The sequence below is a fragment of the Enhydra lutris genome, unplaced genomic scaffold (assembly GCF_002288905.1).
Source record: "Enhydra lutris kenyoni isolate GAN:26980312 unplaced genomic scaffold, ASM228890v2 scaffoldscaffold88, whole genome shotgun sequence".
Taxonomy (NCBI): domain Eukaryota; kingdom Metazoa; phylum Chordata; class Mammalia; order Carnivora; family Mustelidae; genus Enhydra; species Enhydra lutris.
Genome location: NW_019154172.1, coordinates 1,467,207 through 1,537,786, shown reverse-complemented (window position 1 = coordinate 1,537,786; position 70,580 = coordinate 1,467,207). Strand labels below are relative to the sequence as shown.

The window sequence follows — 70,580 nt, the reverse complement described above, 5'->3', positions numbered from 1 at the left end:
GCTTGCTCCTGCATCCGGGGGTCTGGGTTAGTTTTGCATCTGTGGTTTAAACTTGTGAACACGTGTAGAAGGATAGGCAGAAATGAGAAAATACTGTTTTGACTCCCAAACCCAATCTGAAATCAGAATGAAATTGGTCATGAATTTTCTAGTCACAAGCTGCATTGAAATTAGAAGCCCAGAGGCGTATTTATTGGTTGGGAGATACGCTCTTTCTCCGTTGGCTTCCATAAGCAGCAAAAGAATGTCACTTCTCAGGATTTCCCTTGCAAGTATCTACACCCATTAATTCATTCATCAAAACTATTTCTGAGTTCCTAGGACATAGTGGATATTATGTCAGCCTCTGAAAACATAGTGATGGAAAGACAGGTCTAACAGAATAGGTAAGACAGACTATAAACAAGTAAGTGTAGTGTTTTGTGCCAAGTGTGATAATCAATGTATGTGCAAAGACAAGTGGGGGCTCAAAGGACAAAATATTTAACTGTGGTCATGGTGGAAGTGGATTCAAAGAAGTCTTCATGGAGGAAGAGACCTTTGAGTCAGACCTGGAAGGACAGCACGGGATCTCCCTGGGAAGATAGGAGCATGATCTGTACGCAGGCATGAAGGCATGAGGTAGCCTGGTTCCGTGAGGAAACGCAGGTAGTTTGGAGCACAGAGCAGGAGAGGGGGCGTCAGGAGGCGAGGATGGAGGGCAGCAAAGTCAGAACCTGGGGGGCCCCTCATGCCACGCTGAGGAATGTACATTTCACCCTAAAGGTGCTGGAGTCCACTGATGGGGCAGGTTTGAATCTAGAGCAGTTATTCTGAAAGCAAACTGTAAGATCAATTGGAAGTGGAGGTTGAGGGTGGAGCAGGGTGAGTTTAGAGATGGGGAAACCGACGAGGACAGAGAATATCGCACAGATACTGAGAGGATAGTGATGAGGATATTGAGGATATTGAGGATAGTGATGAGGATATTGAGGATACTGAGGATAGTGATGAGGATATTGGGGAAACCAATGAGGACAGAGAATATCGCACAGATATTGAGAGGATAGTGAGAGGATAGAGATGTCCATCTTTGACTCTGTCTCCATTTGATATGATGAAGCTACCTATGGTAGCTGTATTGATAAGGAAATCCCAATGCTCTTCAGATTACTTCAGTTTCCGAAGATAACTCTTATGGCAGTGTGGCAGAGGCTGCCGGCTGATCCCCCAAAGACATGTGTGCCCCTGCAGCCTGGCGGGCCTGTGGAACCAGTTCTCAGGCGAGGAAGGGATGTGTTAACTTCAGGGCTAGGGTGGTTAAATATCAGGTCTCTGTCCCCCCTCTATGCCTTTTCTGCCTTGCTGACTGGCAGTCCCTGTTACCACTTGAAGGAAAGGGACAGGACAGGACGGGACTTTCTTGTGCTGTTGACTTAACAGTGAGCCTGCTGCGATACGGCCTGTCTGTACTATTGCCAAATTATAGAAATGTGTTATTAGACTTGGTGGGCTTGCTGCTAAGTTGTTCAGGCTGATGAGGGAGCAGGAGGCTGGCTGAAAACAAAGCAAAAGCTGGCACCTTGCACCCCCTCTCCACCCGTTCCCCTTGGTAATATGTGTCACATTCCTCAGGCATCCCTGACTGCCATAAATGAGAAACAAATAGTTAACTTGCAGAGATCACAATCCTGCAAGACAGAGTCTCCCTTGGTTTACAAATGTCCTTGAGATTTACAACAAAGAAGTTACCTTATCAATAGCCCAATTTCCAGAGGCACATAACTCGTTTCCTCAAGCCCTAATGTCACCCTCCCCTCCATAAAAACTGAAGGAGGCTGAGGTAGAAGGAAAAGTAAATAAAGTTAAATTTCTTTTACACCTAAATCTCACTAACAAGGACGCTTGATAGCAGGAATGTAACATTCCACCAGGAGACTCCCAATTGTCTTTATGTTAGTGCCTCATTAGAGGGAAAGCGGCCTTGGCTTGATAGTAACCAGGCCTTCAATATCCTGACAGTCTTCTTTACCCCAATAGCCCTTCTGAACACCCCTTTGTCCTCATCTACCCAACTCCTGTGTATATAACCAGCCACTCCTCACATGCCCGGCGCAGCATCTCCGTCTGCCCACAGGTCCTGTCCCCGTGCTCTAATAAACCACATTTTTGCACCAAAGATGTCTTAAGAATTCTTTCTTAGCCGTCGGCTCCGAACCTCACCCTACCGAACCTCACCTAGGTTCAAGAACTTCATCAAGGCTAACTCTAAGTCAGTTCAGGGATTATGAATTATTTTGACAGCAATACTATCTAGAGACCTAGGTAGTTTGTATCCTTTTTATTGAAAGCTGTCTCCATGATGTCTGGAGTTGGAGGTGGGTCCGTTCTGTGTTCCACAGAATGACTCCAGCAGGAGGCCAGTGGAAGTCAGAGGCTATCACTCATGTTCCCTCTCTGGGCGGCAGCCTGTCAGTTTTTAGCCAAATTATGCTGCACTTTGCTTTGAGTGCCATTTTGGTTCTTCTTTCTTTTTCATTCCCACAAACATTTTTTTGGCACCTGTCATGTGCCAGGCCTGTTCATAAAGTTTCACTTTGGGCCTACAACTATGCCAGATTGTTCTGGTGCAATGACGAACAGGAAAGACACAGTCTCTACTCTCCTGAAACATAGAGTACTGGTGGCAAGAGAGAATTAAAGAAACTTTTCAAAATGATATGACAAGTGCTGTGTTTGAGGGAGAACAGGGTGCCTAGAAAACAAATGGAAGGAATATAAAACCTGAGGTTGGAAATTCAGGAAGGCTTCCTGGAGGAAGTGATGCTTAAGCAGATCTATCAGGGTTGAATAGGAGTTGGTCTGACGAAGAGTAGGAGAGAGAGAGTTCTAAGAGGATAGTATGTGCAAAGGCCTAGAGGAGGGCTAAAAGAAGTTGTTTGCCCCTTGAAAACAGAATACAAACCGGGAAGTGGCAAAGGCTAATGTTGGAAAAGGAAGCAGGGGCCTGACGATGAAGGGGTTATAAGCCACGTAAGGGGCTTAAAAAAAAGCAGAAACCAAGGCAAGTAGAAGTAGTTTATTTGAAAGTGGGTTACAAGAAACACAATGAAAGAATGGGGAAGTAAGCAGAAGGGAAGAAAGTGTTAACCAGCAGGGTATGGCTCTGGACAGACAAAGCTCAGCACCATGGAGACACTGGAGAAGGTGGTGACATGCCTCTGAGTGGTCACACTGGTCCAGGAGGTGGGGCATTTATCCAGCACTGTCACCCCTCATTGGTTGGAGGTTGCACCTGGGAACCTTAGTTCCTTCCACTCTGGCCTGTCCCTGGCTCCTCAGAGTACGACTAATGGCAGGCTGAGAGACAGGACCTCTGGAAGCCATTGTGTGAACAGGAGCAGATATTCAGGGTGGGTGGTGGGGATGTGGCACAGCACCGACAGCGTCTCCCAGAAGTCCAAACATCGTCCAAGAACAAATGGGATCTACTGCAGGGTGTTTAACAATGTATTTTATTTTATTTTATTTATTAATTTTTTTATTTTTTAAGATTTTATTTATGTATTTGACAGAGAAATCAGAAGCAGGCAGAGAGGCAAGCAGAGAGGGGGGGAAGCAGGCACGTTGTTGAGTAGAGAGGCAGATACGGGGCTTGATCCCGGGACCCTGAGATCATGACCTGAGCTGAAGGCAGAGGCTTAACCCACTGAGCCACCCAGGCGCCCCATTAACAATGCATTTTAAAAAGCTCATCTTGGCTGAATGGAGAGGGTGGATTAGATGGGGCAAAACTGAAGTAGACAGATGAGTTCAGAGTTATTTTTTATTTTAAAATTTTTTAAAATTTTATTTATTTATTTGACAGAAAGAGATCACAAGTGAGGCAGATAGAGAGAGAGGGAGAATCGGGCTCTCTGCCGAGCAGAAAGCCTGATGCGGGGCCCTATCCGAGGACCCTGGGATCACAACCCAAGCCGAAGGCAGAGGCTTTAACCCACTGAGCCACCCAGCCACGCCTGAGTTATTTTCATTTTTATTTATATGACACAGAGAGAGGGAGCACAAGCAGGAGCAGTAGGCAGGGAGAGAAGCAGACTCCCCACCAGACTCAATCCCAGGACCCCAGGATTATGACCTGAGCTGAAGGCAGATGCTTAACCAACTGAGCCACCCAGTCTCCCCAGTTCAGAGTTATTTTAATAAAATTTACTTTCTGCTAGAATAAGTCTGAGTGAATTTTGTTTGAAACCAAGAACCCTGAAAAGGTCAGCTTTATAATTTGTGTGTGGGGAGGGGAGAAGGAAGAGGAGGGGAGATGATGAGCAGTATTTTTTTTTTTTAATAGATTTGACCATTTGGAGCATTTTTAGGTGAAACTGAGTGGCAAGTACAGAGATTTCCTGTATGCCCCCACCTTGACACCCCCACATATATGCTGCCTCCCCTGTTACCAGCACCCCCCCACTGGAGGGTCCATTTGTTACACGTGATAATTGTACACTGATGCATCTTTATCACCCAGGGTCCATAGAGTGCATTACAGTGGACTCTTGGTGTTGTGCATTCTATGGGTTTAGAGACACGTATAATGACTCATATCCACCATTCTAGTATCATAGAGAGTTGTTTCACTGTCATAAAAATCTCTTGTACACTGCCTAGTTATTCATTCCTCCAAATTTCCCAAATCCTGGTGACTACTAATCTTTTTGCTGGCTCCATAGTTTTGCCTGTTCCAGATTGTCTTATAATTGGAATCATACATCACATAGCCTTTTCAGACTGTTTTTTTTCACTTACTAACATGCATTTAGGTTTTCCCTGTGTCTTTTAATGGCTTGGCAGCTCATTTCTTTTTAGAGCTGAATAATATTCCATTGTTTGAATGTACCACAGTTTATTTAGCCATTTATTAGCCATTATTTAGCCACACTGAAGGACATCTTGGTTGCTACTAAGTTTGAGAAATTATGAATAAAGCTGCTATTAACATGTGGACATAAGTTTTTTCAACTCCTCTGGGGAAATACCAAGGAGTATGACTGCTGGATTGTATGGCAAGAGTATGCTTAATTTTAGGGGTGCCTGGGTGGCTCGGTTGGTTGAGTGTCTGGCTTAGGCTCAGGTTATGATCCAGGGGTCCTGGGATCCAGCCTGAGTTGGACTCCCTGTTTAGCCAGGAGCTGCTCCCTGCTCAGCCTGCTTCTCCCTCTCTCACTCCCCCTGCTCTTGTGCTCTCTCTCTCTCTCTCCATCAAATAAATAAACAAAATCTTTATTAAAAAAATAATATGGGATGCTCGGGTGGCTCAGTCGGTTAAGTCTCTGCCTTGGGCTCAGGTCATGATCTCAGGGTCCTGGAATCGAGCCCCGCATTGGGCTATCTGCTCAGTAGTGAGCCTGCTTCCCTCCCACCCACCACCTGCCTCTCAACCTACTTGAGATTCTGTCTGTCAAATAAATAAATAAAATCTTTAAAAAAAAAAACCAATGGGCTTAATTTTGTAAGAAGTCCCCAAACTGCCTTCCAAAGTGGCTGTAACATTTTTCATTCCCACCAGAAATGAATGAAGAGTTCCTGTTTCTTCATATCCTGTGTTCTGGATTTTGGCAATTCTAGTAGGTGTATAGTGCTATTTCATTATTTTATTTTGCATCTCCCTAATGATATGTGAGGTGGAGTATCTTTTCTTTTCTTTATTTCTTTTTTCTTCCCTCTTAAAGATCTATTTGTTTATTTTAGAGAGAGAGAGAGAGCACGCAAGCGAGTGGGGGGAGGCGCAGAGGGAGAGAATATTTCTTCAAGCATACTCTCCATGGACTGCAGAGTCTGATGTGGGGCTCCATCCCAGGAACCGTGAAATCAGGACCTGAGCCAAAACCAAGAGTTGGCTGCCCAGCTAACTAAGCCCCCCAGGAACCCCTGGAATGTATTTTCATAGGCTTATTTGCCATCTCTACACCTACTTTGGTGAGATAACTGTTAATGTCTTTAGCTCATTTTTGTAATGGCTTATTCATTTTCTTATTGTTGAGTTTTAAAAGTTCTTTGCATATTTTGGATAACAGTCCTTTTGTCAGGTATGTCTTTTGCAGGTATCTTTCCCCGTAGGTGGCTTGTCTTTTCCTTTCCTTTTCTTTCTTTTTTTTTTTTTTAAAGATTTTATTTATTTATTAGACAGAATCACAAGTAGTCAGAGAGGCAGGCAGAGAGAGAGGAGGAAGCAGGCTCCCCGAGGAGCAGAGAGCCTGATGTGGGGCTCGATCCCAGGACCCTGGGATCATGACCTGAGCTGAAGGCAGAGGCTTTAACCCGCTGAGCCACCCAGGTGCCCCATCTTTTCCTTTTCTTGACTGTCTCTTCACCAAGCTGAAAATTTTAATTTTAGTAAAGTCTGGCTTATCAGTTTTTCCTTTCATGAATCATTCCTTTGGTGTTGTATCTAAAAAGTCACTGCTAAACTTAAGGTTCACGTAGATTTTCTCCTATGTTGTCTTGTAGGAATTTTATTGTTTTGCATTTTACATTTAGGTCTGTGATCCATTTTGAGTAGATTTTTGTGAAGGGTGTAGGGTCTGTGTCTAGCTTCATTTTTGTGCCGACAGATGTTAGTTGTTGCAAACTGAGTGATTTTTCTTTGTCAACCTGCTGATTTGATGGATGACATTAACTGATTTTTGAATGTTGAATCAGCCTTACATATGTGGGATAAATCTCACCTGGGCCTGGTAAACAATTCTTTTCACACATTGTTGGATTTGGTTTGTTAATGTATTGTTGAGGATTTTTGCATCTATGTTCATGACAGGTATTGATGGGTAGCTTTTTGTTGTTGTTGTTTTTTGTAAACATTTGCTTTTGTCTGGTTTTGGTATTAGAGCAATACTGGCTTCAAGGAATGGGTTAGGAAGTATTTCTTTTGCTTCTATCTTCTGAAAGAGATTACATAGAACTGGAAAAATTTCTCCTTAAGTGCTTGGTAGAATTCACCAGTGAACCCATCTGGGGCTAGTGCTTTCTGTTTTGGAAGCTTATTAACTATTGATTCAATTTCACAAAGAGATACAGGCCTACTCGGATTGTCTATCTCTCTTCTTGTGTGAGTTTTGGCAGATTGTGTCTTTCAAGAAATAGTTCCATTTCATCTAGGTTATCAAATTTGTGGGCATAAAGTTCCTTGTAGTAATCTTTTATTATCCTTTTGATGATTAGGAACTATAGTGAGGTCCTCGTTTCTTTCTGATATTAGTAATCTGTATTACGTCTCCTTTTTATTTTATTGGTATTATCAAAGAACTAGCTTTTGGTTTCATTTGCTTTTTTGATTGATATACTGTTTTCAGTTTTATTGCTTTCTGCTCTAATTCATATTATTTCTTTTCTTCTGCCTACCTCAGATATGCTTTTCTTTTTGTTAATTTCCTAAAGTGAAAGCTTAGATGATTGATTTGATTTGATTATTTTTTCTTTTTTAGTTTTTTCTAGTTTTATACATTTATTTGACAATCCTGGTTAGTTTTCATCCACATTAACTGTTGATTTTTGAAAGTGGAGCCAGGTACATAGGTAACCAATGATAGAGCTTGTTTGGTGCATCTTTATTCTCGTCCTTTTTCTGGACAACCACACATGGATACGATATGGAATATTTATTTAGCCCAGACAGTTTTGTTGAACCTGGTGCCAATGTGCACATCTGGAGTTCCCATCTCCTTCATGGAAAATTTCTAGATCTCTTTGAGTACCCAAGGGGCACGCTTCTTGAAACCCACTCCATGGATCAACCTGTGATGTTAATGGTTTGTTCCCTGGTCACTGTCTCATTGATGGCAGGATGGCTCTCTTCTTGACACCTTTCCTTGTAGGAGCCATTCTGCCAAGCTTAGTTTGGAAAATTTAAGTGATTGATTTTAGATCTTTTGTCTTTTTAAATATATGCATTTAATGCCATGAATTTCCCTCTAAGCACTGTTTTCACTGCATCCCACAAATTTTAATAAGTTGTGTTTTTATTTTCATTTAGTTGATAATACTTTAAGATTCTGCTTCAGATTTCTTCTTTGACACATGTGTTAGTTAAAAGTATATTGTTTAATCTCCAAGTATTTGGGGATTTTCCAGCTCTCGTAATGTTTTTGGTATCTAGTTTAATTTCACTGTGGTCTGAGAGTAGACAATATATGATTTCTATTCTTTTACATTTGTTAAGGTGTTCTTTATGGTCCAGAAGGTGGTCTGTTTTGGCAAATGCTTCCTGTGGGCTTGAAAAGAATGTTTAATCTGCTGTTGTGGGATGATGTGGTCTATAGATATCAATTATATCCAGTTGATTGTTCGTGCTGTTGAGTTCAACTATGTCCTTACCGATTTTCTTCCTGTTACATAATTCAATATATTATTACTTTTTATTAAAATAGATTTTATTTATTTATTATAAAAAGAAAGAGAGAAAGAGAGCGCACAAGTGCAAGAAGGGGGAGCAGCAGAGTGAGAGGGAGAAGCAGGCTCTCCACTGAGCAGGGAGTCCAATGCAGGGCTTGCTCCCAGGGTCCTGGGTTCATGACCTGATTTTTCAAATAAAGGCAGATGTGTAACTGACTGAGCCATCCAGGTGCTCCACATTATTACTATTATTATTCTGAGCAATTTACTATCTGTTAGATCAACTAAGAATAAGAAAAAAAAAGTTTTAATTTTAACCTTTATTTATTCCTTTTCAGAAACTCTTCCTTTCTTGATGTAAATCCACATTTCTAACTTACATCCTTTTCTTTCTCTCTAAAGAACTTCTTTTTAAAAAAATTTTTATTTATTTTTTAAAAATTTTTTTCAGTGTTCCAGAATTCATTGTTTATGTACCACACCCAGTGCTCCATGCGATACGTGCCTTCCATAAAACCCACCACCAGGCTCACCCAGCCTCCCACCCCCCACCCCTCCCAAACCCTCAGGTTGTTTTTCAGAGTCCACAGTCTCTCATGGTTTGTCTCCCCCTCCAATTTCCCCCAACTTCCTTCTCCTCTCTAGCTCCCCATGTCTTCCATGTTATTCCTTATGCTCCACAATTAAGTGAAACCATATGATAATTAACTCTCTCTGCTTGACATTTCACTCAGCATAATCTCTTCTAGTCCTGTCCATGTTGATGCAAAAGTTGGGTATTCATCCTTTCTGATGGAGGCATAATACTCCATAGTGTATATGGACCACATCTTCCTTATCCATTTGTCCGTTGAAGGACACCTTGGTTTTTTCCACAGTTTGGCGACCATGGCCATTGCTGCTATGAACATTGGGGTACAGATGGCCCTTCTTTTCACTACATCTCTATCTTTGGGGGAAATATCCAGTAGTGGAATTGCAGGGTCATAGGGAAGCTCTATTTTTAATTTCTTAAGGAATCTCCACACTGTTTTCCAAAGTGGCTGCACCAACTTGCATTCCCACCAACAGTGTAAGAGGGTTCCCCTTTCTCTACATCCTCTTCAACACATGGTGTTTACTGTCTTATTAATTTTGGCCATTCTAACTGGTATAAGGTGGTATCTCAATGTGGTTTTAGTTTGAATCTCCCTGACGGCTAATGATGATGAACATTTTTGCATGTGTCTGTTAGCCATTTGTATGTCTTCTTTGGAGAAGTGTCTGTTCGTGTCTTCTGCCCATTTTTTGACATGATTATCTGTTTTTTGGGTGTTGAGTTTGAGGAGTTCTTTATAGATCCTGGATATCAGACCTTTGTCTGTATTGTCATTTGCGAAAATCTTCTCCCATTCTCTTGGTTGCTCTTTGTTTTGTTGACTGTTTCCTTTGCTGTGCAGTAGCTTTTCATCTTGATGAAATTACAAAAGTTTATTTTTGCTTTTGTTTCCTCTGCCTTTGGAGACATATCTTGAAAGAAGTTGCTGTGGCCAATGTTGAAGAGGTTACTGCGTATGTTCTCCTTTAGGATTCTGATGGATTCCTGCCTCATGTTGAGGTCTTTTATCCATTTTGAGTTTATCTTTGTGTATGGTGGAAGAGAATGTTTGAGTTTCATTCTTCTACACATAGCTGTCCAATTTTCCCAGCACCATTTATTGAAGAGACTGTCTTTTTTCCACTGTATATTTTTCCTGCTTTGTCGAAGATTATTTGACCATAGAGTTAAGGGTCCATATCTGGGCTCTCTACTATGTTCCACTGGTCTATGTGTCTGTTTTTTATGCCAGTACCATGCTGTCTTGGTGATCACAGCTTTGTAGTAAAGCTTGAAATCAGTCAACATGATGCCCTCAGTTTCATTTTTCTTTTTCAACATTTCCTTAGCAATTTGGGGTCTCTTCTGATTCCATACAAATTTTAGGATTGCTTGCTCTAGCTCTTTGAAAAGTGCTGGTGGAATTTGGATTGGAATGGCATTGAAAGTATAGATTGCTCTAGGCAGTATAGACATTTGAACAATGTTTATTCTTCTGATCCAAGAGCATGAAATGGTCTTCCATCTTTTTGTGTCTTCTTCAGTTTCTTTCATGAGTGTCAAAGAACTTCTTTTAACATTTCTGGCAAGACTGGTCTATTGGCAACAAATTTCCTCATTTTTTTGTTTGAGAACTCTTTATTTCTCCTACACTTTTGAAGGATAATTTCACAGGGTACAGAATTCTAGGATGCTGGGTTTTTTTTCTCTGAACACTTTAAATATTTCACTCCATTCTCTTCCTTGTTGCATGGTGTCTGAGGAGAATTTGAATGTAATTCTTATCCTCGAGCCCAGAGATTCTTTCCTTAGCTGTGTTGAGGCTACTACTAAGCCCATTAGAGGATTTTTCATTTCTGTTATTATAGGTTTTTTTTTTAAAAGATTTTTAAATTATTTATTTGACAGAGAGAGAGAGATCACAAGTAGGCGGAGAGGCAGGCAAAGAGAGGGGGAAGCAAGCTCCCTGCCGAGCGGAGAGCCTGAACTAGGGCTCGATCCCAGGACTCTGAAATCATGACCTGAGCTGAAGGCAGAGGCTTAACCCATTGAGCCACCCAGGTGCCCCTATTATAGGTTTTTTTGATCTCTAACATTTCTTTTGTGTTCTTAGAATTTCCATCTCTCTGCTTATACTGCCCATCTGTTCTTGCGTGCTGTCTGTTTTATCCACTGGAGCCCTTAGCATACTAATCACAGTTGCTTTAAATTCCCAGTCTGGTGTCCACTGACAGATGAATGGATAAAGAAGATGTGGTACACACACACACACACACATACACACACACACGCAAATACTACTCAGCCATCAAAAATGAAATGTTGCCATTTGCAACAGTGTGGATGGAACTAAAGGGTATTATGCTAAGCAAAAAAGTCAATCAGAGAAAGACAGTTATCTTATGGTCTCACTCATATGTGGAATTTAAGAAACAAAATAGAGGATCATAGGGGAAGGGATGGAAAAATAAAACAAGACAAAAATCAGAGAGGGAGACAAAACATAACAGACTCTTAATCACAGGAAACAAACTGAGAGTTGCTGGAGAGGAGGTGCATGGGTGGATGGTGTAGCTGGGTGATGGGCATTAAGGATGGCTTGTGATATAATGAGCATTGGGTATTATATAAAACTGATGAATCACTAAACTCAACCTCTGAAATCAATAATATATTATATGTTAATTAATTGATTTTAAATTAAAAAAGAATAAATTAAAAAAAATAAATTCCTGGTCTGGTAATGCTAACATCCCTGTTTTGTCTGAATCTGGTTCTTTTTTTTTTTTTAATAAATAATTTTTTTAAAGGATTTTATTTATTTATTTGACAGACAAAGATCACAAGTAGACAGAGAGGCAGGCAGACACAGAGGGGGAAGCAGACTCCCCGCTGAGCAGAGAACCAGATGCGGGGCTCCACCCCAGGACCCTGGGATCATGACCTAAGCTGAAGGCAGAGGCTTTAACCCAGGCACGCTTGTCTGAATCTGGTCTAATGCTTGCTCTGTTTCTTTCTTTCTTTCTTTCTTTTTTTTCTTTTTGCCTTTTTTTCTTTTTTAAGATTTTATTTATTTTTTGGGGATAGAGTGAGTACGAGCTGGGAGACAGAGGGAGAGGGGGAAGCAGGCTCCCCACTGAGCAGGGAGCCAGCCATGAGGCTCAACTCCAGGACCCTGGGATCATGACCTGAACCGAAGGCAGTTGCTTAACTGATTGAGTCACCCAAGCACCCCTCTTTTGCCTTTTAGTATGTCTTTTAATTTCTTCTTGGTAGCCAGGCATGATGTACTGGGTCAAAGGCACTGCTGCAAACAGGTCTTTAATAACACAGTGGTAAGGTGTGAGGTGAGGAGGAATGTTTTGTGGGCCTGCAGTTAGTCTCAGTGAACCTATGCCTTTAGACTATGAACTTCCTGTAGGTTCTCAATCCCCCCACCCCCTCACATGGGGCAGAATGCCTAGAGTGGGCTGGAGTTGGGTATTTCCTCTTTCTTTCTGGCAGAGGTTAGGCTCTGGTTAACAGATTCTCCCGAGGGCAGACCTCGTTAAGAGGAATAGAATGCTTGGAGTATTTCAGAATGATTCCCCTTCTCTTCCCTGTGTGGAAACATGTGGGGATTTTTCTCTAATATTCACTGAGAGAACCTGATAGAGTTCAGGAGATAAAACTTTCAGGAGTGTGAGAGGCTCCCAGGGACTGAATCTCCCTGGACCTTTTCTCTCTCAGACTCACCTGTGCTGAGGCTCCGACACTCGGTACATTTCATGTTTCCCTACCTTGACATTCATGAGGTTTCTGGTCCAGTTGTGTATCCTCCTGTTGATCTCTCCATTTGCGGGGGCAACAGTTTGCCTGTGACCTCACTTCTCTGGTGATACGGATATTAAGAAGGGTGGTTGGTTTTTAGTTTGTTCAGTTTTTCACTTGTTGGGATGAAGTGGTGACTTACAAGCTAGACCAGAAACCCAGGATGTAGTTTTTATGCTGAGTTCAAGAGGCTTGTGGAATATCCAGGTGGAGGTGTTACTCTACTAACGATGCCTGAATGGGGGGTGGTGGTGGTAAATGAGATTACCCAGGGACAGAGTTAAAGTAGGAAGAGAAGAACGAGGCAATGTCCTTGAGAAAGACCAACATTTAAGGAAGAAAAAAGAAATGCTAACAAGGCAGAATAAGAATGAACCTGAGAGGCAGGAGGAAAATCAGAAGAATGAGACCCGTGGAACCTAAGGAAATTTTGTTTTAAAGATTTATTTCTTTATTTTGAAAGACAGACAGAGGGAGAAAGAGCGTGAGTGAGCACACGGGGATGGGCAGAGGAAAAGGGAGAGAGAGAATCCCAAGCAGGTTCCCCCCCCTGAACACAGAGCCCTACATGGGGCTTAATCCCAGGACCCAGGTACCCTGAAAGAAATGTTTTAAAAGAGGGAATAGCTAACAAGAGTAAATGCTTCTGAAAGGTCAGATAAATTAAGGGTTAAAGATTGTCTCTTGGAGGGAGATTTTTGGGGTTTGGATGAAAGCATTTTGAGTGGTGTGGTATGGCCTTATATGGGTTAGAAAGAACTGAGAAGGAAAAGGTGAGGAAATGGAGAGAGCAAGTGAGATTAATTTTTTTTCAAGAAATTTTTCAAGAAATTTTCAAGAAATTGAGATGTGAGGGATGCTTTTTCTTCTAGCAGGAGATATTTAGGCATATATATATATTGATGGGAATGAATGCAATGAGCTGGAAAGAGTGATGGAAAGAAGAGACAGAGGAGGGTAGGTAGCTGCTGGAGGGAAATCTCTTAGAAGGCAGGGAGGAGGTGAGAACCAGAGCACAGGAGGAGGGATTAACCTTAGAGGGCAAGAGAGATGTCTAATCCATTTTGACAAGAAAAAAGCAGGAAAGAATGCTGTAGGTTGTATATTATGTCTTTTAATCTTTACAAAACTCTCTGGGGCTAGATGTCGTTTTCCCCAATTTTCAAGTGATGTAACAGAAGCCTGGAAAAGTCAGGTAATCTGTCCAGAGTCACAGCGGAGAACCTAGGTCTTCCCACCCCAAGGTTGCTTTGAATCGCAACTGTGATATTCATTCGCCTCTGATATTTTAAAAGCTTAAGTGCCCCATAGGAAATGCCCTGAAAATGACTGAAATCTAGTTTTGTCCTTGTTTCATGACTTGATAACCCAGGATGCGAAGAGTTTTACTGCCGCAAACATGCAGTGCCATTTGGTAGAGCCCTAGCCAGAAAGGCAGTCTTTAATTAATGTTTGACCAACTCCATACCAAAGGTCTGACTTTTCTTCCTGAATAAGACTTTGCTAGAATAAACAACCTTGCTCGGGCTCTTTGTGTGGCTGAGAAGCCCTAACATGTGTATCTTGTATAACTTATTCATTCTTCCCAACAATTACCACCACGTGGGTACAATTTGTCTGTGTTGTAGATGAGGGAACTGAGGCTCAGAGAGGTCAGGTAGCTTGCCCGAGGCCACAGAGTAGATGGCAAAGGAAGAATCTGAACCCAAGTCTTTCTGACTCCAAAGCTCTTGCTCAAGCATTGCTATATGTAGCTTGAGGAGTCGGAGTAGGGAAAGACCTTCTGGTTGGGGATGAATTATAAGTGCCAACCATATACCAAGTATTGTTCCAGGTCTTGTAGGTGCAATAAATTAATCCCAGGGCAACCTGTGAGATAGGTTCTATTATTTTCTCCATTTTACACAGGAGTAACTGAGGCACGGAGCGGCACAAACTTACTCAAAGTCACACAGCCTTTAAGTAGCAAAGCCAGGATTAGAACCCAGAAAGTCTGGCTCCTGATTTTGGGCTATTGCCTCCCAGAAAGGGACTATTGCTCTTTAATGAGGAGAATAACTAGACTGGGTTCTCAAAGCTGACTTTCTGACTTCTTTCCTGTTTACCCAGTTTAGTTATTTGACTAGAGGCATAGACTTTGGAGTCTGACCTGGATGTGACTCACAGCTCTACCACTTAAAGTTGTATGACCTTGGGGCACCTGGGTGGCTCAGTGGGTTAAAGCCTCTGCCTTCGGATCAGGTCATGATCTCAGGGTCCTGGGATTGAGCCCCACATCAGGCTTTCTGCTCAGTGTGGAGCCTGCTTCCCTTCCTCTCTCTCTGCCTGCCTCTCTGCCTACTTGTGATCTCTGTCAAATAAATAAATACAATCTTAAAAAAAAAAAAAGCTGTATGACCTTGGACAAATTATTTTCCTTCTCTACCCATTCAGTTTCTTTGTGTATAATGCAGGGACGCTGTAAATACATAACTCAAAGAGTCTCTGTGAGGATTAAATGAGATAAAGCCTGTAAAGGGCTTGGCAAGAAGTGTGCCCTGGTGGCTCAGTCGGTAAGCATCTGTCTTCAGCTTGGGTCATGATCCCAGGGTCCTAGAATCGAGCCACACATCCGGCTCCCTGCTCAGTGGGGACTCTGCTTCTCCCTCTCCTTCTCCATCTCTGTGTTCTCTCTCTCGCTCTCTCAAATAAATAAATAAATAAATCTTAAAAACAAAATAAAAAATGAGCTCGGCAGGAACACAGCACAATAGACAATGGGTAATAGATGTTACTGATTCTTATCAATACATCGTGAAGTTGACAATAACCAGTAGGATTTGAGCATAGGTTTACTTGACTCCAGAGACCCCACTTCCCCTACTGTACCAGTTACCTCCAAGCGTCCCCATCCTGGTGCTCAGCAGACCCCTCTTGTAGACTTCCCTGATGTCAGTGGATCTGTTAGTGTCCACTCAGGTGGCTCCTTTGACCCTCCCTCTGCCTGACCCACTGTGATAGCAGTTAGTGCTGAGAAGCTAGAAGTGACCAGACTGGGATTCGGAGGCCAGAGAAGCGGGGATAAGAAGCCAGTGCCAGGGGAGGTCACACGCCTGACTTGCAGTGTTGCTGGCAGCTCCCAGCGGGAATGTGCAAAGACTACGGGATAATGTCATGGCCAAGTTAGGGTCTGACTTAGACAAATCCTTGTGTAGAATGATTCATTACAGGTGGTCTTCTTTTGGAAGTCTGCCATTCTGGCCCCCAGACCTAGGCGTTAGATTTTGATGATCTTGCATAGATTTTGAAGGTGCTTCTAATACGTCTATTTTCTATCCATTTTTAAAAAGATTTTTAATGTATTCGTTTGACAGAGAGAGACACAGCGAGAGAGGAGACACAAGCAGGGTGAGTGGGAGAGGGAGAAACAGGCTTCCCGCAGAGGAGGGAGCCCAATGCGGGGCTCGATCCCATTGAGTATCCCGAAGGCAGATACTCAATGACTGAGACACTCAAGCACCCCTATTTTCCATCCATTTTTAATCAGTCATTGAGTCCTATTACATTTTTAAGAAACTGTTTTTGTGTCGTGGCCCCTCATTTTGAGACCTGAGAATGCCTGTGGGGAGTGCTCTTCTCTAGAAGGCTGCAGTAGTGTAAAAGGTTCTAGATTTCCCAGGGTGGTCTGAGAAAGCGTAGGTTAGGAAGATTCTGTGTGAAGGAGAGAAGTCAGGGTTGTCACAGGTAAACTGTGGGTGTGCTTCAGGTCCTAAAGGTGAAATAGGGCCATAAATAAGAGTGTGATCAGATGCCGGCAGGATGGGGGCTGCTACGAGAGTCAGCCCCAAAGGCAGGGTAAATGGTGGGAGTCCAAGGGCCGGAGTATGAGGAGGATGCTGGGCACTTGCCACATGGGGCTGTTTGTGTGGCATGGGATGAGCCCCATTGCTTAAAGCAGGCTTCTCAACTGGGTCCCTCACAGTGCAGCTTGCTGTGGAGGAAAGTGAACACGTGTATGTGTGTGTGCATGTTGGGGGGGGTGGGGTATGTCCAAAAAATGCAGCCAAAAGCAATACCCTATAGGAGAGAATTTTCTTTGAGGTCTTCTGTTTTGTACTGAAGATCTGATTGTTTTAATAGAAAACTGTTTGAGAGGACAGCACCAAGTAAAGTGGGTGTTCCTACTTATGCTGTAACCTGTAGGCTCTGTCACTGCTCCTCACCTTACCCCCTAAAAGCCACAGTGGGGGAAACGCAGGCTCAGCGACCTGGGGCTGGGGTATTTTGCTCCACCCTATGCTTACCTTCCTACCTCCTGTACTCTTACTTGGCTTATTACAACATGCAGTTAAAATCTTAGAAAAAAACTACATTGTGATGTAATTATTGAAACAATACATATTAATTAAAGACAGAATAGTTCTTAAAAAGCAAGAAAGTATTGAAACAATACATATTAATTAAAGATAGGATAGTTATTAAAAAGCAATGAATTATTATTATTATTATTTTTAAAGATTTTATTTATTTATTTGAGAGAGAGAGAAAGAGAGAGAGCATGAGAGGAGAGAGGTCAGAGGGAGAAGCAGACCCCACAGAGCAGGGAGCCCAATGCAGGACTTGATCCCAGGACTCCAGGATCATGACCTGAGCTGAAGGCAGTCGCCCAACCAACCGAGCCACCCAGGTGTCCCTGAATTATTTTTTAAAGTAAAACTTTATTAAATCTTTTGTACATGGATTCATTTTGTATATGAATTCAGATCCTAATGATATGAAAGGAGACACCTAAATATTCTCCTTCCCACTTCCTGCTCCCCTCACCCAACCCTGCCCCTCCATCCTGGTTTTTTTCTGGGAAGCATCTGGTTTTATCAGTTTCTTATATATTTAAGTGATTATGGGTAGGTATTCTCCACTATCACTACCCCCCACATGGTGGTTTAATGGACATACTTACAGAGAGACAGATGCACATTCTCCTGTACTTTAGTTTTTGCTCTAACATTATGTCTCCTGATCATTACAGATCAGCGTATTGAGATCAGCTGTTTTTCATGACTGCCCAGTGAGCAGCAGGCTTTTTTTTTTTTTTTAAGATTTTTATTTATTTATTTGAGAGATAGAGAGAAAGCACAAGCAGGGGGAGCTGCAGGAAGAAGAGGGAGAAGCAGGCTTCCTGAGGAACAGAGAGCCCCATGTGGGCCTTGATCCCAGGATCCTGAGATCATGACCTTCGCTGAAGGCAGACGCTTAACCAACTGAGACACCCACGTGCCCCTGAGTAGCAGACTCCTAATTGGCAGGCTTCTTTCTAGTGTCTCCCATGTCTGTCATTTGTGTCACATTAATTATGCTGAAAAATCACTTCCTTGCTCAAACCTAAATGCTTTCCCCCCTCCCAGGTATGATGTGGTCCTCCCTCTTCCCCACGTTCCAGCATCTGACAGCACACCCATCCCAGCCAGGCCCGGCCTTTCTCTGCTCATTCTTGCCTTTTCCGTGTTTTCTGTTCCTCTCTGCTCTTCCCACCCTGCCCTGCCCAAAGTGGATCTTCCCCTCCATTCTTTTCTACCGACTCCTCTCTCCACAAAACTGTAGTCTCTCAGCAGTGGTGGTGGCATCCAGCATTCAGCACTCAGGCTTCGTCTTTGCCTTACCTGCTGTCACCTACGTGTTGTTGATATGCGCAGCTCTTGTCCTGCAGACTCCACGCAGGCCAGTGATCACATTTTCTGTGTCATTTGCTACTCCTGTGCTGCTTGCAGTCACATTGTTGAATGGAAATTTCATTACAGGAAATCACCTGTAAAGTGGAAATGTTGGGTCTGGAAGCAAATGGTCAAGAAAGAATTCTTGAGGCATCTTCAGTACAAAAAGGTGATTTTATTGAAACACAGGGACAGGACCCACGGGCAGAAAGAGCTGCACTGGGCTCGTGAGGAGCAGCTGATTGTATATTCTGAGGTGGGAGTGATTAGGGATAGTGAAAGTCTCTAAGGAATTTGGAAGCAAGGTTTCCAGGACCTTGAGGGGCTAGCTGCTGTTAGGACGAAGTCATTTACTGCTGTCTAGTAAAACCTTAGTTATGGGACCCTATAGATGTGTATCGGTGGGCTGTATGCTTAGGAGATGACAGATAACATATATCTTGGGTAGGGGGTGGGTAGAGATAAAGGAAGTTTCCAAAGGGATTTTATGTGTTAAAGGAGACTTACAGGATCTTGGAGGTCAGGCTAATGTCAAGCTAAGGTTGTCTTTTACTTTTAGCAAAGTATTAACATCGAGGCCGTTGAGTTTCTAGAGGAAGTTCACTCTGTCTCAAGTACTTGTCAATAGCCTGTCAGTTATAAGAAAGTTCAATTTTTTTTCCTTTTGCCTTTGTTCATCACATTGTTATTTATCTCATAGGTTGTAAAATTTGAAAGAAAGCCAAGAAACCTTTTGTGTGTTGACTCACCCAGAATGGGCGTAGGGTAGAACAGAGTCCTCTACAGAGACCAATGCTGAATCCTCCTCCTCCTCCTTCTAGAAAAACAGACTTGAGGCTAAGTGCTGTTACTGCTCCAGAGCCTTGATGGATGTGCCTGAAGAGGTTGGTGGGAACAGGTTGAGCCTTTGCAGGAAGAAGCCGCAATGCAGGGGCTGCTCATTGATTAGCTGCTTGGGTAACATGGTAGGATTTTTGCATTATGCACTACAAATTCTGTGGTCCAGAGAGCTAACTGAAATGATTCTTCCTCCTCTGGTCAATCTTATTGGAAAAATTATATAACGTCATTAAAGAAAACATTAATGATATCACCGTTTTTACTTTTACATAACTGCTTCCAGACTTTGCCCACTTTCATGCAGTAAAAAATATACAGGGTAGCTTCAGAGTGAATATATCATTTTGCAGGTAAGTGGGAATCTCGGTAGGACATGAGGATTAGTGTTCCGCGGGGGCATCTTCCTCGTCCAGACCCTGTAGCCCTGTCATCTTGATTTTCTCCCTCTCTTCATTTTGGGTTGACTTGCCAGAGATCAGTGTTTTTCTTTCTTCCCTGTTCTCAGTGCTTCTTAGAAAGATAGATATAAAATAAAATAAAATAAAATAAAATAGATAGATTTATCTTTTGTATGCTGGAATGTGATTGGGATGTGAGTGCTGGAGGAAAGTGAGAAGCACATTCACAAGAATTTATTTATTTGTTTATTTATGGTTATTTATTTATTTGACAGAGAGAGAGAGAGAAGGAGAGAGAGCACAAATAGGGGGGAAGGGCAGAGGGAGAGGGAGAAGGAGGATGTCTGCTGAACTGGGCACTCGATGTGGGGCTCGATCCCAGGACCCTGAGATCATGACCTGAGCCAAAGCCAGACGCATAATTGACTGAGCCACCCAACGCCCCTACAGGAACATATTTATTGTCGATCACCCCCTATTAGATAATAGGTTCTGGCTCCTATAGGAGCAGAGATAAGCCAGACCCTAGATTTGTAGTGTTTTTAATCCAATGACCTCCCCTATCAACGCTCACACATCATTTATGATTTCCCAGTTGTCATTCACTTATCACCTACCTTTCATGTCTCACCTTCATGTCCTTTCTCACATGAATACACTCCATTCTAACCTTCCCGGGACTCTGTGTCCTGGACATTCCTCCATACCCTCATTACTACGTCCAGGAAGGCCGCAGGGAAGAGTGGCTAAAACCATAGATGGTTTAGGTTCAAATTCTGCCTCCACCACTTATTAGCTCCTTGGTCAAATCACCTGCAAAGTGGAAACCAACAGTACCTACCTCACTTGTTGTTGGGAGGAGCAAATGAATTAATATTTGTAAGGCACTAGAACATAGTAAAATCTCAATTAATATTAGCTATATTAATTATATAGCTATATTATATAATTATATAATTATTAGCTATATTAATATTACCTGAATGTCCTCTAATCTTTAAAGACTAGATTATCCTGTAATCTTTTCTGCCTAGTCTTGCCCCACCCACAATGATCACTCACTCTTTTGATGGTGTAATATATTTGATACTTAATTTATGCAAATAGCACCTTGAGACAACTGCAGAATAGGAAGAAAGAAACACAGCCTCTAAGTTCACATCTTGATATTGCCACTTACTATGGGGCTTTGGGATAGTTACTGGAGTCTTGGTTTTGCCATCTGTAAAATGGGTGTTATAAAACCTTAACAAGGTTATTGTAAGGGCTAAATAAGATAGTTCTTAAGAGGTATCTCATACAGATCTTCATAGATCCTCAATAAATACACACATTCTTTTAAAAAATAGTAGAATTTTGTTTTCCAGATTCTAAAAGTAGAATCGTTGTAGAAAATTTAGATGACATAGCAGTGTATAGAAAGGAAATTAAAATAATCTCATCAACTTCTTTCTGGAGACAACAGTTTCCCCAGCCAGTAACTCCTACCTTAGAAACTAAAACACAGCTGGATGTATATCCTTTAGTCTTTTGTGCATGTGCAGACACACATATTTTAAAAAGAAAGGAATCCCAGGGCGCCTGTGTGGCTTAGTTGGTTGAGTGTCTGCCTTTAGCTCAGGTCATGATCCTGTGGTCCTGGGATCAAGCCCCACTTTAGGTTCTTTGCTCAGTGAGAGCCTGCTTCTCCCTCTCCTTCTGCCTGCTGCTCCCCCTGCTTGTGCACTCTCTTTCTGTCAAAAAACTAAAATATTAAAAAAATATATATATATATGTTTATATATTATTATTTCAAAAAGTATTTATTTATTTGTCAGAGAGAGAGAGAGAGCTCATGAGCGGGGAGAGCGGTAGGCAGGGGGAGAAGCAAGGACTTGATCCCAGGGTCCTGGGATCATAATCCGAGCCAAAGGCAGACGCCTAACTGCCTGAGGCACCCAGGTGTCCCTATACTTAATTTATTTAATCCTATTGTTGGACCTTAAAGTTGTATTCAGGTTTTAGCTACTCTTTTTTTTTGTTTGTTTGTTTAAAGATTTTATTTATTTGACACAGAGAGACACAATGAGAGAGGGAACACAAGCTGGGGAGTGGGAGAAGGAGAAGCAGGCTTCCTGCTGAGTAGGGAGCCCAATATGGGGCTTGATCCCAGGGAACTGAAGGGAGATGCTAAACGGCTGAGCCACCCAGGCGCCCCCAGGTTTTAGCTACTCTAAAAATGGATGCATCAAATAAATATCTTTGTATACGAATCTTTGTAATGATCTTTTGTTGCTTTGTTAGGATAAATTCTCCCAGGATAGAGACGTTAGGTCAAGAACAACGCTTTGAAGGGTGCTGGTGCACACTGCCAACTTTGCCTCCCCCAAAGGCTGTAGAAATTACTTTCATATTAACAGTGACCAAGAGTGCCCATCATAGCTCATTCTTGCCAATGTTCTGTTGTGCTGTTATTTAATTTTTTTGTCTGCTTTGTATATTATCTTTCAACCAGATTCCAATCTTGAGCAGGTGCTGTGGACATCTGCCTCTTTACATCCACCACAGAACTTTGCTCAGCGTCATTCCCATAGATAGCCTTTGTAAATAATTGCTAGATGAATGAATTCCTCTTCACAACTATCCCTCTGAGGTTAAGAGCTGGAGAAGGCACCTGAACAATCACTCTCAAGTGGTCAGATTGAGAAAGAGGTTTATATACTTGCCCTTTTCTCCCATGGAGATGATTTAGAATAGAAAATAGGAAATATTTTTAGATATTTTATTTAAATATCAAAATATTAATTTATTAAATTTTAAATATTAAAACATTTGAATAGAAAAATATTAAATCACTTAATATTTAAAAAATATTAAATCATTTCCATGCTGCCATCCGTTCTTCCTTCAGAACTGGGTGTGGAGGGGGGCGGGATCTGCTTTTACAACTCAGCCCTGTAGCAGAATGAGTGGAATTTTCCAGAAGATCTTCTTGATAGCTGTTGGCATAATCACAGCTTTGCCCTCTGGGAGCCATTAGGCAGCGACTCTAGAAGCCTAGACGGCCATTTTGGTAGGTCAGATTGTGGGATCCATTGTTTATGTTGGCATGGAGAGTCATGTAAGGTTTTGAACCATAAATACCATTTTTATTTTTATTGTACTAGCTCAAAAATACCATTTTTATTCTCTTGTACTAGCTCAAAACTCTATGTTTCAAGCAATGGGGTTAACATAAGGAAAGTGTGCTATTCTCCCCTTCCCCTACCAGCTCCAACATGCACACACACCCAGAGGCTTCCCTGGCAGCAAGGACTATTCTGAACGCCAGAGTCTGGGGTCATCTTCTAGGAATAACACATTTCTTTAGAATTTTGGGGGATCTACATACCCACTGTGAACATGAATATAATATTCCTCTGCCCTAACCCCAGAATCTTTCCTGGGCTAGTTCTCTTTCTGTTTTCAGGTAAAGAGGTTTAGAGTGTGAAAGTTTGCTGAGGATTTGGGGACATCTGAGCCCACAGTAACACCCTCGTGTTACAATTTCACTTGCCCATTTGTCAATTGAACACCAATTTTGTAATACTCAACAAATACATTTGTCCCGGGAGGCAGGTGGTGTAAACTGAGGGGGTACTATTGGGCTGATACACATTCCTGTAGACCTAGATTTTGCTGGCTTGTGAAGGGTCAGTTTCTTCTCCATTCCCTGTAGCTGTCAGAGGTTATCTCTTAGAGCCTTCTTTCCTTAGAGCCATGGTGTCTTTAACTTACAGGCTGGAAGAATCCCCTTAGAATTAAGAATCATCACTGTGGTTGGGGTGCCTGGGTGGCTCAGTCGGTGCAGTGTCTGCCTTTGGCTCAGGTGATGATCCCTGGGTCCTGGGTGGGGAGCCAGCTTTTCCCTCTGCCCCGCCTCCCTGCTCATGCACATGCTCTCTCTCTCTCTTTAAAAAATCAATAAAATCTTTTTTTTTAAATACTGAGATTTTTCTTTTTTTTTAAGATTTTATTTATTTATTTGACAGAGAGAGATCACAAGTAGGCAGAGAGGCAGGCAGAGAGAGAGAGAGAGAGAGAGAGGAGGAAGCAGGCTCCCTGCTGAGCAGAGAGCCTGATACGGGACTCGGTCCCAGGACCCTGAGATCATGACCTGAGCCAAAGGCAGAAGCTTAACCCACTGAGCCACCCAGGCGACCCCCCCCCCTTTTTTTTAAGAATCATCACTGTTGCAGACACGGTGGATGGGTCAACTCCTAATGTGCAGAGGTTGGAACATGTGAAACTCTTACTTCCCAGGCTCCCTGGAAGTTAGGGCTCTGATGGGATTGCAGTTCTGCTCATTAGATATACTTCCTTGAGTCTCAGGTGGGAGCCAAGTCCTGTGTGGGAAGAGGCAGCAAAACGGGTATCTGGGCGGCGTGGTTCTGGAGCTGCCCGCTGTAGCAAGGGCTTCCCAGTCCAGGCCCCTTAGTGACCCAGTTCTGTGACACGACATTCCTGGGCTCAGTTTCTACAGCTAGCCAACCCTCCCTCTATTTAATATCTTGTAATAAATCCCTCTTTGTAAACCTGATCTAATCCCATCGCTGCCAAGCTGTGAGTTATCTTACCTTGCTCATTTCTCGGTTGAGACAAAATAAAATGGTAGAATTGTGTCTTTGATTTAATTACAGATTTCCTTTTCCCAAAGCTAGTTTTGGACTACCCTGTTCTCTTTTGCATATTTTTCCTTGTGAGGATGGATGACCTTATACTGAGCTTTTCCTCAGAATTTTGTTGAAGTGTCCAGTCGTTAGAACAAATGTTTCCACCTTCACCAACTTATTTAACTGGAACAATTTCATATACCAATTCATACATCGTCTCTCCATAAAAACAGGGCATTGTTATCAGTAAGCATATAGCACACAATGCACATATGCCGGAGCCTGCAGTAGACAGGGCTGGGAGAAACATTTGGCTGCTTTTTAAGACATTGGTACCAGCACTTCATTTTCAACAGAAAAGACTACCCCATTCTGTAAGTTGTGCTGGCCTGTTTTCTGCCATCACAATCTAATCAGGACACATCTCGTGACAACTCAACGTATGTTAGTGTGTTGTTGTTACTGAAGCATCACACCAGACTCTGTTTTTTGATCGGTTGTCTTATAGGCCTATTTTTACCCAAGACTGCTGAAACTCCACAATGAAAATTGGACTCTGACATCTCAGACATTCAAAGTGCTTGTTGGAAAGGCTCTGACTTAACTAGACAAGTCAGTGCTCAGCAATGATAAAATTAGGATATATTCTGGAAGTGCCTTCTCTTAATCCTTGAAGTTTTGGTCCTTCAGCTAGACACAGCTCCAAGGGCAGATCAGTCAGAGAAGTCAGACCCCAGGCTGAACTGAGACAGCTTTCCCACTTTGCCCGCTCTGCAGTAAGCAGGCTGCCCAAGGACATGCAGGCTCTTCAGGAATGAAGCAGGGACTAAGCATTTCTGAAGAAGGAACAAGCATTCCATCTCAAGTGAGGAACTAAAAAAAGGAATTTGTTTATTGAGGGCAAGAGGATGCAAACAATATAAAAATCAAAAGCTTATCTGACTTTTCTTTCTCTGCTTCTCAAATGGGGGTGGGATTTTATTTGTACATTTTCTGAGGGTCCCCAACTGCCAATGGAATCCTTTATACAGGGGGAAGCTGTGGGACAGATTCCTTAAGAGACCCTTTGGGAGAACTCTCATTGGGCAGGAGTGGTGCTCAATATTGCCTATTTCTTTCCCTTCTGCTTCATGTGTACTACAAAATAGTCATTGCATGCAATGGTGAGCCCTGCGATTAGCGAGAAGAAGCTCTGGAAGCCCACTTTGCCATCTCGGCACTGGTCGAGGTCCTTCATTATTTTGTCCACGGCCAGAGGGTCTTTCTGATTCTGAAAAAAAGAACAAAGGCAAGAAATATTGGTCAGTGGTTACTGTGCCAAGCTTCTCTGACTTGCTCTGCTGACAACCATTAATTAATATAATCTTCCAATTATCTTAACTCTTGTTTTAGGTTATAAGTGATTTTTGGAGGTCACCTAAATGTATTTTTCTGCCTTGAGGGAGCATTTCAGTAAATTCATATTCAATTCATAAGCTAGGAAAGAAGGTTTCATGGTATCTTTTCATAGAACTATAGAGATATTAGGAATTGCCTATTTCTAGGAAGAGGAGATTCATGTCAGAGAAGCTAGACCAGGCCTCCTAATTCTCAGTCCACTGCATATACCGCTGTGAACTTGGCATGACCTTCTGATCTGCTCTCCTTCTAGCTCAGCCAATTCCACAATTTTCAAGATCACAGGATTCTGCCTGAGAACCACCCTAAAGTTCCCATTTTTTTTTGCAGCGTGTCAGCCTACATTCTCTTCACAATTTTTTTTTTTAAGATTTCATTTATTTATTTGACAGAGAGAGACACAGTGAGATAGGGAACACAATTAGGGGGACTGGGAGAGGGAGAAGCAGGCTTCCCTCCAAGCAGGGAGCCGGACGTGGGTCTCGACCCCAGGACCCTGGGATCATGACTTGAGCTGAAGGCAGATGCTTAACAACTGACCCATCCAGGTGCCCCAGCCTACATCCTCTTAACAAGTGTTTGTTTCTGACAGTGTGGTCAAATCCTTGAAAAAGGAAGCTCCTTAAGAAAAGATCTCATAAGATAATTTAGGCAGTAAGTTTCAGATCTCTCCTTTTCCTCGTGAGGATGGTGAGGATGGTTAGACGTGGTAGTGTGGCTGCTCCTCCAGGGGCCAGACCATCAACCAGTGAGGGAAATGAGGCCCTCTGGAGGTGTAAAGGTGTTCAGGGGAAGTCTCTGCAATTCCACGGATTATGCATATGAGTGAGGAAACTCATGCGCAGTGTCTCAGGAGTGGTGGATGTTTCCACACTGCACCCAGAAACCCCTATGCTAAAGCAGCAACATTTCCCATTTGAGGACTGTAAACTCCACCCTAAGCTGTCACCTACGACTCACTCTATGGGGCTGCCTCTGCTTCTGGTGGGTTTCAGTTAATTCTGGCCTCACCCCCAGCTTCCTGGCTGCGGTCAGGAGTGAAATTTGGATGACACAGACGTCAACTTTAGAAACAAAATGCTCCGTCAGTGCAGCAAGTGTGGGTGTGTCCGGAATTAGGATTTGTGCCTGGAATAAATGGCACGGCCACATTCTGTACTCTGGAGTCTGTACGCCCTTTACGTTTCTTATGCCACCAAGCCTTCAGGTGGAGAGTCTGGGTCTCACATGATGTTCATCCTCACTTCTCATTTTATGCAACAGCACAATTAACAAGGGGTTAGTACGCGGAGAATGCCTTTGTGTGATGGGCAGGCTTACAAGGAACACATGCCCCTGCATTTTATGCTTGCCTGGGAGGATTCCCGAGAGCGGAAGTGTGGAGGTGATTGTGTCCAGCCCTCTCATGTATGGGGCCGGAACTGAGGCCCGGAAGCCAATGCCACCTGGCTAGTGTGAGGACAAAGCCAGATCTAATTCATTGTCTGGGGCTGTGAAAGCAGAGCAGCGGCATATTCTGCAGTCTTCTGGGCTAGCATCGTGGCCCGTGTGGCTGTGAGCCCGCTGTCAGGCTCTGGGTATCCACTTACTTAACTGGCGTGGATAACGTGAATCAGAGCGTACTGTAAAACCCCATGTTCAGGAGGCAGGGGCTCGACTCATGTGCTCACCACCAGGCTGACGACAAGACGCAGGACTCAGCACTTTACCATCAGCTCCCTTCACCTGTTAGAGGCTAATGCAGTTTTCTACCCCAAGCACAGTAACGATCCTTTCCTTTTTTTTTTTTTTTTTTTTTTTTTTTAGATTCTACTTATTTATTTGACAGAGAGAGAGGGGGAGAGAGAGAGCACAAGCAGGGGGAGTGGCAGGCAGAGGTAGAGGGAGAAGCAGGCTGCCGCTGAGTAGAGAGCACAACATGGGGCTCAACATGGAGCTCGATCCCAGGACCCTGGGATCATGACCTGAGCCAAAGGCAGCCGCTTAACTGACGGAGCCACCCAGGCGCCGCAGTAACGATCCTATCAAATGACCACAGGAGTGGCAGGGAGAAAGGGGCTTGCATTTCATGCTAGTACTTTGTCAAGCAATGTTTCCCCTTTGGTTAAACACCACAGCCATGTCTTGAGGGGCTACGATGTAAAAGGACAACTATGCCTTGTGGCCTAATGTCCTGAGTGAGGTGTCTGAGCTGATGGCACAGTCCTCTCCTAGTCCTGATGGGCCCCTCTGTCTGTGGGACTCAAGCTGTGTTCTCAGAGCATTTTCAGTGCAGAAAGCAGTGATTTCTGAGTCACACTTGGCTCTCATTCAGCAGATGCTTGACACCATTCCTTTCTAGATTAGAACAGGACACTTAGGGGCACCTGGGTGGCTCAGTGGGTTAGGGCCTCTGCCTTCGGCTCAGGTCATGATCCCAGGGTCCTGGGATCGAGCCCCACATCGGGCTCTCTGCTTAGCAGGGAGCCTGCTTCCTCCCCCCTCTCTCTCTCTGCCTGCCTCTCTGCCTACTTGTGATCTCTGTCTGTCAAATAAATAAATAAAATCTTTAAAAAAAAAAAGAACAGGACACTTATTTTTAAAAAGCCTTTATCTGAAGGGATCTAAGAAGAGACATGAATTGCTCAGAGTGGATGTGACCAGAATGTGGGATCTCCAATGCCAGGTTTATGACGTGAGGTGGCCACTTCCTGCTTGATGCCTCTCTGGTGAGAGGCCTTTTTTCTCTCTGTCTGTCTCAATGGACATCTTGTGGTTCTGTGTGTGCAGCCTTATTTCACCTTCATACTATAAGCTCCTTGAGGGTAGGGAGTGTGTCTTCTCTACCTTCTGCTTCCCCCATGACATCTTACAAACCGTAGGCACTCAATAATGTTTAATAAGCAAAGGAACAAAGACACTTTTCTACTAGGGGCCTCCGCAGGGAAGGGATGGAAAGTGGAAGGAACAGCAACCAAGACTAGAAGTCCTGGTGTTCATGCCTGGTTCTTTCTGGGCCTTTCAGGACTTACTTCCAAAAATCCAGGGAACTCCTTTTCCATGAGTACTCGCAGGTCCTCCTTTGTTAAGTAGCCTTTATCACCAGCAAACTTGTGAAACGTGAACATCATGGTTTCCATGGCATGTTCCATTTGAGACGGCATTTTGGTGAGGTCTGTTGAAACCTTTTAAAAGATGTAAAGAAAGAGTTTACATGAGCTTTTAAGACACATGTATTGCCAGTCTTCTGTGGGTAACTGGAAGGAAAATGATTAGGTCATCCATGTGACCCTTTCTGGCTCTAACGTTCAATGAATCTAAGGCCCCATTCACCTCAGGTGTTGGGCCTCCTGCTGATGGAAATGGGCCCCTCAGGTATTGGTGCTCTAAATGAGGAATTTGTCTAGTTGCCCACTAAGTCTGCATCAATTACCTAATGAAGAATAAAAACTAATCTTTTGGAAAAGCAAGGTCAGTATTCCTATTTTTAACCGACAAAGCATCTACTGAAAGAGCAGAGGTTTCATCTTTTCTCTTGCCACTGGTACATGGGACTGACTCTTAGATATGTCTGAATACCAACAACCCACACAGTCAAGCCTGGTTAATACTCCAAGCTTAACTAGGTAACCTGATTCAGTTTAAGTCTAGGTTTAGAAATCTGCTAAAAAGGCACCTGGGTGGCACAGGTGGCTGAGTGTCCAACTCTTGGTTTTGGCTCAGGTTGTGATCTCAGGGTCATGAGATCAAGCCCTGCTCAGTGTGGAGGCTTCATTATATTTAATTTAAAGATTTTATTTATTTATTTGAGAGAGAGAAAGAGGGAGAAAGAGCACAAGCTGGGGGAGCAGCAGAGGGAGAGGGAGACGCAGACTCCCCACTGAGCAGGGAGCTCAATGCAGGATTCGATCCCAGTATGTTGGGATCATGACCTGAGCCAAAGGCAGATGCTTAACTGAATGAACCACCCAGGTGCCCCCGTGCAGAGTCTTCTTGACATTCTCTCTCCCTCTCCCTCTGCAGTGCGCCTCCCCCCACCCCCAACGCCATGCATGTGCTCTCTCTCTGTCTTAAAAAAAAAAAAAAAAGAAAAAGAAAAATACAAATCTGATTACAAATAAATTTTGTTTCCTGGGCGTGTATTCTTTACTAAAGGTCTGAACTTGTTATTGATTGCAACACATTGCTTGCATCTCTGGTAGTAAAATGTAGGTTTTCAAAGCTACTCAAAGCTCATTGTCTAGTTTCTTGAAAAGGAACAAGTAACAGTATATCCCCAACTCTTTCAGGGACCTAGTTTTTGGCAGGAAGCACAGAAGAACCACTCTGATTCTGGGGCACAGTGGGAGAGCAAAACTTTTCCATTGGAAAGTGTTTAAAAGAAGGGAAAGGAAACATGTCAGATCATTCTGTTCAGGTACAATGATCTGGGGGCATATGCCACATCAAGACCTGGTGCCTGGTGCTTAATACAAACTCAGTGGATTTTGGCTTCATTGGAAGGAATGTTTTGTCAGAACAGAGTAGTTTTGGCCAACATCACTTAAGATCACACTAGTGGACAGAAACAGGTGAACCTGAATGAAGACTGCAGCATACCACTCCAAAAACAAACAACAACAACAAAACAAAAAGCCCCCAAAGGGGAGCATGGGTGGCTCAGTTGGTTAAGCAGTTAAGTGTCTGCCTTCAGCTCAGGTCATGATCCCGGGGTCCTAGGATCGAGCCCCACATTGGACTCCCGGCTGAGCAGGGAGTCTGCTTCTCCCTCTCCCTCTGCGGCTTCCCCCGCCGCCACTCACTTGTGCTCTCTCTCTCATTCTATCAAATAAGTAAAATCTTAAAGAAAAATAAGTAAGCCCCCCAAAACCCCACGGCACAAGAACAGGTTTTGAGCACAGATTGATGGAGAGGCTGGCACCTTTCCTGGTTGGAGTGCCCAAAGAAACCAGAAACGTGATTTCGGTCTGGTTCCTGCTGCTGACGGATCTGTGTTCAACACAGATTTCTAAATGCTATCTTTTACAGAGGAGAAGGCAGAGCTAGTTGGTGACCACAGGGACTGAGCAATTATACTTCTGAATTGTAAGTTCTACCCCTTTAATCCCCAGAAAAGTGCAGGAACCAGCACGCTAAAGAATGTGCTACTCTACAGAATGCTACATGCCAGACTCTGGCGTGATTCATCCAAAAGGCAGTTCTCTTGGAAAGATCAGCAAATTAATGCTTCAAGGTCCACTGTGAGATGAATTCCAGGGGAACCACACCTTTTCCTCCTTTCGTACACAGCCCCAGTGGTTGTCAATGGCAACCCATAGCACTTAGATGGAGTTGCCCTTGCCTGGATTGTTCTGGAAGTTGAGCAATTTAAGAGAACTGAGCTGAACGAGTCAGGGGAGGGAAGATGTGGGATTCCACCCCAGGTCTGAAATAACTCAGGAAAGGAGTCAGTGACCAGAGGTATTAAAAAAAAAAACCCTCTGTGTCTAAGCTCAGAGAAGCAGGGTTCTTCATAACCAATTCCCAAAGGTGCCGAAATTGGTACTGGTCACCAGACACCCAACTCACCTTCTGCACAGAGCAGAGGGAAGGTGCACTGCAAAGCCAGAGAAGAAAGGGGACATGGCATAGTAAGGACCCCTATAATGGGAGAACAGGCTAATTTAGGAACTTCTAAGGAATATAAGTTGTAAGCAGGAAATCTTGGCGACCCTTGAATATCTTCTTTGAGAGAGTGAGGCCAGTCTAACTCGAGTGAACGCTCAGGTCTCAGATGACTCCAGTCCCACTCCTACTTGTCCACATTCATTAGGAAGCTTTCTTCTCTGAAGCCACGTGTCCCCCATCTTCCCCTCCCCATCGCTGTTTTATTTAACAAATGGGCAGTAAGAACAGCAGCCAGCCGACTCCCTATTTGTCAGGTAGACCTTTGAAATAAGAACGCAGAACAGTGACTAGCCAGGAATCTGAGTTCATGGAGGTGAACGGCTTTGATAAGCAGAGGAGATGCCCACAGTCTCATCAGGAACCAGTGCCCAGAGAGTAATGAGCAGGGCTACGAGCAAATTATTGTTTTGAAGGAGGAGCCAGAGCATTGGTTTTCAAGTAAGATGAAGGAAAAGGGGCAAAAGTTGTGATTAGAACTGTTCTCTTAGCTAGTGGATGAGTCAAGGAGCTCTTCTTCCCCAATGCAGCTGCTGCCCCACTGAGTCAGTAGCTCTCCTGTCTTGGGTGGGGCAGGCTGCAGGGCTGACCATTGGTACTAGAGGAGCAAGTTCAGGGACCTGAATCTGGCGCTTCCATCTCCCCAATCACACAACACACTCTGTTCCATTTTCACTGGGGCTAAGAGGGGGCAGCATCCTGCATACCCAGGACAACCTAGCTTTGCACCTGAAACACTCAATCCATTTAATCTTTCACCTGTCTATCTCCCTCTCAGATTTAAGATCCTACAGGGGAAGAACTGTGAATTATTCTGTTCTATGAACTGCAAGATAAGCGTTTGCAAAATGAATGAATGAATCAATCAGACAAGCCCCTTGGCAGGACCTGAAGTGCAGGTGTGACCACCCGGGTTTGCACTGAAACCCTTGTAGTTCAGAGCTCGGCAGAAGGATGTGAAGCTGGGGTGAAGTGGGGAAGCGGCCCTCGGGGCTGCCTGTGAATGGGAATAGTAGGGCACAGACAAAAGCACATTCCGTGAGCCCAGGGAAAAAAAAAATGTGTCCTGCTAAACAGGTCTGGCCAGACCCTGAACATGACTTCTCTTTCTCTTCTCACTCCTGCTGTTTTCTTGTGTTTTGGTTCACACTGTGCACTCCACAGGCTGTAAGTACCTCATCGTTCTTGCATTTCTTTATTGAGTCATTTTATTCTGATGTCTGTGTGTCCTCCCTACCTGTTTGCCTAGGTAAGAGGTCTTTACGATGGGGGCTCAGAACTCTAGTTTTTCTCTGTGCAGTTCTCTCTACAGAAAAGAACCCTGGACTCCACAAATTTAGTCACAGTGGTGGGAATTACATTTTCCATTTCTGGTCCTCCTACACTGAGCACTTGCTGTGCATGTCCCTGACGTTAGGCTGGTGTGCACATTCACACATATACACACACACACACACACACGCACGCACGCACTTTCTCTCTCTCTCTCTCTGTGCTTGCCTTTGGGGAGTTCACCAGCTAATGGCATACTGTTTAAAAATATATTCTGAATTCTAGCTAATTGTGTTTCTGATTCTTTCCCCACTAGATTGTGGGTTCCTTAAGCAGCCTGCCCTCCCACAGCCTGCTCAATGGAGTGGTAAGAATGAGTGACAATAATGTACATTTCGGTTCTCCTGGGAGTAGCAGGGAGCAGGAGGCCTCCTTAGAAAAGTGTCTATTCCTGAGTGATCCCAAATGTTTGCTCTGGACCCATGCCCAGATCCAGACCGTAATTTCAAAAAGGACACTTCTAAAGAGCAAGAGGGCTGATTTACTTTGCTCTTCTGTGTCTTGTCCATACCCTAGTTTTCTTACAGCCCACCCAGAAAATAATTGGCAGGGTGTGTGTCAAAACAAACATCTGTTATTTAAAAATGTGTTTGAGGTTTCCTTCCTTCTGCTTTGGAGATTTTGAAAAGAAAAGAAAAGAAAGCTTTTTCTTTCTTTCTTTCTTTCTTTCTTTTTTTTTTTTTTTTTAAATTGAACACAGAAGGTATTTTTGAATTTGATCCCTAAAAAGAATTCAGAAAAAATGAGTTGAGGCAACGGATCTGGATCCAGGCTCTCTCTCCTGCCTCTCCTCAAACATAAAACTTGCTCATCAAAAACGTGGGCAGTGAAGAAAAAGCTCCAGATGCAAGAAGAACTCAGAAGCCCTCTCTACCCCAGTGGAGTATGTTCACTTTTCCTGGAAGATCTGTCAGACATCAGCCTGAACTGGCAAAGGGTAGCCATTGTGACAGTGCTGTTAAAACCATTGGTGGGTTGAATAGTAGTTATTTAGTGAAGGGGTAGGAAGCGCTGAAAATTGTTTAAAAATAAGCAAATTCATTCTTTTTGTTTTTGATATGAGATTCCTAAATTGTTGAGTCTTCAGGAAAATGAAAAGCTTAAGAAAGATGCTAAGCCTTCATTCCAGCTTTCCCAGCACTCAGAGTGCTAACTTACACATCAAAACCCTGAAAAGATTCCATTGTTTCCCTCAACTTTGAACTACTGGGCTTTATCCAAGGGCATACCAAGTGGGCAGTGCTCTAAAAAAGCCACATTTTTGGAACTCTCATTGGAAAGCAGGGAGGCACCCAGTCTTAGCTCCACCAGGCCCAAGGGCTGACTTCACTGGGGCGGCTGCTTGAGATACTGGTCAAAGGCCAGACTCGGGAGGAAAAGGGCCCATCCTATACTGTTTGCAAAAAAAGCCAGGGCAGAGCATCATCTAAAAATCAGCATACTTTATGGCCAGGATATCCTCAAGAAAATGTGAAGAACTGAAATAAGAAACTTCAAATGGGTCAAGGACCACGATGAAGAAAGTAGCTTCTGGCTGTCAAGAGCCAGAAGAGACAAGAAATAGAAAAAGGTTAGGAATCTGTGGGGGCCGGGCTGATGAAGAAATTTCCCATGAGTTATATGAACTCATTTCTGCCCCAGCCTCTGGTATTATCTTTTGCAATCTGCTGAAACATGTTGGAGGCAAAGATCACTGTCTGGGTGTTTCCATGAGCCTGGTCTCCCCTGAAGTGCAGGGTATAAAGAGCCACTGCAGCAGTCTGAAACTCAAGCTGCAGAGCTGGGGGTGGAAACCTACAGCCGCTGCTAAAAACATCTTAACGGGAAGAGCTACCTCACAAGTAAAGCTGGGGCAGCCTGCCAGCAGGCATGCCGGCCAATCACCCAACAGGGGTGCGTCTCACCTTGGCCTTGCCAATCCAGTTGCTGCCCTCACCCACAGTTCAGTCCAGAAACCTCTCCTTCAGATAGCTGGCCAGTCCTGGTGTGACTCACTTCCTCTTGGAAAATGCCCTATGAGATGGCACAGTTCCCCTTCTTCGGGAAGTCTTCTGTCCGAACCATCTGCACAGACTATCTGGAACCACTGGGGCCACACCCACATGGTCTCGCAGCTGAGTCACGGGCCTGCTCTAGGAGAATCTGGGAGCCCTTTGTGCTCACCAGGCCCTGCATGATGCTCCCAGCTCCCCTTGAGAGGGAAGGGGAGGTGGACTTGATGTATTTCAGGGTCTGGCCTAAGGCTCTGCTCTGCCTAGCTTGTAGCTGCTCGGCTTTCCTTAGCTTTCCTCACCAGCCCCAACCACCCAACTTGGCAGAGTCTCGGTTTCAATTAGGTAGTCTAAATGGACAGTTAGCAGTATCCAGGGCTGGAGGAAGCCGCGTTCCTTTGGCTAAGCTCAAGTTGTGACCGGGTACCAAGGGCAAGTCTATCTCTGCTCATGCACGGGGCCAGATTAATCTGGGCTGGAAGGTCTTTCATCAAGGCCGCTCTTCCCTTCTTTATAGTTCCACTTGTTTAATGAGGATTGCAAGAAGGGAATCCTTTCAGTAGGGAAATCCCTTCCTATATTCTCCTCTCCGCCACCGCCATCTAGCCAAGCTTTGTTACGAAAACAAATAGACCTACACACAAAACAACAGGAAGCCCAACCTGCAGCATCTGGGCGAGGGACTGAACAGTGCCCTTTAGGAAGCTGCCAACCTGTCCAGCTCGGTCCGTGTATCTCAGAGGAGGAGGCCACACACATTTGGCCAGAGGTCAGCCTGCAGCTCGAGCCCACAGAGAAACATGTCAGCCAGGAAGGGGCGAGAAGCGGGATTTCGGATAACTCGGGAGACTGGTGGAAAAGTAGGAAAAGTGGCAGTAAGGAGCAACGGAAAGGGAGGAGAGGGCAGAGGCTCGGGGCGCCCACACCGCGGACCGGGAATAAAGGACGAGCGCCCCTCCTCCAGTCCGTGAGGATCGGGGCAGGGGCGCTGCCCGCTTCGCCGGGGTGTGGCCCAGGGCGCTGAGAAGTGGACAGCTAGCAACCGCCGGCGCCCGGAACACCGCGCGAGCCCCGACAGCCGACGGGGGGCTTCCCCAGGCGCCACGTCCGGGCTGGGGGCGGCCGGGGAGCGGCGGGCGGAACTCACCTTGGCCCGAGGCGCAGCAGGGACGATTGGCTGGCTGGGACGCGCGGCCAGTGAGCGGTACGCGGCGCTCTGGGAGCCTTAGTAAGGGGCGGGGGTTGGAAGGGGGAGGGGGAGGCAGGAGGAGCCTGGGCCGGTGTCCCGGGCGCGCTCACCCCACCCCTTCACCCCACCCTCCTCTTCCTGTTACCCCCCCACCCCAACCCGGCGCAGGCACACGCCCTCCCCGCGGTGCCGCAGCGCCCCGGACTCCGCCCGCTCTCACCTCGCCTGAGAGCATTCTTGTGAACGTCTCTTTCTACTCCAGGGCTCTCGGATAGTTCAGGGCATCCCCACCCTAGGCCGTGCCCTTCCTCTCGGGTTTGGTTTTAGAGTGAGCGCGCGAGGAAATCAAAGAATCCAGCCGTTCTTCGGGTGGGGTGCGCTGGCCCAGAACAACATGTAGGCGGCTCTTCGGTAACCTACAGGTCTAGGAATTAGTTTCTAGATGGTTCCGCAGGGAGGGAGGGACACGTGGAGCCCAAACGACAGCCAAGGCGTTGTATTCGCAGATTAGGCCCAGGACTGCAGTCCGGAGGGTCTCCTTGGCCTGTGCCCGTGGCAGCCCACATTTGGCAGAGAAGCCGGTTCCCTGCTTGGCGCCTGCCCTGCAGAGTGGGGGATGGAGGGTGCTGTTGGCTTGTCGGCTCCCACACAGGCCCCTTGTTGGACAAGGGATTGACCCCTCAGTGTGTATGGCTTCACGTGGCGTATAGTTGAGCTTCAGTTGTAGGTGACATCGTTAAGACCAAAGTTTCTAAGCCTCCTTTTTGTCCTGTAATCGGCCTGTTTGGTTCTCGGAGCCCTTTAAGAAGTTTCTGGAAGAAGTTTAGAGAAAACCTAAGGGTTTCTAGTGGATGCACAGTGTTTCCCTCCTCCCCCCATTTCTTTTAACTGCTTTTTAGGGTTAAATGCAAACTACTAGCAGTTGTTGGTGGAAAAGGGCCCAGTCCCAAGTCCTGGGTTTTCCTTTGTTCCCAGGGGAGGTCCTGGGAGGAGTGGAGTGAGTGATCCTAAAGGAATGAACAGACTCGGGGAATCCTCCAAGTGCTACCATGTGACTAATCTTGGCTCTTGCTAGGAAAACCCAATTTGAATTTCAATTCTCACTCACACTGTGTTCCTGCAACCCTGGTGGTGACTGTTCAGGGGGGGAGTTCTTCAGAATTTTGCCATATACTTTCTTTTTCCCAGGCCCCAAGTTTTAGTCAAGAATGGAGAAACACACACACACACACACACACACACACACACACACACACACACATTTCTAAGCTGGGGATTTGCAGGAAGGGAGGGGGACTTAAAAAAAATTGAACCCAAATTCTCAAATTTGGTCCCTAAAGTAAATTCAGAAAAAAGGCAATGGATCTGGATCCAGGCTCTCTCTCCTATTTCTCCCCAAACATAAAACTTGTTCACCAAAGAAGTGGGTGGCAAAGAAAAAGCTCCAGATGCACGAAGAAAGAACTCCAAAGCCTTCTCTACCCCAGTGGAGCACATCCACTTTTCCTTGAAGAGTTGTCAGACATCAGCCTGAACTGGCAAAGGGTAGCCATTGTGACAGTGCTGTTAAATCCACTTGGTGGGTTGGGTGGTAGTAATTTAGTGAAGGGATAGGAAGCACGGAAAATTGTCAAAAATGAGTAAAAAAAAAAATTTTTTTTTTCTTTTGATGTGAGATTTCTAAATTGTGATCACACTGATTATAGAATTATGTGTTCTATTTTTGTTTCATAATACTTTATTTTCCTTCCTTCCTTCCTTTTCTTCCTTCCTTCCTTCTCTCTTTCTTCTTTTTCTTTTTACTATTTTCTGTCATTATTTATCAAGAACATGCTTATTTATTTACTCATTCTTTTTTTTTTTTTTTTTAATCCCTATTCATATACACTGTAGCTTCTCTACTCTCTTCTTCTGGTTGCTGGTGCCAGAAGCTGAGGCCTTCCAGTTCCTAGTAGCTTTGGCTCCAAAGATGGAGGGAACCGGGTTTCTGAAACCCTGTGAAGTGCTGAGAATGCAGTGGTGAAAATGGTCAGTAGGATGGCCACTATCTCTGTCTTTGTGCAGCTTCTTATGTTTTTGTACTGGAAGGCCCATAAAGTCCCAAGTGTCTGCCATGCTTATACTCTCCCTCTAGAAGATGTTGTGCCAGGCAGTTCTTTCTTTTTTTTCTTTCTAAATATTTTGTTTATTTATTTGATGGGGAGAGAGAGAGAGAGAGAGAGCGTGCACACAAGCGGCGGGGGTGGGGGGTGAGGAGCGGAGGGAGAGGGAGAAGCAGGCTACCCCCTGAGTCAGAAGCCCGACGCAGGGCTGTATCACAGGACCCTGTGATCATGACCTGAGCTGAAGGCAGATGCACAACCAACCGGATGAGTCACCCAGGTGCCCCCAGACAGTTCTTTCTTGAGAAAGTAGTTAGGCCTTGTAAACCATATGCATACAGTGAAGCCACCTCAGTTTCCCTAGTGACAACCAACGGGATCAGGCAGCAGTGCCTGAGCCAGAGCTGCTCAGCCAGGATGGTAGAGTAGCAGCAGGAAGGGGAGCTGCGCAGAATGGAAAAGACAGAATGGCCCTGTGAAAATCAAAGAAAATCTTGTTTAAAATGGAGTCAGGGGGCGCCTGGGTGGCTCAGTGGGTTAAGCCGCTGCCTTCGGCTCAGGTCATGATCCCAGGTCCTGGGTTCGAGCCCCACATCGGGCTTTCTGCTCCGCAGGGAGCCTGCTTCCTCCTCTCTCTCTGCCTGCCTCTCTGCTTACTTGTGATTTCTCTCTGTCAAATAAATAAATAAAATCTTTAAAAAAAAAAAAAAAAATGGAGTCAGGAAGCCAGCAGGGGGCGCTCTCATGCCCTAGCACACATTAAGGGCAGACCCAACACGAAGAGAGGGACGCTGCCGGTGGATACTACTTTACTATTCAGGAGGGAGGGAGGAAGACTTTTTAGCACAATCCAGCCAATGAAAAGCCACTACCCTTCACATTCCCAGTTTACTTGAATGGACTTGATGTTTGTAACAATGCCGGTGAACTTCCAATTTCCTCTATAAAAGAGCAGTCCTCCTTTGTTCTTCTGACTTGTCTACGTTTGCTTGTCCCAGTTTGTAATTCTCTGCTATGCCCAAATAAACCCATATTTGCTGGTAAAATAACTGGCAGTTTTATTTTTTAGATTAACAGCCATCCAAGGAATGGGAACAGAGGCCTGACTCAGTGTTGTCCCTGGAGTGAACAGAAGGCAATGCTGAAGCTCTCCACCAGGTCTACGGTATGTTCTAGTATACTAAATGCCAGGGGCAGAGGGCATTGTTCCACTACTGAGGCAGCAATGGGAGTTGTTCCTCTTCTCTGCGTGGAAACAAAACCTGTCACTTGGTGGTTCTTAACTTTTTGAGGTTTGTAGTTAGAGCCCAGAGGGCGGCCTGTTCACTAGAAATGTGTTCTTCCCGTCAGCTGGCTGTGGCTGCTCAGCCAGGAATTGGGATCCCAGCACCTGTTGCACTCAGGTGGGACTCTGATTAGTCACCTGCTGAATGGAACTGGCCATGATGTATGTCACTTGCAGACGAAATTAGTTAAGAGGTGACTTTACCATGAGAGACTATGGACTCTGAAAAACAATCTGAGGGGTTTGAAGCGGCTGGGGGTGGGAGGTTGGGGAACCAGGTGGTGGGTATTGGAGAGGGCATGGATTGCATGGAGCACTGGGTGTGGTGCAAAAACAAGGAATACTGTTATGCTGAAAAAAAAATAAAATTAAAAAAAAAAAAAAGAGGTGACTTTACCACATTTTTTTCTTCCCATTTGCTAGACGCTGAGGCTTTAGGGGGTTGGAAGGAGCCTGAGTTACTGAATCACCGAGTGGAGGAAAACCACCTGCAAACTAGGCCCAGCTTCACTGGAACAGTTATGTAGGTGAGAAAGAAAACTGTGGAATTTGGGGGTTTACCTGTTACCACATAACCCTAACAGATAGAATGGCATTCTTTTGTGTGCCAGAAATTTTGGTAGCATGCTCATGAAGTCGGGAGTTGAAGAATTACACTGTTACACTGATCACACATCAGCATGGTGACGTGTTTTCGTGGAACTGGCTCTCCTCCCTGAGAATCTCTTGGGTCCTCAGAAGGCATGGTGCTCCCAGGTCTGGCAAAAACATACACCTTTTTTGTCTCTTCCTGTGCATCAAGTTGTGCCTGTAGCTCACAGAAACTATGTGCAGCCTAGCTCTGTTTGCAGGGAAACTCTGTTACTGTTGTGAATCATAGTTGTAGCAAAAGAAAATTTGACCTGTCAGTGAGGGAGCCCTGGTAAGGAGTCACCGCAGTCCGTGGTACTTCAGTTGAAAAGCACAGATTTACAGTTGTCTGGTCAAGACTGGTTGATGGCAATCCAGAAAACAAAATGAAACAACAAACCCCCAAGTGTGGTACACTGTAAGTAGGGCAAAGCATTATTAAACCTTTCCCATATTTTTTGAACATTTAGGTTGTTACCAGTTTTTTTTTTTTTTTTTTTTTTTTTTTTACTGCCATACATTATAATGATATACAATAGGACTACTTTTGAATAAACACCTTTGCCCGTCTGTTTATTTGCTTGGATAGATTTGTCTCAGAAATCTTAAAGGACAAGTAGGGCTGAGATAGTGTAGGTGCAGACAGGAGGGAAAAGCATGTGCTAGAGCATGGAATCCTGGAGTGAGTGCTTCTATCCTAGGAATTGCTCCAGTCCCGAGAGGAAAGCCTGGGGCACCTGAGATACTCTTCTAAGGGGTTTGGAGATTGTTTTTGAAGGTAACAGGGAGTTGCTGAAGAATGTTAAAGGAGTGTGAGCTGCTATCCCACTTTCCAGCACCAGGCTCTGTATCATCACACCACTGTGAACTTGAGTCTCCCTCTGGGCAAAATAGGGGTAGACACTGATCATCTGTGTTGACAGAAAAAAATGAAGCAGCGAGTGACCATGAAGGCACCCAGCTCTGCCCAGCAGGCAGCAGGTTCTGCGCAGTGGATCTAGCTTCTGCGTGGTTCCCCCTCTGTGAGACAGAACCTCTCGGGAGGTCAAGCACGGCTGTTCTGTGGGCAAACACCTTTGAGCAGGCTTCACTCCAGGGCCCCGGAGGGTTGAATAGAGGCTGTATTTGCTGTGCTAACTTGTCTCCTGGGGCAGCAAAAGTTGAAAGACTGTAGCTTGCCTGTCGTCCTCCCTCCCTTCCTTTAAACACTGAACTCTTGGGGCAGCTGGGTGGCTCAGATGATTACATGTCTGCCTGTGGCTCAGGTTGTGATCCCCAAGGTCCTGGGTTTAAGCCCTATGTCGAGCTCCCTGTTTAGTGGGGGATCTGTTTCTCCCCTCTGTCTGCCTCTTTCTTTCTTTCTCTCTCTCTCTCAAATAAATAAAATCTTAAAAACAACAACAACGACACCGAACTCTTAGCTTGGGTTTGGAAACTACCTGCTTCTTCTATAGCTGAACTGCACATTCTAATGATTATAATCAATCAGATATGTACTGAGCACCTTCTTCTTCTTCTCCTCCCCTTCCCCCACTATCCCCTCTGCCCTCTCTCCCTCCTCTTCCTCCTCCTTCTTCTTTTAACTGAGCACCTTCTGGTACCTGGTATGGTCTGGGTACTGTGGCTATGTCAATGACCAAGACAGAAAAATTTCCAAGGCCTTACATTCTAGTGGGAAAGACAAACAGAATACAAGCAAAGGAGAAAACTAAACTAATATAAAAATTGTGGTAAGTTGTAATGAGGGCCATGATGGGAAAAACAAGAGTCTGAATGAGAGAAAGATTAAAGGGGACATGTTTTAGGTAAAAAGTCAGGGAAGAGGGACACCTGGATGGCTCAGTTTGGTTAAGTGTTTGGCTTCAGCTCAGGTCATGATCCCAGGACCTTGGGATGGAGTCCCTCATCAGGCTCCTTGCTCAGTGGAGAGCCTGCTTCTCCCTCTGCCTGCAGCTCCCCCTGCTTGCTCTCTCTCTCTGACAAATAAATAAAATCTAAAAAAAAAAAAAATTAAAAAGTCATGGAAGAGTATACTGAAGACATAGAGGAAGAGAAGGAACTAGGGTTGCAAATAGAACAGGGGCTAGGAGGAAGTTTTCCCTGTGGAGGGAAAAGCAAGTGCAGAGACTGGGAGGTGGGCAGGGGAATTGAAAAGCCATGGGTGTGCTTGCAGCATGGTGGAGAGCAGAGGGGAGGTGATAGGACTTGAGGTGAAGGCACAATCTGCTGTGTCTTAACATGGTGGTTATGAGCACAGAATTGAGGTGAATCCTAGTTTCTGTGCCTCTCTTTAGCCATGTGATCTCACACATGTTACCTAACCTTTCCAAACTTTAGTTTTCTCATTTGGAGAAGGGACTTGATCTTAGTATCTGCCTCACAGGGATGTCATGAATATAAATGAAAAAATGCTTGCAAATGCTTAGCTGAGTGCCTGACATATAGTAAGTGCCACACTAACGTTAACCATAATTATTATTAAGTGGCTGGTGGGTTGGGCTGGATGAACCTGTATAGAATCCTGGCTGTGCTGGATTGCTTTGTGCCATGGGCAGGTAAGTCTCTATGCTTTCTGTTTCCTCATTTATAAAATTCCTTAAATTCCTGGGGTGCCTGGGTGGCTCAGTGGGTTGAGGCCTCTGCCTTCGGCTCGGGTCATGATCCCAGGGTCATGGGATCGAGCCCCGCATCGGGCTCCCTGCTTGGTGGGGAGCCTGCTTCCCCCCGCCCCCCGCCTGCCTCTCTGCCTACTTGTGATCTCTGTCTGTCGGATGAATGAATAAAATCTTAAAAAAAATAAAATAAAAATAAAAAATAAAAGTTATAAAATTCCTTAAATTCCTATCCTGGGGGGGGGTAATTATTATGAGAATTATATGAGGTGATTTATGTGAAGTCATCCTGATGGTAGGAACCAACCCCTCAAGGTCTTATACTTATTACTATTTTTTTAAAAGATTTTATTTATTTGAAAGAGAGAGAGAGAGAGAAAGAGATTGAAAGAGAGAGAATATGTGAGCACAGAGGGAGAGGGAGAAGCAGACTCCCTACAGAGCAGAGAGCTGGACAAAGGGCTCCATCCCAGGACCCCGAGATCATGACCTGAGTTGAAGGCAGAAGCTTAATCCACTGAGCCACCCAGGTGCCCCAGGTCTTATAATTATTTAAAAATGTTTTCCTGGATATTCTACTCTCTTAGCAACGCTCCAAAAAAGACAATAAAAACCTGAATGAAAATTTGTTATAAGTTTGTGAATCTGGGGCACCTGCATGGCACAGTCCTTTAGGCTTCTGAGTCTTGGTTTTGGCTCAGGTGGTGATCTCAGGGTCATAAGCTCAGGGTGGTGAGATCGAACCCTAGGTCAGGCTCTGGGCTCAGCGCAGAGTCTGCTTAAGATTCTCTCTCTCTCTCCTCTGCCCCTCTCCCCTTTTTCTCTCTCAAATAAATACTCCCCCCTCCCAAAAAAAAGTTTGTGAATCCACTTGTGTTATGGATTGAGGTGGCTAAAAAAGAAAAATCTGGGGGCGCCTGGGTGGCTCAGTGGTTAAAGCCTCTGCCTTCGGCTCAGGTCACGATCTCAGGGTCCTAGGATCGAGTCCCGCATCCGGCTCTCTGCTCAGCGGGGAGCCTGCCTCCTCTTCCTGTCTCTCTCTGCCTGCCTCTCTGCCTACTTGTGATCTGTCAAATAAATTTAAAAAAAAATCTTAAAAAAAAAAAAAAGAAAGAAAAATCTGGGAACTTTAGCTCCATTTTTCTCATCACCAGAGATCCCGATTTCCCTGGTCTCTTGCAAGGAGGAAGAAAAAAGACCGTGTACTTTGAGTTAGGTAATAGAACACCAGCTTGTCTGAACTCCAAGAATGCTTGGTGCTGGGGGCAGACTCTGCAGGGGAGGAGCTGCTTCTTGTGGGCTGTAATCTGCCAGCCTCACATGCGGTTCCTTTTCCTTTATTAACCCTTGAGAGCAGGCAGAAGTTCTGCGGGCTGTACGAAAAAAAGTTGTTTAAGCCACAGAGACTGTGCTCATTGGTGACACTGGAATGTGGCTGGGGAGGGCTCAGACCTATGGGGCCCTGGTGAGTCAAACCCTTTGTAAAAAGCTGGCTGCTTAGTTGGGGGGGGGGGGTGCTGGTGGCACAGTCGGAAACCTGCTTGGTTTCGGCTGGCTCAGGTCAGTGATCTCTAAGGTGGGGGTGGGGGTATGTGATCTAGAGGTTGTGAGATAGAGCCCGGCCTCAGGCTCAGAGCTCCGCTGAGAAGTCCGCTAAAATTTCTCTCTCCCTCTCCCTGCCCCTCCCCGCGTGAGTTCTCAGTCTCTTTCAAATAAATAAATAAATAAATAAATCCTAAATCTTAAAAAAGAAGAAAGAAAGGAAGAAAGAAAGAAAGGAAGAAAGAAAGAGAAGAAAAGAAAAGAAAAAAGAAAAAGAGCGGACTGCTTTGTCAGAACCGATACCTCCACAGCGTCAGCCAGCAGCTAACTGTGGGATTTCCTGGCAATCCTGTTTCCGGTCTGGAAGCAAGGGGCCGCTGCCGAGAGGCGCCCTCAGCGATTTGCGCAGGGAGAGGGTGTGTCCTTGCTTCCTACCTAATGCTGTGGGACCCTCTAGTGGCTGCGGAGTGAGTAGCTAGCTCTGCTGTGCTGGTTGTTTTCTTGGGCGTGGCCCCAGTAGACTAAGGGGCAGGAAACCTTGCTCCAGGCCCCCCAGGAGTGAATATGCGGCAGGCAAATTTACCTAGGTGGTTTGTGATGGAGGCTGTGATTTAGGTTGGCACCCTGCCCTATTCGCCCATGCCTTTGGTAGCATATCTCGGGTCTTGGGCAGTGGGAACAGGAATTTTCCATGTATAAGATGCAAAAAACCAGAAAAACAAACAACAAACAAAAAATGAAAGTAGATATTTATTTTACTTTATTATTTTTTTAAAAAGATTTTATTTATTTATTTGTCAGAGAGAGAGAATGAGCACAAGCAGGGAGAGTGGCAGGCAGAGGGAGAAGCACTCTCCCTGCTTAGCAGGGAGCCTGATGCAGGACTCGATCCCAGGACTCTGGGATCACAATCCAAGCTGGAGACAGACGCTTAATGGACTGAGCCAGTCAGGTGTCCCAAAAGTAGAGATTTAGGTTAAGGTAGTGCTTGGTGCCATAGGGATCAAAACCTCAAATAGGGCATAGAATTCAACCAATTTTATTGGTTGGCTTTTAAGTAAATTCATTTTAACAGTTTTGAGCAAGATATGTTGAAATTCAGAGTGCCTAGTTATTGGAGAATGTGTTTGCTGTTAATCAATAGGGGCATCTTTGAGGTCTATACTGGTCATATTGTAAGAACAGAAATGTAATCCAAGTTCCTCTTATTAAAAATTGACATAATAAGGATGCCTTGGTAGCTTAGTCGGTTAAGCTTCTGCCCTCGGCTCAGGTTATGATCCCACAGTCCTTGGATTGAGTCCTGCACTGGGCTACTTGCTTGGCAGAGAGCCTGCTTCTCTCTCTGCTTGCTACTCCCCTTGCTTGTGCTCGTGCTCATGCTCTCTCTCTCTGACAAATAAATAAATAAGATCTTAAAAAAAATTGACATGATAATTTTATAGTCTGCAATACTCTGACTTATTTGTTCCGTGTAGTCACCTCAAGAAGTATTTCAGATTGATTGTTACGGTCATTGTAAATCACTGTGGTTTGCATATATTATCTCTAGTCTCCCAGACTGCCTGTATGATAGAGGTTAAGTCTGTTTGCAGAGGAGGAGCAGAAGCTCAGAGAGATTAAGTAATTTACCTAAGGGCATATTATGGCCCTATCAGAACCCACACTAAGCCTAGTTTCAAAGTCTCACTCTTGCCACCACCCCTCTTTGCCTTTCTTTGGATAGAGCAACAATGAGGACAGCTAGCTGCCTCGGATTATAACCAGAATCTAGGCAGAAACATGAGCAGCTCTGATAGGAGGTCCCATATGTGGCCAGTGTTGCACAAGTGTAGACAGTAGACCAGGAGGATTCAGAGCATAGGCTTCCTATCGGCTAGGACCCTTAGGAATAACTTCATGGGAGAGACACAGGGTGTGCAGTGAGCCTTGAAGGCTGGGTGCTCTTCCCTCTGATAGATATTGATGTGGCACGTGGAACACTCACAGAGAGGAGGGCAGTGTGGGAGGTTAACAGGAACAGAACCACAGAGGGGCGAATGTCAGGACACATTTGGAGAAACAGTAAGTGCAACTAGAAAGGACTTGGGTGGGCTCTAAAGATTTAAACTGCGGACACAATTAAACCACAGAAGCGATAGTCGCCAATGGAGCAGGGAGGGGGAGCCAGTAGATGATGGTGGGGATGACATAGGCCTGAATTCGGATGATGGAGGCCTGAATTCAGATGATGGTGGTGACAGTGGGCAGGAGGGTGCAGACTGTTTGAGAACAAACTTCAGGAGAATCTGCGGGGCTTTCCTACTAAGCTGGGGACAGGAGGAAGAGGAAGGAGCACAACCCCCTGCAATTTTCCAGCCAGGGCACCTATTATCATTGTGTGCCTGCCAAATGCAGGGAGGAGACCCTGGTTGGCACAGGAAGGTGCTGAGCAAGGGGCTGGTGGGATTCCAGGTGGAAATGACCTACTTTGTGATGAGTCTCAAATTGTTGGACCCACCCGGGCACGGTGACTTGGGAGAGCATGTAGACACTGGCTTTTCCAGTTGATGCTATACAGAGCCTGCTTCCCTGGACAGGGCCTGGTGGCTTCCTGCACATGCTGGTGGTCAGGCTGAGGTCCTGGCAGGATGCCTGGTGCCCACAGAGGTTTTCCTGACCAGGCTCAGTCTAGTGATGAGAATGTCATACTGGCATTTGGAAAGCAGGCTGTAGCTGCTGGGCAAGGCACTTCAGGGAATGCTGGGATGGAGGCAGCAATTCCTGGTCCTTGAGAGAAATTTGTGCTACAGGTGAGGAGACAAGCTGTGAGGGAAGACAGTGAAGGGAGATCAGGAGGTGGAAGTAAATATTAGCTGATTGCAGAGCCGGGCACCCTCCAGGTTCTGGTCGGATGTTGTTTCCATCATGAAGCCTCCCTGAATCCCCCCAGACTGGGGCTGGGTGTTAGTCCTCGGGCCTCCCTTGGTGCCTCATGGCCCTTATCACGGGGTGTAGAAATTGCTTATGAAGTTGTTTGTTTCCCTCACAGCCTGTAGATTTCTTGGGGACAGAGATTTGTCTTGGTGTGTGGTGTCTTCTGAGCGGACTGTGGGGGATGTTGGCAGAGAGTGTAAATCACTGTTCAACACGAGCTGCTGAGGACAGCGGCTGTGGCTCAGAGCCACATACCCTTTGTTTAAGAACCCGCTGGGATGCCTGAGAATGGGCTGGGGGGAAAGCTACATCAGAGCTCAGCCTGACTGTGCCCAACTTCTCTCTGTGAAAAACGTGATTTAATATCTGTCACCTATTCTAGCAAATACGAGTTAAATCCCTTCATGTTTTAAAACACATTCATGCTTCTCAGCTTCATCTGTTCTTAAAAGTTAATGGTAGATGTGTCATCAAGGTCTGTTAATGACAGAAATACTTCCACTATGAAACAGTTGTCCGACAACTCGACCCAACCCACGCTAACATTGTTTTTTCCTTGTTAATATTTAATGGTAGCAGCTGTGGTGAAGTAGAAAGAGCATTAGAAAAATGAGGTTTGAGTTCAGGTTTCCCCACTTACTAGCTTTGAGAACTAGGGCAAGTCACTTCACCTTTCTTAAGCTGCTTATCTTCAAAGTGAGGATAACAATAACCAATATTTGGGAAAATCATTGCATTTTATAGATCGTTTTGGTATATTCATGTAGAAAGTTGAGCACCAACTTTATGCCTGACACTAAATGCTTTGGATCCAGAAATAAGGACATTGTGTCTTCGGGGATCTCAGTCCAGCAGGGCAGGCAGACCAAACTATATGCAAAGGTGAATAGCATCATGGCCGAGGTGCCTTTGGCTGTTGCAGGAGTGCAGAGCAGAGAGCAGAGGTGGGGGAGATGGGGGAGGCTTCTTGCAGGGGGAGCCACCTTGAGGCTAATCTGAAGGATGAGTCTGAGCTATCCAGGTTAGGAAGGTGGGGGAATGAGGGAGTAAGGAAGAGGCACATGGACAAATAATAGATGATCTGGAAGGTTTGGTGGTTATGTGGGTTGTGTGTTTGCAGGTTGTAGGAGATCAGGACATGGAATCCTTGAAGGACCAGATCACCAGGCGCCTCCAGTGCTGAGGGAAGAAACTTGAACTTTATTTTGAATATCATAAGGAATGTTGAAAGTTTAATAGTTATGTCTTCCTGATGACAAGAGCGATCTGTATCCATTGATAGGAAAATGGAAAATACAGAAATAGAAAGAATAAGGGTAGCATCGGGAGGTAGCCCTTGATCACATTTTGGAAAATATACTCAATGAAGGTGTATGGATATGTCTGTTAAGCCCTGGCTACTTAAAGTGTGGCTCGTGGACCAGCAGCAGTGGCGTCCCCCGGGACCTTGTTAGAAAGGCAGAAGCCTGGGCTGTACCCAGGCCCAGGGAACCAGACTCTGCAGTTGGAGTGGAACAAAGATGCGTGACAGTGTGTTCTCAGGAGCTTCTTGGTGGTGCAGGAGTTCAGAGGAGAGGGAGAGCCCTGCTGATAGGAATGGGTGTGGGGGCTTTTGGAAGACGTAAGACCTGAGGTAAAGTCTGTAGAATGTGTGGGATTAGGCCCCACAGAGAGGAGAGAAACGATGAATGGCATAGTGGCCAAAATAGGATTTTGGAAAGTATCAGGGTTCTCCTGAGAAAGAGAACCGAGAGGAGGTTTAATGTAGAAATCTGCTCAAGAGGTGGTGGAGGCCGAGCGGTCTCTGTACCTGCTGTCTGCTAGCTGGGGAACCAGGATAGCTGGTGGTATAACTCAGTACAAGTTCAAAGGCTTGAGAATCTGGAAGGCTGATGATGTAAGTCTCCACCTGAGCCCGAAAGCTCAAGAAGCAGGTGTCGATGTCCAAGGGCAGGAGAAGATGGCAGTTTCAGTTCAAACAGACAGAGGACAAATTCTCCCCTCCTCTGCCTTTATGTTCTATTTGGGATCAGATTAAATGATGCCCACCCCACATTGGGAAGGACCATTTGCTTTTACTTAGTCTATTAATTCAAATGTTAATCTCTTCTGAAAATATGCTCACACAGGGCGCCTGGGTGGCTCAGTGGGTTAAAGCCTCTGCCTTTGGCTCAGGTCATGATCTCAGGGTCCTGGGATTGAGCTCCGCATCGAGCTCTCTGCTCGGGAGGAAGCCTGCTTCCTCCCTCTCTCTCTGCCTGCCTTTCTGCCTACTTGTGATCTCTGTCAAGTAAATAAATAAAATCTTTAAAAAAAGAAATTTAAAAAAATATGCTCACAGACACACAGAATCATGTATTACCAGCTCTCTGGGCATCCCTTCCCCAAGTCAAGTTGACACGTAACATTTTTTTTTTTTAAAGATTTTATTTATTTATTTAACAGGCAGAGATCACAAGTAGGCAGAGAGGCAGGGAGAGAGAGGGGGAAGCAGGCTCCCCGCCGAGCAGAGAGCCCGATGTGGGGCTCGATCCCAGGACCCTGGGACCATGACCTGAGCTGAAGACAGAGGCTTAACCCACTGATCTACCCAGGCACCCCTCAGGTAGACACATAGTATTAACCATCACCTAGAGTCAGGCCACCTGGCCTTGTCTCTTCCCTAATTGCTTTGAGACTTGGGAGAAGTTCTGATTCTCTCTGTGCCTTAGTATCCACCTCAGTAAAATAGGCATTAATAATTGAGCTTATGTTATAGGATTAGTAAAGGAATGTAATAGATAATGTATATAAGACTCTTAGTGTATGGCATGTAATAAGTACTCCATAAGTTACTAGCTATTACTGTTATTACTACCAATATCAACAGTGAGAATACAACACTTGGGACATAGAAGATACTCAATAAATTTAAGCTGAATTATGTCAAACTGAATTCCAGGTGAAGGAAGAAACATCATAGGTGCAGTGGAAGTCAAGCCAGGTTGAAGAACTTATTCTTGTTAGGAATGTGAAAATATAGACCAGCATGAAGTGCTAGTTAAAACATTACTGGTTAGACTTTCACTGATGGGAGAGATTAAAGGGACACAAGAGGAGATGGACATAAGAGGACACAGTTAAGGCACAGGGAGAAGAGCTGGCAAAGGAAATGAAGAGTGAGAGGGGTTGCTAAAAGGAAGAAGGGGTCCTTGAAGAAAGATCTGGTGCAGGAAATGTACAAGATGAGCCAGGAACACCTTATTTCAGAAAGCACTGAAGTTTTCAAAGACTAGTGGAGTCATGTCAAAAGGGCTTAGGACCCTACTCAAAAGAGCTCCCATGGGCTGAACATGAGCAATAGGAGCATCAAGAGCATAACTGAAACACACTAAATATGCTTAAATCTGTGAGTTACTAATGAAACTAAATAACAAAATGATCTCATTGCTCAGTTTCAGAGAATGCTAGGTAATGATTCTGACACCAGCCACAATGTGTGCGTTTTTTTCTCCCATACCATCAAGAAATTCTCTGACACTAGCTGGATGTTCTACAATTTAACTGAATTCTGACCCTGTCTCCTTAGAGGTAGCATGGGACCCACTGCTCATGTCTCAGTCCTACCAAACTGCCCATCCCCAACCTCAGAGCCAATTGAGAGTCCAGGGGGCCACCTGTGCTTCTGATCAACTGGCTGTAGGTTGGAATTTCCAATAGCCCCCTCCCCAGGTTCGATTACTTTGCTAAAGTGGCTCACAGAACTCAGAGGAACATTTTACTTACTAGATCACTGGTTTATTATAAAAAGGTGTAAATCAGGAATAGCCAGATGGCAGAGATGTATTCAGCAAAGTATGTGGGAAGAGGCTTGGAGCTTCCATGCTCTCTGGAAGGTCGCTTTCCCTGCATCTGCACGAGCTCAGCAACCCTGAAGCTCTCGGCGGAACCCTGTCTTTCTGGGTTTTTGTGGAGGTTTCATGACATAGGCATGACTGATTAAATCATTGGCCATTGGTAACTGAACTCAATCTCTAGTTTCTGTCCCATCCCTCGAAGTCAGGGGTCTGGACTGAAAGTTCCAGCTGTTCCATCACATGGCTGGTTCCCCTGGTAACTAGCCCAACCTCAGGTGCTTTCCAAAAGTCACCTCCTTAACACAACAAAAGACTGATCCCAAGAGTTTTAGGAACTCTGTGCCAGAAATGGGGATAAGGACCAAATATATGTTTCTTATTGTAAATCACAGTATCACACTTGGGAACCAACTGTTACTTTGAAAACTGTGTATTTTCAAAATAAAGGGAAAGAATCAAGATTTACCCTGCTCTTCTTCTGTAAACTGTTCTTTAGGATAATCAAATAGTTGATGAAGAGTTTCTCTTTTGAAAAGCATCATAACTAAAAATGAATAGAATAAAACTATTTTGATTTTGCAACTCCTAATGAAATAATGGATTGGGATAATGAGCATCAGTGAACATTGGTGACTTCACACAAGGAGAAGCAAACAGATGCTGCGGGATGAAAGCACACACGGGCTCTGAAGTATTCTTAGCAAAAACTTGAACCTGAGTCTGATCAGTCTTCAGATCTGATTCTAATCTTTAGAAAGTATAGGAGAAGAGGAACACATTAAACATGAACACAGAAATATATTAGCAAAAAAAAAAAACTATGAGAAAACTCACAAGACAAATGAACTTGTTTCTTCAATACATAAATAGCAAGGGACAGGGAGGAAAAGGGAGAGAGACTGCAGAGTAAAAGAGCGGTAAGATATCAATGAGTTGCACTAAGGGGACCTTATTTTATTCTAATTTGTGCAAACAAACTATAAGAAAATACCTTTAGGAGATAATTGAAGGACATTTGAACATTATATTAAGGAATTCTTGTTACTTTTTAAGGTATATATTGTTTATATATGTATTTTATTTTTTAAACGGTTTTATTTATTTATTTATTTAAAAGATTTTCTTTATTTGACAGACAGAGATCACAAGTAGGCAGAGAGGTAGGCAGAGATAGGCAGAGGGGGAAGCAGGCTGCCCTCTGAGCAGAGAGCCCCACGTGGGGCTCGATCCCAGGGCTCTGGGATCATGACCTGAGCCGAAGGCAGAGGCTTTAACCCACTGAGCCACCCAGACATCCCAGGTTTTATTTATTTTTGGGGGGGAGAGAGAGAGAGAGTGAGAGAGAGCGAGCACACAACCGAGGGCAGTGAGGGGAGGCAGAGGGAGAGAGAGAAGCAGACTCCTGGAGGAGCAGAGACTGGATGTGGGGCTCCATCCCAGGGGTCCTGGGATCGGGACCTGATCCTAAGGCAGACGCTCAACTGACTGAACACCCAGGCCTCCCACCTAGCATTCTCCTTTAAGGGCACTCTCACACTCCTATTTCCCTTCTGTCTTAGCACAACGTGGGAGTAAGGTTGGATAGGTGGTGTCATCTCTACTTTCCCGCTAAAGAGGGAGAGACTTGGAGGACTTGCTCAAGATCACACAGTTGTCTGAGACCAGACTTCACATATTCTGAGACCAAGGGAAGGAGACTGCGTGGTGCGGTGAGAATCCAGGAGGGGCTGATTTTCAGCTCCAGTGTCCAGCAGTGTTGCTGTGAGTGGAGGACTGGGAAGGTGGAGAGACTGCTACCGGATTTGCTAATACAGTAAGGACTTGTCTGACCCCGGGAAAGAGATTGGAGCCCTGGGGAGGAGAAAGCAGCCAGATTGGGAGTTGAGGGAGTTGAGGAAGTTTAGTGGTGAGGAAATAAATGCAGAGCAGGTGAATTAGCATTTATGAAGCAACCTCTGCTGCCTGGTTGATTTTAATTTACACCTTCCCTGACTTTTACATTTGGTTTTCTTCCTTTGCCAAAAGTTAATCTCTTTATGGACTGGACTTGCAAGGTTCCTATGATGTTGCCTTTGTTTTGCATTCCTACCAGGAGCCCTGGTGACTCTGTGGATCATGGTTAATGATGGTGTTGACATTAAACTGCTGTGGGCATAAAATGTGAAGCTGGTAACAGGAACACTTCTCTCTGGGTAGGTCAAGTTCTCTGCAGAGAGAGGTGGGGCTCAGGCTCCAGATTACCACTGTGTCTCTCTGCCCTCACTGCCTGCGAGGTGAACTCAGTTAGTTCCAAGCCAGTGCAGACTTGCCTTTCCCTCCCAGAGTTTTCTTTCTTGACTGCAGTTTTGTGGGAATGCTTTCAGCAGTCGCTGGGGGGAGATTAAGGAGATTAGAGAGGACAGAGAAACAAAGAATGAATTATTGCTATCCCAGCGCAGGTGTGGTCCTCACCGTCTTTCTGCCTGGATTCCCAGTACTTCTCTCACCAGGTTCACGGGCAGTACAAAAGGGTGCTTGTGAGGTGCGTGGGGCGGTGAGGCACCAAGGTCATCTTGAGGTGCAGCTAAGCGGCAGGTGGGGTGGGGGGGAGAGTTTCTCCCCCAAAACTGGAGCTGGGCCATTAATTGTTGGTGGAATGCCCAGCTTCACCATCTTTATATATTTGCATGACTCTATATGTCATTTATAGAAGCTCTCTTTGGTTCTGTTTTTCCGTTCGTGTATTCCTGCTCTTGTTTTATGTGTCCTATTTCTTGCTGTGTTTATTTGAACTTTTTTTTTTTCTTTAAGTAGGCTCCACGCCCAGTGTGGAGCCCAATACAAGGCTTGAACTCAGGACCTTCAGATCCTGAGATAGAGACCTGAGCTGAAATCAAAAGTCGGGCACTTAATTAACTGAGCCACCCAGGCACCCTGATTTATTTGAACATTTTAATCATGCTCATGTTAAGGTCCTGTCCAGATTGCTTGCTCTCTCTCATTATTTGGGTGCAAAGTATCTCTCCTGTTGCATAAATTATTGGTGCTTCATGGGCAATGCAGTGTTTGTCTGTGAGCCCACTTAGCAGGATTTATCTCCTGTAGAAATCCTCCAAATAGCTGGATTGTCTTCATGAAGTGGTTTGCATTTGTCTAGGGTTTTATAGTGCTCACTGCTCTGGAGTGCTTCTTAGTATCTTTGCCTGGGGATTTGGTACAGGGAGCAGTGTAGGTTTGAACTCCATGGCTTCAGGAAGCACAGGTGTGGTGCTCTGATGTCTCGCTGATGAGAGACCCCAGAGCTCCTTCTAAGTGCTGTCTAGGGTGGTAGGCTGAGTTTTCCAGTCTCTGCATGGACAGTGCAACTCTTGAGTAGTTGTCCCTCATGGTTGTCTCCTTTAGCTAAGGGCTCAGTTCCTGTTCTCCACTGCAGCCCTAGGTCATATGGCCTCCACTCTGGTGTACTGTTACAGCTCTGAGTTCCCTCTTTGCTTTTGGCATCTGGCTACTTCTCTTTCTGTCTTTTGATTAACCAAGTATTTCAACTTTTTAGGGGGAGGGGTTTCTATTTTATCTAGCATTGTTTGTAGTAGGAAAGGGGCTTGATGTATCTGCTATATCTTCGTCCTTTTTTTTTTTTTTTAAGATTTTATTTATTTATTAGAAACAGAGGGAGCAGGGGGAGGAGCAGAGGGAGAGGAATGAGCAGACTCTGTGCTAAGCACACAGCCTGACTGGGGTTTTGATTCCACAACCCTGAGATCATGACCTGAGCTGAAATCAAGAGTAGAATGATTAACCGACTGAGCCACTCAGGTGCCCCTCCATCTTTCTTCTTCTCCTCCTCCTCCTGTTCTCCTCTTCTCCCCCCCGACTCCTCATCTTTCTCCTCTTCTTCCACCTCCTCCTCCTTCTTCTCTTTTAAGATTTCATTTATTTATTTGAGAGAGAGAGTGAGAGAGCAAGAGCACAAGTGGGGAGGAGAGGGAGAAGCAGGCTCCCTGCTGTCCGGGGAGCCCCATGTGGGGCTTGATCCTATGACCCTGAGATCATGACCCGAGCTGAAGGCAGCTGCCTAACTGACTGAGCCACCCACGTTCCCCTCCATCTTCATTCTTTTTTTTTTTTAAAGATTTTATTTATTTATTTGACAGACAGAGATCACAAGTAGGCAGAGAAGCAGGCAGAGAGAGAGGAGGAAGCAGGCTCCCCGCTGAGCAGAGAGCCAGATGTGGGGCTCGATCCCAGGACCCCGGGACCATGACCTGAGCCGAAGGCAGAGGCTTTAACCTGCAGAGCCACCCACGCGCCCCATCCTCCATCTTCATTCTTGATAGAAGTCCTAGCTAGCATCATGGCCCAAATCTTCATGAAAAGTGGTAGATTTGGGCTTCTTTTTTTTCTTTTTTTTTTCATTAAAAAAGAGAATCAACATTGGATTTGGCAGTGATTTCTTGGATATGACAACAGAATCACAGGCAATAAAAGAAAAAATAAATAAATTGGACTTCATCAAAATTAACAATTTTTGTGCATCAAAGGACATTATTACAGGAGTGAAAAGGCAACCCGCAGTTGTGAGGAAATTTTGCAAATCACGCATTTGCTAACGGATTATTATTCACAGTATATAAAGAACTCCTACAATTCAATAACAAAAAAATGACCTGATGGGGTGCCTGGGTGGCTTAGTGGGTTAAAGCCTCTGCCTTCAGCTCAGGTCATGATCCCAGGGTCCTGGGATCGAGCCCCGTATCAGGCTTTCTGCTCGGCGGGGAGCCTGCTCCCCACCCTGCCCCCGCCTGCCTCTCTGCCTACTTGTGATCTCTGTCTGTCAAATAAATAAATAAAATCTTAAAAAAAAAAAAAGAAAACAAGGGCTTGAGCAGACTTGTACTATTTGTACATAGCAGCACTATTCACAATATGTGAAAGGTGGAAACCATCAAGTGTCCATTGATGGATGAATGGATACACAAAATGAAGTATATACCTCTAATGGAATATTATTCAGCCCTAAAAGGAAGGAAATTCTGACATATCCCACATGGATGAAGCTTAAGGACATTATGCTAAGTGAAATAAGCCAGTTAGAAAAGGACATATATTACATGATTTTGCTTGTAGGAGGTACTTGCAGTATTCAGATTCACAGAGATGGAAAGTAGAATGTTGGTTGCTGGGAGTGGGAGAAGGGGGTAATGAGGAGATATTATTTAATGTCTACAGAGTTTCAATCAAAGAAGACGAAAAGTTCTGGAGATGGATGGTAGTGATGGTTACACAATGATGTGAATGTATATATTTACTGCTTCTCAACTGTGTACTTCGAAATGGTTAAAATGGGGGTGACTGGGTGGCTCAGTTGGTTAAGCCTCTGACTCTTGTTTTAGCTCAGGTCATGATTTCACCGGTTGTGAGATTAAGCTCTGTGCTCAGCTCGGAATCTGCTTGAAGATTCTCTCCCTCTGCCCCTCCCCCCAATCACACCCACACTCTCTCTCTCTAAAATAAATAAATCTTTTAAGAATCATTAAAATGGGGGCGCCTGGGTGGCTCAGTTGGTTAAGCGGCTGCCTTCGGCTCAGGTCATGATCCTGGGGTCCTGGGATCGAGTCCCAGATCAGGCTCCCTGCTCAGAAGGGGGTCTGCTTCTCCCTCTCCTTCTGTGCTTGTGTGCACACTCTCTCTCTGTCTCCGATAAATAAACAAAATCTTAAAAAAAGCCTTAAAATGGTCAAAATGTTAAATTTTGTGTTATGTATATTTAACCCCAATAAAAAGAAAAAATATCTCAATAAATTATGAATATTTACTCAAAAAACACTATGTGCATTAGTGTTGGTACTTTATCCTCTATCTCTTTCTGTGGCAGGAGTAACTACACGGTAGGGAAATACTGATCTCTTCCTTCTCCAATGTGCTGGATATTCTCCCTTTCCCTCCAGATTCACTTCCCTGCTTCTCTGTCCTGCTCAGCCTTCTAGCTGGGTTGTCTTATGGCAGGCACTGGCAGCAAATCAGAAAAGGTGGGAAGAGAGAGAAGTTGGTATTTATTCTCTTGGCTCCCTCCTGCCTCCTGTGGTCTGACAGGTGGCTGCATTTCTGAACCTAAGGCCACATCATCTGTGAGGGACCCCTTTCTCCTGCCTGTGGCTCTTGCTGGCTTCCAGTAATGGCTCCCTTGCCTTATCCAGTTAGGCCTAGTGGTGGAAACAGCTTCCTACTTTTGCTAGTTCCTGGTGCTTTGCTTGTTGTTTATCTTATCCCTACCCACACCTCTATAATAGTTTCTTCATTAAACTAAGTGTCCATGTATTTTCTGTGGGGACCTTGACTGATACAGTGCCCTAAATCTGATTTTATAGCATTATCTATTTTTTTCAAATCTACTACAGTAGTCCCTCCTTATCTGTGGGGAATATGTTCTAAGACACTCAGTGGATGCTGAAACCATGAATAGTACCAAACCCTATATATGCTATGTTTTTCCCCTATCATACATTTTTAAAAATTTAATTTAATTTAACTTAATTTAACTTTACTTATTTGAGAGAGATAGATAGAGAGAGAACACAAGCAGGAAGAGGAGCAGAGGGAGAAGCAGACTCCCCACTGCACAGGGACCCCGAAGTGGGACTTCATCCCAGGATCCTGGGATCATGACCTGAGCTGAAGGCAGATGCTCAACTGACTGAGTCACCCAGGCACCCTCCTACATATCTCTGATAAAGCTTAATTTATAAATTAGGCAAAGTAAGATATTAACAACAATGACTAATAATAAAAGAAATTATAAGAGTGTACTATAATAAAAGTTATTTGAGTGTGATCTCTCAAAGTATCTCCTAGTACTGTACTCACCCTTCTTGTAATGGCGTGAGGTAATATAATGCCTGCATGGTGAGATGAAGTGAGGTGATGCACTGTGACCCAGTGTTGGGCTGCTTTTGACCATCTGATGGTATGTCTGTCAGAGGAGCATCAAGTGGGGGCTCCTGTGTATGTTGGGCATCATGTTAAGTACTAGTGATGTCAAAGTGCATTTAACAAGGTCCCCATTCTTGGATTCAAAGTCAAGTCAGGGAAGACAGACAAGTAAAAGCACCATTGCAATGCAGAGTGATAAGCACTATAGTAGAACAGAGTGCTGTTATGAAGGCACAGAGGCACAACATTTTAGCTGTCTGTTCAGGAGTGTTTGGCAAGGCAAGGGAAAAGTGGCCATGGTGAGAGCAGGAAATGAGACTGGAGGGTGGCAGGGACTGGACCATGAGGACTCTGGAATGCCCCAGGATGAGTCTGGTTTCTATCCTGCATGTTGAGAGGGCCATGCCATTTTACCATGGGAGTGACACCATCAAGTCCTCCTCTAAATCCTCTTTGGTCACAGGGTGGAGAAAGGAGTGGAAGAGGTCAAACTGGGGACAGGGAGAAGAGTAAGAGTGTTTATTGCAAAATAGTAGAGGCTGTCTTTTTAGAAGGGGAGGGACCAGTAATTGGCTGGTTTACTAAAAGAAATCAGTTCAAATGAGTACTTACAAAACAGTATTTCAACATGTATACATTGAATCATGTCTGTTTACCAATATTTTGCTATATTACCTTTCTTGTGTAAATCACATTCATGATGATTTTTAGTGTTTTTTTGAAAGATTTATTTATTTGAGAGAGAGAGAGAGCCTGCATGTACGTGTGTCACAAGTGTGAGTGGGGGTAGGGGCAGAGGGAGAGAATCTCAAGCAGACTCCTTGCTGAGCGTGGCGCCCTACAAGGGGCTCCATCCCACGACCAGGAGATCATGCAAGAGTCAGACACTAAACCGACTGAGCAACCCAGGTGCCCCTTGTTTGTCCCCTCCCACTTTTTTAGTGGGGAATTTAGGGATAGTTGTGGGACAATCTGAGTGAAAGTTGCTTCTAGATTTTTACCAGTTTTTTTTTTTGTCTCATTTATTTATGGTTGTCTTATATAACACCTACATCAACTACAGTGATCTTCAGTGAATTTCCCTAATCAAGTCTTTGAAAATTCAATTTGGCTTTAATAAAGACAATTATCTGTACCCATATTTTATCGGTTTATAGACTATTTAGGTAAATTTCAGTTTTCAAAGAACAAATACAACTGATACAAACAGATTTGGGAATAGCCACAAATATGCTCTTAGTGAACACATGATCTCACTGATGGCTCCCAAAAGCTATCCGTTAGCCTCAGCTGTTTGTAGTTCTGTGGTCATCAGTCAGCAGTTTTTTTTGAAGGGAATGGGAAGATGGTTAAATGAGTCAGCCTCAAGGAAGGTCTGAAATAAAGCAACGAGGGTGGAGAGGAGGGGATGCATATGCAAGAGGTAGAACCCAAGAAATGATGACTGTTTGGATGTAGTTGTGAGAACGAGAAGTCTAGGATTACCTCTGGGTTCCTGATTTGGACAGCTGGGTGGATGGTGGTGCCATCCACTGAAATCGGGAATGAATCAACAGGATCAGGTTCTGGGAGAAAGATGTATAGTTGAGCCTTGAATTACACAGGTTTGAGCTGTGCGGGTCCACTTAAACGTGGATTTTTTTCAATAAATATACTGGAAAACTTCCTAAAGATCTGCAACAATTTGAAAAAACTCATGAACTGCACAATTGAAATATCAAAAATATTAAGAAACAGGTATCTCACAGGGCATAAGATGTATGTAGATACTAGTCCATTTTATTACTTATTACTAATGTATACAGAAATCTATCATAAAAAAGTTAAAATTTAGGGGTGCCTGGGTGGCTCAGTGGGTTAAAGCCTCTGCCTTCAGCTCAGGTCATGATCCCAGGGTCCTGGGATTGAGCCCCGCATAGGGCTCTCTGCTGGGGGGGGGGGGGTGCTTCCCCCCCCCCCCGCCTGCCTCTCTGCCTACTTGTGACCTCTGTCTGTCAAATAAATAAATAAATAAATAAAATATTTTTAAAAAAGGAGTTAAAATTTATCAAAACTTACACACTTACAGACTGTATGTGGCACCTTTAGCGTCAAGAGAAATGTAAGTGAGCACAAAAATTTAATATTAAACCATAACCATGTAAAATTAACTGTAGCATGTACTGTACCATGATAGTTCTGTAGCTGCCTCTTGTTGCTGTTGTGGGGAGCCCGAATGTTGGGAGTATCCCAGTATCTGCACAAAACACATGATGCTAATACCACCATCTGAGCAGTTGCCTGGCTGGTAAATGGCATACTATAGTAAAAGGTAATCTTGTGGTTCTTGCTATTAGTAGTTAAGTTTGGGAGGAGTCAAAGGTTCTATGTGGATTTTCTACTGTGTGAGGGTTGGAGCCCCAACTCCTGTGTTGTTCAGTAGTCAGCTGTAGAATCCAGTTGAGAACGCTGTGTTTGGAGGTAGGTGTTCCTTATGCGGGATCCAGCTCCCATATCTGATCCACTCTCCTCAACTCTTGGTTCTCATAGTTTGTTTGGGGATCCACCCCAGTTCTAAGGGTCAAATACACAGTCCAGGCTGTGTAGCATATATTCAGACCCATTGATGGGCCTGGGTGGTCACATGAAACAGCTCAGGGGTGGAAGCAGCCCAGGAATTTAGAGAAAGACAACATCTACCACTGTGCCGAAGTTCCAGCTGTCCCTAGGCTGTTGTGTTACACGGGTCAATAAATTCCTGTTCTGCTTACAATTTTTAAAAAATATTTTATTTATTTATTTGAGAGAGAGAGAGAAAGAGAGAGCACAAGTAGGGGGAGTAGCAGGCAGAGGGAGAGGGAGAAGCACCTGCTGAGTAGGGAGGCTCATATGGGGCTTAATCCCACATGATCAGGATCATGACCTGGAGCTGAAAGCTGACGCTTAACTGACTGGACCACCCAGGCACCCTGCTTACAACAATTTAAATGGAATTTCTCATCACCTGCAACAAGAATCCTAGCTGTGTGACAGCCAGGTAGAGATGTTGGGTTCAACAGATAACTTGAGAATTCTCGCGATAGATTTGGGCTGGGGATATAGAAATGTAAGTCATGAGCATACAGATTAAAGCACTGAGTCTGGAGAAGGTTGCCCAGGGAAAATGCATGGTGTAGAGACCCATCAGCGTCAGTGCCATGAAGGGGGAAGCACAGAGCCTAATCATTCGCAGGAGGGACATCTCATCCCCACTTGGAGTTTTGCGAGGCTTCCTGCAGAAAACCATGTAGGCTGAGAAGGGAAGAGTAGGTGGGAACGGACCTGAGAATGGGAGGGTGAGGGTGGGACAGAGTCCTAGGCACAGAACTTGGGCTCAGAGGTGAGAGAACCCGTCGTGTGGAGGGAAGTAAAGGTCAGGATAGCTGGAATGTGTAAAGTGTGTGCATGAGAGCAGAGCCTGGGAGGTCCTGTGCGCAGTGAGCAAAGTGGGGGTGCTGTGCCTGGTCTTACATGCCCAAGAGCCCTGGGGAGTCCATGCAAAGTGGAAGCTGGAGAGCAACCAGGTCAGAGGCTTCAGGAAGGAGGAAGGTCTGGAGAGGAGCAGGGCGAGAGGAGTGGGGTCACGGAGGAGGCTTCTGCATAGCCAGACAGAGGCCGTGGTGCCTGAGTCAGGGAAAACCTGGGGTGGGTTTGAGGGATATTTTGGTGAAGAATGAGATGAACTTGAGGGTTTGGGTGGATGTGAGGAGTGACTTCCATATTTCCAGCTAGGTGGACGGGGGTGCCCTTTCCTGGGATGGGGGCAGGGGAGGAGGGGACAGCTGGGGGCTTGGGAGGATGGTGAATGCAATTTGGGGTACACTGACCCAGAGAACCTGAGTCTCTTGAGGACAAGAATCTTCTCTGCCTTATTCATTCCCTTCTGCCAGATACACAGACCAGTTAGTTACACATTATAAGTAAATCTTTGCTCAATACCTGAGTACGTGAAAGATACTGGTATGATTTTATGTGGACAAATCCAGGAGGCAGTGTTGGAGTTCAGGAGCTAGGAGTGGGTTGAGGAGAGAGGCATGTGTGTTCACTGGCCCCTACTGGTAGATGAAGATAGGAGTGGATGAGATCTGCAGGCAGAGTGTGAGGCATGGGAGGCAGGCTTTGCATATGGCCTGGAGAGCAGGAGCTTTGAAGGACTGTGATTGTCTGATGGGGTTCCTAACCATGATCTTGTCCCTCTCAGCTCTGTTCCTCTTCCCCAACCTCTTAGGCTCTCCTTTGCTGAGTCCTCTTCCTCTTGCTACCCCATTTCTCCAGCTTTGGGCATGCCCCCAAGCCCTCTCCTTTCTCAAGCTAGATCTTTTCTCCAGACTTCAAATGCAGATGCCCACTGGGCACTGCCAACTGGACCTACTAATGGCACTTTCTACTTGAAAATTTAGGGTCTTGCCAGCCTGAGGCGCTGGTCTTCATTCTGGAATGTCAGAGCCAAACAAACAAAAAATGGTCCCAGTAATGGTCTAATTCATTCTATTAATCTATGAAGGACGAAACTATGATCTAGAGAGCTTTTTACTAAGAAGTTAAAACTCATGCAGATGGACAAGGAATCAGAGGGCCTCTGGAAACAATCACTCTCAACTTGTGCTGCTTCAGGATCTGTACCCCACAACATTCTTTTCTTTGTCTACCATCTTTAACTTTGGGTCAGCCTTCTGGCTTTCCAGAAAGTCTAGGCTCTTTCCCAGCTGCTTTATCAGAGGGCTTAGAAAATTAAGACTAATGTTGACAGTAGCCCAAGCCAGAGGTAAAGAAGGAAACCCACGGCCAAACACAAAGACCGTGACCACACTAGCCTCCTTTCCATTCCTCCAGCATCCTGCTCCTTCTTACCTCAGGACCTTTGCCCTCACTGTTCCTTCTCCTGAAACTCCCTTCTCCATTTTTCTTGAGGTTTGCTCCAGCTCATCCTTCAGATGTCAGCACTCAAGATCTCAGAGGCACGCCCTTCACCAGCCCGCATTAACCTGTAACACACCACCCTGTAATCTTTCCTCCATAGGACTTCACACACTCCAGTCATCTTTGTTGCTTACTTGTTCATTGGCTTCCCCCACTAGAAAGTCAGCTCAGTGAATGAGGGACCTTGCCTGTCTTGCCGACTGTGTCTTCAGAGCCTGTGACAGTGCCCGCAGTAGGGGTGGACAGATGCTTACTGATTTATGACAAGTGACACCTCTCCATCAGTCTGAGTAATAGGTAGTCATATTGGTATTGTGAGTCATAATTACATCTACACCCAGTGTGTATTTCACTATTTCCTGTGCTGCTCCGGGAACTGCTTCCATCACGCTAATGCCATTCCTCCCATGCTGCTTCCTCTCCGGCACAAATGTAACTGACTCTTTAGTGTGGGATTTAAAAAACACTATTGCTTTATTAACTACCAGCAGGACTGGCCTGCACAGAGGGGTGGGGGGGTGGGGGGCGCTCTGGGCTCAGGGTCCGTGGAGATTGTGAGGAGGACGTGATGACTGGGAAGCTGTTTTGAAGGCAAGAGGTGGTCTGGAGCGCAGGCCCAAGAGCCCCTCTGATTTACTTCCGGAAATGGGGAGACTTTGTAAAGGAGTCATGGCAAGCTATAGCCATGCCACCAATAAGATTAAGAAATTCTTGGAAATCTAGCTGCCCGTCAGAGTTGAGGTCCAGTTTCTTCATCATGCGGTCGAGGACACCAGGGTCCTTCTGGTTCTGCAAGATAACAATAAGCATCATAATGATCCTATTAGAAATATAATTAATTTATGTCACACTTTCTAAGATGCTTTCCATTATGTCACCACATTTTAGTCACACAAGAGTGTGCAGTACAGGGTAGGGGCCAGTAGCATTTCCACTTCCCAGACACTGAGACAGACTCAAACAGATGAAGTGACTTGCTGAAGGGGAAATCTGTGACTAGAATCCACATTTTCTGGCTCCCCGCCCAGGGTTCCTCTGTGACGGGCACAGGCTGGCTATTCAAGTTCATAAAAGCAGTGGAACACCTTTGTCAAGTGTTGCATGCAACCGCAGTGTATGAACTGTACGGAAGTAGAGTGAAGTGACAGGGAAGAAGATGCAGGCCCTGATCTGCCCCCTCCTTCCCTTAGCTTAGTGGCCAACATGTGCACACGCTCACAGCTGCTAGTGGCAAAGGGCTGTTTAAATTAGGAATTTAGAAAGTCAGTCCTTAAGTGGCACCTGCGCCTTGTGGCTACCACTTTAGACTATGTAGGTATCCAGAACATTATTTCCATGATCACAGAAAGTTCCATGGGCGGGACTTCCCTAGAAGCTTTGGGTTGGACGAATAAATTTGAAAACTATCCTATTACACCATTTACCATTTCATATGCCTTTTCCCTAAATGGAAGAAACAATTCACCATCCCCTGTGTCATGTAGTTTGATAACTTTGATCTTTAAAATACATCTTACTCAAAGAAAAGAAGAAAAGGTCCTTTAATAGTCAGAGCCCTCAGAGCCCTGGGGGCTCAGCCTTGTCCATGCTGGAGTGATTGAAGAGGCGGCAGGAGCGTGGGGGTCAGGTGCTGGGCCTTCACTTCTAGCCATTCTGCCAGCGTCTTATTTAGAGCTCTGGGCAGTTTGGGGAATGAGGGTTGGGAGCCGTACCTTTGTGAAGGCAGCCAGTTCCATATTCATGAAGGTTAGGAACTCTGTCTTGGAAAGCGTGCAGTTGTTACCCTCCTTTCCAGCAAACTTCTGGAAAACAGCAATCAGAGACTCGATGCACCGCTCGGTCTCAGTAGGGCTGGACATTTTTGCCTTTATAGAAAAAAAAAGTCAGGGCTCAGACAAGGGCTAGATGCCCAGAGGACACTCTAGAGAATCTCATACCTTCATTTCAGGGCAAAGCAGTTTCCTAAAAGGCTAGGTCATTTTTTAAGGGGCAAAGTCCCCCAGGACAAACACAGAAAGTCACATTCCATGAGCATGCCTTCCCTATCCGTTCCCATGTTTATTCTGGATGAAGCATATTGAGGGTACATACAAAGCATGTGGGTGTGTCTAAAAGCAGTAGACTGCTTAGATGAGAGTGAGCATGGCAGGCTTCATGATGTTTCTAGAACCGGTCAGTAAACATTATGTATAACTATAGCTCCACAGATCCATAAGCACACCAAGCTCTGTCTAGAGATTAAATAATTTCCTATTTTCTAAGAGAATACAGAGACTATCGGGATGAATGAAATGGCAGCTTTTTAAATCAATACTGAGGGGTGTCTGGGTGGCTCAGTTGCTTAGATGACGGACTCTTGGTTTTGGCTCAGGTCATGACCTTGGTTTTGGCTCAGGTCATCTCAGGGTCATGAGATCGAGCCCCACTCAGGGCGTGGAGCCTGCTTAAGATTCTCTCTCTCGGGGCGCCTGGGTGGCTCAGTGGGTTAAGGCCTCTGCCTTCGGCTCGGGTCGTGATCCCAGGGTCCTGGGATCGAGCCCCGCATCGGGCTTTCTGCTCCGCGGAGGGCCTCCTTCCCCCTCTCTCTCTCTGTCTGCCTCTGCCTACTTGTGATCTCTGTCAAATGGATGGATAAAATCTTAAAAAAAAAAAAAAAAAAGATTCTCTCTCTCCTTCTGACCCACCCCAATAAATTAGGAAAAAAAAAAAAGCAATACTGAATTCCTGGGACTCTTGCATTTTCTAGAAGAACACTAAATGCATAGTTATTATTGTGTGTGGGGTGGGAGATCTGAGAGCTTTTTGGATGTTCAAAAGCTTCTTTCATATCAAAGGTTAGAAATTGTTAATTTTACATGCGAGAAATAGAGACATGAGAAGGTAACTGACATAGCAGAGTCACCCCTAGAATCTCAGCCTCCAGGGCCCTTTCTGCAGTTCTTGATCTTTGTTCCAAGATACCACTAATTCCTACAGGAACAGCTGAAAGAACTTCTCTGGTCACTTCAAAACACAAAGGTGGATGTCAGGAAGGGAGGGCCCAGGCTGTCACACAGCTCGCCTGACCTCTACAGAGCTAAACCTCAGCTGTGGTTGCACCAGGAGGAGCTGGGGTCAATTCTGTGCTGGGCTCTGCTTTCCTTTTAACAGAATCCTTCAGGGAAATCCTATTTCGCAGAGCCTTTGGGTCATTCCTGCTGGTACCTAGATTCCCCTGGTGGTTCAGACTGGCAACTGCAGGCTTTCTGGAAGACTTGCCCCCCCACGCCCTTCCTCTGAGGCTTCAAGTATTAACAATGCTTTGCGGGGTTCCTGGGTAGCTTAGTCAGTTAAGCGTCTACCTTGGGATCAAGTCCTGCATTAGGCTTCCTGCTCAGCAGGGAGTCTGCCTTCTCTCTCCCTCTGCCCCTCCTATTGCTCATTCCGTCTCTATTAAATAAATACCTAAAATCTTGGGGAAAAAATGATCCTTGGATGGTGACATTTGCAATTTAGCAATGAACCTTTAATTTGGTCTTTGCAGAACTTCCTGGAGGCTTTCAATCCCAGTAATTAGCGAGCTACGGACTGTAATTAATGTGCTACGAATTGATCTGAGCTTTAGTCACACAACTATGGGCTCCTTCCCTCTTCCCTGTAGTGTTTTCATTTGCAGTTTCTCCATGTGCTTTACCAGCTAGCTGAGCTGCTTGGGGCCGATTGCATGTAGTAGTTATCTGTAATGCCCCTTCCGAGATGGTTCTAATGAACTTTTCTGGAGGTGGATTCTTTCCTAACAGTCATCTTGTTGGATTTTTTTTTTTTTTTTTTCCCTCAAAGAGAACTGTTTCTTAAGCAAAGAAAAACGTTTGTAAGTCCAGGGTTTGGGAGTGAAACAGAATACCATAGCCCGGAAACAGTTGTGTTTGCTCGACAGCTTCCTTATCAGGACTAAAATCTCACCGTCTTAGTAATGTGTCAGTTGAGAGGAAGAAGGTCAGCTGGGAGGGAATGCCAGATAAGGTAGAAGATTCCAGGCTGAGGAGCAAGGGCTTTCTGACCTTTCTCTAGGCCTGCAGATGCTACTCTGCCCCACTTCCCCGCAGAATTCAGATTGTTTTGCTTTTCTAGTTTCCAGGTGGCTTTCTGCATTATTTTTTTCCTTCCTTAACATCAGAACTATAATTTAGACTTTTTTTTTTCCTACTTGAAACTGTTGCTATCAACTACACAAGGAAAAAATTAAAACCTCTGTATTTCTCCTCAGAGGTAATTTTCCAGAGCGGAAAAAAAAAAAAAAAAAGAAACACAATTACCAAGTTACTGAAATGGAACTGCAAAATTTGTAGAGCAGAAGGGGGCTTGGGAGATGGTTCCAGGGAAGGGAGGCCCAGAGACAGGAAAGCTTTGCTCACGGTGGAGCTGAGACAGAGGAGAACTGGATCTCCTGACCAGAGGCCAGCACTGCCCACGGCGCACTGCATCCTCACAGTTGTATTTGGCACCATGATAGGAAGAAGAAAATGGTGTGAGATAACTGGATACTGTGAAAGAATTTAAACAATGCATGCTCAAATGTTGAGGAAAGGGGAAGAAAAAGGAATATGAAAATGAAGTAACACTTGAAAATGACTCCAGCACTGCTGTTTTCATACTTTTTTTTTTTAAAAGATTTTATTTATTTAGATGTCAGAGAGAGAGAGAGAGAGAGAGAGAGCGCGCACAAGCAGGCAGAATGGCAAGCAGAGATAGAGAAGCAGGCTCCCGGAAGAGTAAGGAGCCCGATGCGGGACTTGACCCTGGGATCATGAGCTGAGCTGAAGGCAGATGCTTAACCCACTGAGCCACCCAGGCCCACTTCTTTCCTTCCTTCCTTATTTATGTCTGTCTGTCTGTCTGTATGTGGCATGGATCCCAACCTGGGGCTTGAACTCACAACCCTGAGATCAAGACCTGAGCTGAGATCAAGAGTCCCACCCCTGATCAACTGAGCCACCCAGTCACTCCTGCTGTTGTCGTTCTTAACCAATGTGCTCTCCCCACCCCCCCACAAGGATCTGTAATGGCCGATCTTCACCACCTACTGGTGATGGGTCCACCTTTTCAAGGTTCCATGCGACATTGTTACTCGCTTTTTGCATGGAAAGGAAGGAGGGAAAGAGTAGGCAGGGATAAATGTTCACACACTAGAGCAGAGTCTGGCAAATGTGTTTTGTACAGGGTCAAACAGTAAATATATTAGGTCACTGTGGTCCATGTTGTCTCTGTCCCTCCTCTTCTGCAGCGGGACAGCAACCACATACAACTCATAAGTGAATGCGTGTGGCCGTGTGCTAATAAAACTTTATTTATGGACAATTAACTTTGATTTTTGTATCATTTCACATGTCACAAAGTATTATTCTTTCTGTGATTTTCTTTCAACCACTCAAAAACATAAAATCCATTCACAGCTTTTGCGGGGGCGGGGGTGTAACAGAAATCCCATTTGGCCCCTGGGCGGAAGCTTACTGACTCCTTTCACTGAAGAGGCCTCGGAGGAGGTAAATTTTGGAGGTGGCTTAATGCAAAAGTGAGAAATAGAGTTCGAAGTAGGCTGGCAGAAACTGAGAAGAGAAAAACAGATGACGACGCGAGTCCCTGAAAAGATGGTGGGTTCAGAGGAAAAGAGCAGGAGGAGGGGGCTCGGCCTGGATGGGGCTCCTCCCACCGTCCCGGCCGCATTCCGCTGGCTGGGAGCGGCCTCAGCTTCAGGCTCTTTGTGTCCTGGCGGGTTGCCTAGCTCACCGAAACTGATTTTCCCAGGGCTCCCACGGCTCAGTTCTGAGAAGTGCCCTTTTCTGGTCTACAGAAACAACTAGTGCCGCCGGACGCCCCTACGGCCCTTCTTTCACTTGTCTCCCAGGGGTGGGCCAGGGACCTCCAGCCCTTGCGGGACCCCGCGACTCCCCCACTTGCCGGTAGAGGGGGATCGGGCGTGGCGCCACCCCCGGTGAAGCGGTGCCGAGCGCAGCCCCCTTCCCCAGACGCGCACCAGATCTACGCCCGGGAGCCCGAGACCCTCCGGGGGTCGATCCTTGGCGGCTATCGCAGCTATCAGGGCTGCTTCCTTCCTGCCTCTCCACCCCAATTCCCCCACCCCCACCCCCGATTTAATTTTCCTGCCCTACTTCCTGCCACATCCACACAGAAACGAGAGACCAAGCATGGTGGAAAGCGCGGTGTGGCTCTTTATATTGCAGCGCTTCGAAGACCAGAAAAAGTTCGGGCTTACCATGTGTTCGCGGGACCGGCGCGGAGTCGGCGTCCGCTGGCGGCGGCGGCGGCAGCGGCGAAGCGAGTTCTGGGCGGCGGGCTCCCGGCTCTCGGTGACCCGCCCCGCGCGACCGCGCCTGACTCACGAGCCCCCTCCCGCCAGTCCGCCTCCGCCTCCCGGAGCCGATCCGGACTTGTCCGCCCCGCCCGCGTTGCCCAACGCGCAGCTCGCCCACGACCCGCTCTCTTCCTGTCCTGTGGGCCTTGAAGACTTAAAGGGCTTTCCTGAATTAGAAGTTCGGCATAGCGGTCTTGGGCGCGTTGTGCCCGTGTCCATGCCTCTTTTCCGTGTACCAGCCCGTTCTGCTCGTTCAGGTTAGAGAGGCAGGAGGGCCCTTTTGTAACAACGTGCGACGCGGAGTGTGGCCGTAACTGTAGAAGTTCCCTAGAAGCCGGGCTGTCTCTTCCTTCACACTAAAGTTGGGTAATGGAGGAAGCAGTGGTGAGTCGTGCCAAGTGGAGCGCTGTTGTCTCAAACTTCTTCCCCTGAGACACTGAAACCCCCCAACCCCCAAACCACTGCAGTTTCAAACCTGACCGGTGTGAGTAGGGTATTTGGTCTGTGTGCAGTTGGCAGAAGCTCCGGGTTCTGAAGTTGGTCTGTCACTTTATTGCAGTACTTTTGGCAAATCCCCTCTCTCCTCAGAGCTCCATTTCCTTATCTGTTAGAAGCAGTGGTGTTGTATTTCCTGTTTCATAAGACCGTTATAACTGTCCAGGGAAATCATGGCTTTGAGACGGCTTCAGAAACTGTGGAGTAGACGTGAGTGAAAGATAACGGACCACAGGGCATTGCATAAATTGCTTCCTGCACCGGCTGCTCACTTCTGAGCAAATCTGCATCTCCCCTCAGCTACCCAGAGGCATGTTTTCTTGAATCCAGTTGAAAGCCCTACCCGAGCCCTAGGCTCAATAATTAAAGAAATAACCTGTTTCTCTCCCGTCTTCCCCTTCTCCGCTAATGGCACTGCCTTTCTGCCATTCTTCCGTTCTCCTGACTCGAGAGCTTTGTAGTCAGGTTTTGACTGTAAATGCCTTTCTTACCGACAAGACTTTTCAACTGCCAACTCCTATGATTTTTTTTTTTTTAAGATTTTGTTTATTTATTTGACAGATCACAAGTAGGCAGAGAGGCAGGCAGAGAGGGGTGGGGGGAAGCAGGCTTCCTGCTGAGCAGAGAGCCAGATGCGGGCTGGATCCCAGGACCCTGAGATCAGGGCCAGAGCCCAAGGCAGAGGCTTAACCCACTGAGCCAGGCGGCCCCCAACTCCTATCACTTAAAAAAAAAAAAAAAAAAAAAAGATTTTATTTATTTATTTGACAGAGAGACAGACAGGGAGAGAAAGAACAGGAGCAGGGGAAGCAGGAGAGGGAGAAGCAGCCTTGGTCCCAGCACCCTGGGATCATGACCCGAGCAGAAGGCAGAAACTTAACAACTGCACCATCCGGGTGCCCTTATCAGTTTTATCTTTATACTTTCTTGAATCTGCCCCATCTTTTCTAATCCCACCTCCAGTGTTCTGTTTAGGTTTTCATTCACTCCTTCCTTGGGTTTCCTAACTGGTCTCTTGCCCCTTTAATCTATCCTTTTGAGTGTGTAAAACACATTGGTCTGGGTGGGTCAGTCGGTTAAGCCTCCACCTTCTGTAGTGT

The 70,580-nt window shown here is 45.3% G+C and overlaps 2 protein-coding genes across 4 annotated transcripts; both read right to left on the bottom strand.

The window, feature by feature from the left end:
* Positions 1-25,176: 25,176 nt before the first annotated feature.
* LOC111162004 (S100 calcium binding protein A10) lies at positions 25,177-35,926 on the bottom strand. 2 transcript variants are annotated; one of them, XM_022526133.1, is made up of 3 exons: positions 35,822-35,926; positions 28,720-28,872; positions 25,177-25,580 (listed from the first exon to the last, which is right to left on the bottom strand). In XM_022526133.1, exons 2-3 carry the CDS (start codon positions 28,849-28,851, stop codon positions 25,419-25,421), a joined length of 294 nt encoding a protein of 97 aa, XP_022381841.1. In that variant the 5' UTR covers positions 28,852-28,872; positions 35,822-35,926; the 3' UTR covers positions 25,177-25,418. The 2 variants fall into 2 exon arrangements, with proteins under 2 accessions (XP_022381841.1, XP_022381842.1); XM_022526134.1 differs by having other exon boundaries at positions 35,840-35,871.
* Positions 35,927-63,083: 27,157 nt separating this feature from the next.
* LOC111162040 (S100 calcium binding protein A11) lies at positions 63,084-69,365 on the bottom strand. 2 transcript variants are annotated; one of them, XM_022526210.1, is made up of 3 exons: positions 69,100-69,365; positions 64,346-64,435; positions 63,084-63,422 (listed from the first exon to the last, which is right to left on the bottom strand). In XM_022526210.1, exons 1-3 carry the CDS (start codon positions 69,202-69,204, stop codon positions 63,267-63,269), a joined length of 351 nt encoding a protein of 116 aa, XP_022381918.1. In that variant the 5' UTR covers positions 69,205-69,365; the 3' UTR covers positions 63,084-63,266. The 2 variants fall into 2 exon arrangements, with proteins under 2 accessions (XP_022381918.1, XP_022381919.1); XM_022526211.1 differs by having other exon boundaries at positions 64,346-64,498; positions 68,887-69,356.
* Positions 69,366-70,580: the final 1,215 nt, after the last annotated feature.

Bases quoted from the DNA above. Each gene is read 5' to 3' on its own strand.
- LOC111162004 (XM_022526133.1), bottom strand. From the start codon at position 28,851: ATGCCGTCTCAAATGGAACATGCCATGGAAACCATGATGTTCACGTTT. The intron at 25,581-28,719 runs GTAAGTCCTGAA...TCTTTTTTTCAG, and splicing joins AGTTCCCTGGATTTTTGGAA to AATCAGAAAGACCCTCTGGC.
- LOC111162040 (XM_022526210.1), bottom strand. From the start codon at position 69,204: ATGGACACGGGCACAACGCGCCCAAGACCGCTATGCCGAACTTCTAAT. The intron at 64,436-69,099 runs GCGAGCTGCGCG...GCTGTTTTCCAG, and splicing joins AGGAAGAGAGCGGGTCGTGG to AAGTTTGCTGGAAAGGAGGG. The intron at 63,423-64,345 runs GTACGGCTCCCA...GTTATCTTGCAG, and splicing joins AACTGGCTGCCTTCACAAAG to AACCAGAAGGACCCTGGTGT.